The sequence below is a fragment of the Zootermopsis nevadensis genome, unplaced genomic scaffold (assembly GCF_977971745.1).
Source record: "Zootermopsis nevadensis isolate Lab colony 2312 unplaced genomic scaffold, Znev_1.0 Znev_ptg000003l, whole genome shotgun sequence".
Classification (NCBI taxonomy): Eukaryota; Metazoa; Arthropoda; class Insecta; order Blattodea; family Termopsidae; genus Zootermopsis; species Zootermopsis nevadensis.
Genome location: NW_028259135.1, coordinates 16,872,281 through 16,944,369, shown reverse-complemented (window position 1 = coordinate 16,944,369; position 72,089 = coordinate 16,872,281). Strand labels below are relative to the sequence as shown.

At 38.1% G+C, this 72,089-nt stretch overlaps 3 long non-coding RNA genes across 11 annotated transcripts; all 3 read left to right on the top strand.

Annotated features, from left to right (window-relative positions):
• The first annotated feature begins 17,092 nt into the window (after window positions 1-17,092).
• On the top strand, window positions 17,093-22,306 carry LOC147875012 (uncharacterized). 2 transcript variants are annotated; one of them, XR_015538050.1, is made up of 5 exons: window positions 17,093-17,385; window positions 17,470-17,524; window positions 17,606-17,682; window positions 21,940-21,989; window positions 22,074-22,306. It is a non-coding gene; the product is annotated as an uncharacterized LOC147875012 (long non-coding RNA). The 2 variants fall into 2 exon arrangements; XR_015538049.1 differs by lacking the exons at window positions 21,940-21,989; window positions 22,074-22,306 and adding an exon at window positions 18,870-18,939 and having other exon boundaries at window positions 17,108-17,385.
• A 1,041-nt stretch (window positions 22,307-23,347) lies between these two features.
• LOC147875011 (uncharacterized) lies at window positions 23,348-23,806 on the top strand. The gene is made up of 3 exons (XR_015538051.1): window positions 23,348-23,508; window positions 23,599-23,653; window positions 23,735-23,806. It is a non-coding gene; the product is annotated as an uncharacterized LOC147875011 (long non-coding RNA).
• A 1,061-nt stretch (window positions 23,807-24,867) lies between these two features.
• On the top strand, window positions 24,868-48,172 carry LOC110840066 (uncharacterized). 8 transcript variants are annotated; one of them, XR_015538041.1, is made up of 17 exons: window positions 24,868-24,931; window positions 25,128-25,171; window positions 25,256-25,332; window positions 26,407-26,454; window positions 26,652-26,705; window positions 26,787-26,863; window positions 27,961-28,014; window positions 28,098-28,249; window positions 28,402-28,474; window positions 28,955-29,072; window positions 29,151-29,222; window positions 29,703-29,818; window positions 29,897-29,968; window positions 30,452-30,569; window positions 31,384-31,554; window positions 38,462-39,806; window positions 48,057-48,172. It is a non-coding gene; the product is annotated as an uncharacterized LOC110840066 (long non-coding RNA). The 8 variants fall into 8 exon arrangements; XR_015538045.1 differs by having other exon boundaries at window positions 31,384-31,583; window positions 38,474-39,806; XR_015538042.1 differs by having other exon boundaries at window positions 31,384-31,583.
• Window positions 48,173-72,089: the final 23,917 nt, after the last annotated feature.

Here is a 72,089-nt window from a genome sequence, read left to right as displayed (position 1 = left end):
TGGCGTTGTTCTGAATCCGCGCAAATCGAGGTCCACCTGTGTGTTAACAGTAACTTGGTCTTAGTTTTTCAGGACTTGGATAAACCTGACCAGCACTTTTCTTGAGTTTTGGGCATCTCTCGATTTCAGTTGACGCATACTTGCTGGTAGTAGGAAAACTTTGTATCTTGTTGTAGGTCTTTACTACTGGTATGAATTGTCTACTTTTGCTTGTCGAACGACAAGGCCCTGTTGTGTAGGTGGTAGCAGTACTTAACTCTATACCTTTGCTTTAGTCTTTCCTTATTTGGCAGATTGTGCTTGAAATTATTATTAAAGCTACAATGATGTTGGCTGGAGCACATTAATATTTTGTTTTTGTTTTTCAGGATTTCCAACACCGCCGAAACGCTGGGTCGCAGTTACATCATCTTAATAGGTGAGCTTTTACTTCAAATTATTATTATGAAAACTGCAATTATGTTGTTGTTGTTGTTAATTCGACCTCGTTTATTTTTTTCAGGATTTCCAACACAGCCAAAACGCGGGGTCGCAGATACATCATCCTATCTTAATAGGTGAGATCTCACTTCAATTTATTATTATGAATACTGCAATTATGTTGTTGTTGTTAAGTGGATCTCATTTATCTTTTTCAGGGATTTTCAAGAACCTGAATACGACCATTGCCACAGCCGTACCTAGGGGGCAGAGTTAATTGGTGTCATTTGAATTGGTGAGTTTTCTTGATTCCTTGTCATCTCTTCTATTTTTGTGCGTCTAAGCTTTTTGATGCATATGTGCTAACGGCACGTAGGTTTATAGCTTCCTTCATTTTTTTCACATTTGTCAGTTAGTACGTTAAATTTTTATGAAGATTAGAATGCTATTGCGTGTAGGCCTCGATTTTCGCCTTGATGCGTTGCTTTACGGAATGTCGTAATCAGAGTCGGAGTAAATTGAAAGTCTTTTATTATGTAAATGAATGGGAAGTCAATGACGTGGGTTCCCAGCACGGAAACGTTGATGAGTAATACAATGGCATTGCGGTAACGGTCTGAAATAATTTAATAAAATGAAGGGAATTTAAGAAATATATTTTACACGCTTACAATCGGCAGTTCGTTGGTCCGCGATTGACTGCGGGTCTTTAATGCAATTGATGTGTACAGTCATCTCTGCTGTTATGCGATAGTTGCATTCATTTGAGAAGCCGGCCAGTTGAAAATCGCGTGGTAAAAATAACCTCGGTTCCTCCGCAGAGATTAAATTAGTCCTTTGATAGTTTAAAGGGCCTGGAATGAAATTGCATATGAGCAAACTCGCATATGCAAAAGTTTCCATTTCACGAATGTTTTTTCCGATTCATCGATGTCATTGGAGCAAATTCGCGTTAACGAGACATACGTAATTGTAGAGAGGACTGTATTTATAATTTTCATTCGAAATGAGCGATGTAAGAATTACAATTTAGTATAAGAATCGGTACGAGAAACATTGTAAAATGTTGTAAATCATAGTAAAATATATTTTTTTCACTTTTTGACTTTTTGGTTTCAAAATTGGCGTTGTTCTGAATCCGCACAAATCGAGGTCCACCTGTGTGTTAACAGTAACTTGCGTCTTAGTTTTTCAGGACTTGGATAAACCTGACCAGCACTTTTCTTGAGTTTTGGGCATCTCTCGATTTCAGTTGACGCATACTTGCTGGTAGTAGGAAAACTTTGTATCTTGTTGTAGGTCTTTACTACTGGTATGAATTGTCTACTTTTGCTTGTCGAACGACAAGGCCCTGTTGTGTAGGTGGTAGCAGTACTTAACTCTATACCTTTGCTTTAGTCTTTCCTTATTTGGCAGATTGTGCTTGAAATTATTATTAAAGCTACAATGATGTTGGCTGGAGCACATTAATATTTTGTTTTTGTTTTTCAGGATTTCAAACAGCGCCGAAACGCTGGGTCGCACATACATCATCTTAATAGGTGAGGTTTTACTTCAAATTATTATTATGAAAACTGCAATTATGTTGTTGTTGTTGTTAATTCGACCTCGTTTATTTTTTTCAGGATTTCCAACAGAGCCAAAACGCGGGGTCGCAGATACATCATCTTATCTTAATAGGTGAGATCTCACTTCAATTTATTATTATGAATACTGCAATTATGTTGTTGTTGTTAAGTGGATCTCATTTATCTTTTTCAGGGATTTTCAAGAACCTGAATACGACCATTGCCACAGCCGTACCTAGGGGGCAGAGTTAATTGGTGTCATTTGAATTGGTGTCATTTGAATTGGTGAGTTTTCTTGATTCCTTGTCATCTTTTCTATTTTCGTGCGTCTAAGCCCTTTGATGCATATGTGCTAACGGCACGTAGGTTTATAGCTTCCTTCAGTTTTTTCACATTTGTCAGTTAGTACGTTAAATTTTTATGAAGATTAGAATGCTATTGCGTGTAGGCCTCGATTTTCGCCTTGATGCGTTGCTTTACGGAATGTCGTAATCAGAGTCGGAGTAAATTGAAACTCTTTTATTATGTAAATGAATGGGAAGTCAATGACGTGGGTTCCCAGCACGGAAACGTTGATGAGTAATACAATGGCATTGCGGTAGCGGTCTGAAATAATTTAATAAAATGAAGGGAATTTAAGAAATATATTTTACACGCTTACAATCGGCAGTTCGTTGGTCCGCGATTGACTGCGGGTCTTTAATGCAATTGATGTGTACAGTCATCTCTGCTGTTATGCGATAGTTGCATTCATTTGAGAAGCCGGCCAGTTGAAAATCGCGTGGTAAAAATAACCTCGGTTCCTCCGCAGAGATTAAATTAGTCCTTTGATAGTTTAAAGGGCCTGGAATGAAATTGCATATGAGCAAACTCGCATATGCAAAAGTTTCCATTTCACGAATGTTTTTTCCGATTCATCGATGTCATTGGAGCAAATTCGCGTTAACGAGACATACGTAATTGTAGAGAGGACTGTATTTATAATTTTCATTCGAAATGAGCGATGTAAGAATTACGATTTAGTATAAGAATCGGTACGAGAAACATTGTAAAATGTTGTGAATAATAGTAAAATATATTTTTTTCACTTTTTGACTTTTTGGTTTCAAAACTGGCGTTGTTCTGAATCCGCGCAAATCGAGGTCCACCTGTGTGTTAACAGTAACTTGCGTCTTAGTTTTTCAGGACTTGGATAAACCTGACCAGCAGTTTTCTTGAGTTTTGGGCATCTCTCGATTTCAGTTGATGCATACTTGCTGGTAGTAGGAAAACTTTGTATCTTGTTGTAGGTCTTTACTACTGGTATGAATTGTCTACTTTTGCTTGTCGAACGACAAGGCCCTGTTGTGTAGGTGGTAGCAGTACTTAACTCTATACCTTTGCTTTAGTCTTTCCTTATTTGGCAGATTGTGCTTGAAATTATTATTAAAGCTACAATGATGTTGGCTGGAGCACATTAATATTTTGTTTTTGTTTTTCAGGATTTCCAACAGCGCCGAAACGCTGGGTCGCAGATACATCATCTTAATAGGTGAGCTTTTACTTCAAATTATTATTATGAAAACTGCAATTATGTTGTTGTTGTTGTTAATTCGACCTTGTTTATTTTTTTCAGGATTTCCAACAGAGCCAAAACGCGGGGTCGCAGATACATCATCTTATCTTAATAGGTGAGATCTCACTTCAATTTATTATTATGAATACTGCAATTATGTTGTTGTTGTTAAGTGGATCTGATTTATCTTTTTCAGGGATTTTCAAGAACCTGAATACGACCATTGCCACAGCCGTACCTAGGGGGCAGAGTTAATTGGTGTCATTTGAATTGGTGAGTTTTCTTGATTCCTTGTCATCTCTTCTATTTTTGTGCGTCTAAGCCCTTTGATGCATATGTGCTAACGGCACGTAGGTTTATAGCTTCCTTCAGTTTTTTCACATTTGTCAGTTAGTACGTTAAATTTTTATGAAGATTAGAATGCTATTGCGTGTAGGCCTCAATTTTCGCCTTGATGCGTTGCTTTACGGAATGTCGTAATCAGAGTCGGAGTAAATTGAAACTATTTTATTATGTAAATGAATGGGAAGTCAATGACGTGGGTTCCCAGCACGGAAACGTTGATGAGTAATACAATGGCATTGCGGTAACGGTCTGAAATAATTTAATAAAATGAAGGGAATTTAAGAAATATATTTTACACGCTTACAATCGGCAGTTCGTTGGTCCGCGATCGACTGCGGGTCTTTAATGCAATTGATGTGTACAGTCATCTCTGCTGTTATGCGATAGTTGCATTCATTTGAGAAGCCGGCCAGTTGAAAATCGCGTGGTAAAAATAACCCCGGTTCCTCCGCAGAGATTAAATTAGTCCTTTGATAGTTTAAAGGGCCTGGAATGAAATTGCATATGAGCAAACTCGCATATGCAAAAGTTTCCATTTCACGAATGTTTTTTCCGATTCATCGATGTCATTGGAGCAAATTCGCGTTAACGAGACATACGTAATTGTAGAGAGGACTGTATTTATAATTTTCATTCGAAATGAGCGATGTAAGAATTACGATTTAGTATAAGAATCGGTACGAGAAACATTGTAAAATGTTGTGAATAATAGTAAAATATATTTTTTTCACTTTTTGACTTTTTGGTTTCAAAATTGGCGTTGTTCTGAATCCGCGCAAATCGAGGTCCACCTGTGTGTTAACAGTAACTTGCGTCTTAGTTTTTCAGGACTTGGATAAACCTGACCAGCACTTTTCTTGAGTTTTGGGCATCTCTCGATTTCAGTTGACGCATACTTGCTGGTAGTAGGAAAACTTTGTATCTTGTTGTAGGTCTTTACTACTGGTATGAATTGTCTACTTTTGCTTGTCGAACGACAAGGCCCTGTTGTGTAGGTGGTAGCAGTACTTAACTCTATACCTTTGCTTTAGTCTTTCCTTATTTGGCAGATTGTGCTTGAAATTATTATTAAAGCTACAATGATGTTGGCTGGAGCACATTAATATTTTGTTTTTGTTTTTCAGGATTTCCAACAGCGCCGAAACGCTGGGTCGCAGATACATCATCTTAATAGGTGAGCTTTTACTTCAAATTATTATTATGAAAACTGCAATTATGTTGTTGTTGTTGTTAATTCGACCTTGTTTATTTTTTTCAGGATTTCCAACAGAGCCAAAACGCGGGGTCGCAGATACATCATCTTATCTTAATAGGTGAGATCTCACTTCAATTTATTATTATGAATACTGCAATTATGTTGTTGTTGTTAAGTGGATCTGATTTATCTTTTTCAGGGATTTTCAAGAACCTGAATACGACCATTGCCACAGCCGTACCTAGGGGGCAGAGTTAATTGGTGTCATTTGAATTGGTGAGTTTTCTTGATTCCTTGTCATCTCTTCTATTTTTGTGCGTCTAAGCCCTTTGATGCATATGTGCTAACGGCACGTAGGTTTATAGCTTCCTTCAGTTTTTTCACATTTGTCAGTTAGTACGTTAAATTTTTATGAAGATTAGAATGCTATTGCGTGTAGGCCTCAATTTTCGCCTTGATGCGTTGCTTTACGGAATGTCGTAATCAGAGTCGGAGTAAATTGAAACTATTTTATTATGTAAATGAATGGGAAGTCAATGACGTGGGTTCCCAGCACGGAAACGTTGATGAGTAATACAATGGCATTGCGGTAACGGTCTGAAATAATTTAATAAAATGAAGGGAATTTAAGAAATATATTTTACACGCTTACAATCGGCAGTTCGTTGGTCCGCGATCGACTGCGGGTCTTTAATGCAATTGATGTGTACAGTCATCTCTGCTGTTATGCGATAGTTGCATTCATTTGAGAAGCCGGCCAGTTGAAAATCGCGTGGTAAAAATAACCCCGGTTCCTCCGCAGAGATTAAATTAGTCCTTTGATAGTTTAAAGGGCCTGGAATGAAATTGCATATGAGCAAACTCGCATATGCAAAAGTTTCCATTTCACGAATGTTTTTTCCGATTCATCGATGTCATTGGAGCAAATTCGCGTTAACGAGACATACGTAATTGTAGAGAGGACTGTATTTATAATTTTCATTCGAAATGAGCGATGTAAGAATTACGATTTAGTATAAGAATCGGTACGAGAAACATTGTAAAATGTTGTGAATAATAGTAAAATATATTTTTTTCACTTTTTGACTTTTTGGTTTCAAAATTGGCGTTGTTCTGAATCCGCGCAAATCGAGGTCCACCTGTGTGTTAACAGTAACTTGCGTCTTAGTTTTTCAGGACTTGGATAAACCTGACCAGCACTTTTCTTGAGTTTTGGGCATCTCTCGATTTCAGTTGACGCATACTTGCTGGTAGTAGGAAAACTTTGTATCTTGTTGTAGGTCTTTACTACTGGTATGAATTGTCTACTTTTGCTTGTCGAACGACAAGGCCCTGTTGTGTAGGTGGTAGCAGTACTTAACTCTATACCTTTGCTTTAGTCTTTCCTTATTTGGCAGATTGTGCTTGAAATTATTATTAAAGCTACAATGATGTTGGCTGGAGCACATTAATATTTTGTTTTTGTTTTTCAGGATTTCCAACAGCGCCGAAACGCTGGGTCGCAGATACATCATCTTAATAGGTGAGCTTTTACTTCAAATTATTATTATGAAAACTGCAATTATGTTGTTGTTGTTAATTCGACCTCGTTTATTTTTTTCAGGATTTCCAACAGAGCCAAAACGCGGGGTCGCAGATACATCATCTTATCTTAATAGGTGAGATCTCACTTCAATTTATTATTATGAATACTGCAATTATGTTGTTGTTGTTAAGTGGATCTGATTTATCTTTTTCAGGGATTTTCAAGAACCTGAATACGACCATTGCCACAGCCGTACCTAGGGGGCAGAGTTAATTGGTGTCATTTGAATTGGTGAGTTTTCTTGATTCCTTGTCATCTCTTCTATTTTTGTGCGTCTAAGCCCTTTGATGCATATGTGCTAACGGCACGTAGGTTTATAGCTTCCTTCAGTTTTTTCACATTTGTCAGTTAGTACATTAAATTTTTATGAAGATTAGAATGCTATTGCGTGTAGGCCTCGATTTTCGCCTTGATGCGTTGCTTTACGGAATGTCGTAATCAGAGTCGGAGTAAATTGAAACTCTTTTATTATGTAAATGAATGGGAAGTCAATGACGTGGGTTCCCAGCACGGAAACGTTGATGAGTAATACAATGGCATTGCGGTAACGGTCTGAAATAATTTAATAAAATGAAGGGAATTTAAGAAATATATTTTACACGCTTACAATCGGCAGTTCGTTGGTCCGCGATCGACTGCGGGTCTTTAATGCAATTGATGTGTACAGTCATCTCTGCTGTTATGCGATAGTTGCATTCATTTGAGAAGCCGGCCATTTGAAAATCGCGTGGTAAAAATAACCCTGGTTCCTCCGCAGAGATTAAATTAGTCCTTTGATAGTTTAAAGGGCCTGGAATGAAATTGCATATGAGCAAACTCGCATATGCAAAAGTTTCCATTTCACGAATGTTTTTTCCGATTCATCGATGTCATTGGAGCAAATTCGCGTTAACGAGACATACGTAATTGTAGAGAGGACTGTATTTATAATTTTCATTCGAAATGAGCGATGTAAGAATTACGATTTAGTATAAGAATCGGTACGAGAAACATTGTAAAATGTTGTGAATAATAGTAAAATATATTTTTTTCACTTTTTGACTTTTTGGTTTCAAAATTGGCGTTGTTCTGAATCCGCGCAAATCGAGGTCCACCTGTGTGTTAACAGTAACTTGCGTCTTAGTTTTTCAGGACTTGGATAAACCTGACCAGCACTTTTCTTGAGTTTTGGGCATCTCTCGATTTCAGTTGACGCATACTTGCTGGTAGTAGGAAAACTTTGTATCTTGTTGTAGGTCTTTACTACTGGTATGAATTGTCTACTTTTGCTTGTCGAACGACAAGGCCCTGTTGTGTAGGTGGTAGCAGTACTTAACTCTATACCTTTGCTTTAGTCTTTCCTTATTTGGCAGATTGTGCTTGAAATTATTATTAAAGCTACAATGATGTTGGCTGGAGCACATTAATATTTTGTTTTTGTTTTTCAGGATTTCCAACACCGCCAAAACGCTGGGTCGCAGATACATCATCTTAATAGGTGAGCTTTTACTTCAAGTTATTATTATGAAAACTGCAATTATGTTGTTGTTGTTGTTAATTCGACCTCGTTAATTTTTTTCAGGATTTCCAACACAGCCAAAACGCGGGGTCGCAGATACATCATCTTATCTTAATAGGTGAGATCTCACTTCAATTTATTATTATGAATACTGCAATTATGTTGTTGTTGTTAAGTGGATCTCATTTATCTTTTTCAGGGATTTTCAAGAACCTGAATACGACCATTGCCACAGCCGTACCTAGGGGGCAGAGTTAATTGGTGTCATTTGAATTGGTGAGTTTTCTTGATTCCTTGTCATCTCTTCTATTTTCGTGCGTCTAAGCCCATTGATGCATATGTGCTAACGGCACGTATGTTTATAGCTTCCTTCAGTTTTTTCACATTTGTCAGTTAGTACGTTAAATTTTTATGAAGATTAGAATGCTATTGCGTGTAGGCCTCGATTTTCGCCTTGATGCGTTGCTTTACGGAATGTCGTAATCAGAGTCGGAGTAAATTGAAAGTCTTTTATTATGTAAATGAATGGGAAGTCAATGACGTGGGTTCCCAGCACGGAAACGTTGATGAGTAATACAATGGCATTGCTGTAACGGTCTGAAATAATTTAATAAAATGAAGGGAATTTAAGAAATATATTTTACACGCTTACAATCGGCAGTTCGTTGGTCCGCGATTGACTGCGGGTCTTTAATGCAATTGATGTGTACAGTCATCTCTGCTGTTATGCGATAGTTGCATTCATTTGAGAAGCCGGCCAGTTGAAAATCGCGTGGTAAAAATAACCTCGGTTCCTCCGCAGAGATTAAATTAGTCCTTTGATAGTTTAAAGGGCCTGGAATGAAATTGCTTATGAGCAAAGTCGCATATGCAAAAGTTTCCATTTCACGAATGTTTTTTCCGATTCATCGATGTCATTGGAGCAAATTCGCGTTAACGAGACATACGTAATTGTAGAGAGGACTGTATTTATAATTTTCATTCGAAATGAGCGATGTAAGAATTACGATTTAGTATAAGAATCGGTACGAGAAACATTGTAAAATGTTGTAAATAATAGTAAAATATATTTTTTTGACTTTTTGGTTTCAAAATTGGCGTTGTTCTGAATCCGCGCAAATCGAGGTCCACCTGTGTGTTAACAGTAACTTGCGTCTTAGTTTTTCAGGACTTGGATAAACCTGACCAGCACTTTTCTTGAGTTTTGGGCATCTCTCGATTTCAGTTGACGCATACTTGCTGGTAGTAGGAAAACTTTGTATCTTGTTGTAGGTCTTTACTACTGGTATGAATTGTCTACTTTTGCTTGTCGAACGACAAGGCCCTGTTGTGTAGGTGGTAGCAGTACTTAACTCTATACCTTTGCTTTAGTCTTTCCTTATTTGGCAGATTGTGCTTGAAATTATTATTAAAGCTACAATGATGTTGGCTGGAGCACATTAATATTTTGTTTTTGTTTTTCAGGATTTCCAACACCGCCAAAACGCTGGGTCGCAGATACATCATCTTAATAGGTGAGCTTTTACTTCAAGTTATTATTATGAAAACTGCAATTATGTTGTTGTTGTTGTTAATTCGACCTCGTTAATTTTTTTCAGGATTTCCAACACAGCCAAAACGCGGGGTCGCAGATACATCATCTTATCTTAATAGGTGAGATCTCACTTCAATTTATTATTATGAATACTGCAATTATGTTGTTGTTGTTAAGTGGATCTCATTATCTTTTTCAGGGATTTTCAAGAACCTGAATACGACCATTGCCACAGCCGTACCTAGGGGGCAGAGTTAATTGGTGTCATTTGAATTGGTGAGTTTTCTTGATTCCTTGTCATCTCTTCTATTTTCGTGCGTCTAAGCCCTTTGATGCATATGTGCTAACGGCACGTAGGTTTATAGCTTCCTTCAGTTTTTTCACATTTGTCAGTTAGTACGTTAAATTTTTATGAAGATTAGAATGCTATTGCGTGTAGGCCTCGATTTTCGCCTTGATGCGTTGCTTTACGGAATGTCGTAATCAGAGTCGGAGTAAATTGAAACTCTTTTATTATGTAAATGAATGGGAAGTCAATGACGTGGGTTCCCAGCACGGAAACGTTGATGAGTAATACAATGGCATTGCTGTAACGGTCTGAAATAATTTAATAAAATGAAGGGAATTTAAGAAATATATTTTACACGCTTACAATCGGCAGTTCGTTGGTCCGCGATTGACTGCGGGTCTTTAATGCAATTGATGTGTACAGTCATCTCTGCTGTTATGCGATAGTTGCATTCATTTGAGAAGCCGGCCAGTTGAAAATCGCGTGGTAAAAATAACCTCGGTTCCTCCGCAGAGATTAAATTAGTCCTTTGATAGTTTAAAGGGCCTGGAATGAAATTGCTTATGAGCAAAGTCGCATATGCAAAAGTTTCCATTTCACGAATGTTTTTTCCGATTCATCGATGTCATTGGAGCAAATTCGCGTTAACGAGACATACGTAATTGTAGAGAGGACTGTATTTATAATTTTCATTCGAAATGAGCGATGTAAGAATTACGATTTAGTATAAGAATCGGTACGAGAAACATTGTAAAATGTTGTAAATAATAGTAAAATATATTTTTTTGACTTTTTGGTTTCAAAATTGGCGTTGTTCTGAATCCGCGCAAATCGAGGTCCACCTGTGTGTTAACAGTAACTTGCGTCTTAGTTTTTCAGGACTTGGATAAACCTGACCAGCAGTTTTCTTGAGTTTTGGGCATCTCTCGATTTCACTTGACGCATACTTGCTGGTAGTAGGAAAACTTTGTATCTTGTTTTAGGTCTTTACTACTGGTATGAATTGTCTACTTTTGCTTGTCGAACGACAAGGCCCTGTTGTGTAGGTGGTAGCAGTACTTAACTCTATACCTTTGATTTAGTCTTTCCTTATTTGGCAGATTGTGCTTGAAATTATTATTAAAGCTACAATGATGTTGGCTGGAGCACATTAATATTTTGTTTTTGTTTTTCAGGATTTCCAACACCGCCGAAACGCTGGGTCGCAGATACATCATCTTAATAGGTGTGCTTTTACTTCAAATTATTATTATGAAAACTGCAATTATGTTGTTGTTGTTGTTAATTCGACCTCGTTTATTTTTTTCAGGATTTCCAACACAGCCAAAACGCGGGGTCGCAGATACATCATCCTATCTTAATAGGTGAGATCTCACTTCAATTTATTATTATGAATACTGCAATTATGTTGTTGTTGTTAAGTGGATCTCATTTATCTTTTTCAGGGATTTTCAAGAACCTGAATACGACCATTGCCACAGCCGTACCTAGGGGGCAGAGTTAATTGGTGTCATTTGAATTGGTGAGTTTTCTTGATTCCTTGTCATCTCTTCTATTTTTGTGCGTCTAAGCCCTTTGATGCATATGTGCTAACGGCACGTAGGTTTATAGCTTCCTTCAGTTTTTTCACATTTGTCAGTTAGTACGTTAAATTTTTATGAAGATTAGAATGCTATTGCGTGTAGGCCTCGATTTTCGCCTTGATGCGTTGCTTTACGGAATGTCGTAATCAGAGTCGGAGTAAATTGAAACTCTTTTATTATGTAAATGAATGGGAAGTCAATGACGTGGGTTCCCAGCACGGAAACGTTGATGAGTAATACAATGGCATTGCGGTAACGGTCTGAAATAATTTAATAAAATGAAGGGAATTTAAGAAATATATTTTACACGCTTACAATCGGCAGTTCGTTGGTCCGCGATTGACTGCGGGTCTTTAATGCAATTGATGTGTACAGTCATCTCTGCTGTTATGCGATAGTTGCATTCATTTGAGAAGCCGGCCAGTTGAAAATCGCGTGGTAAAAATAACCTCGGTTCCTCCGCAGAGATTAAATTAGTCCTTTGATAGTTTAAAGGGCCTGGAATGAAATTGCATATGAGCAAACTCGCATATGCAAAAGTTTCCATTTCACGAATGTTTTTTCCGATTCATCGATGTCATTGGAGCAAATTCGCGTTAACGGGACATACGTAATTGTAGAGAGGACTGTATTTATAATTTTCATTCGAAATGAGCGATGTAAGAATTACGATTTAGTATAAGAATCGGTACGAGAAACATTGTAAAATGTTGTAAATAATAGTAAAATATATTTTTTTGACTTTTTGGTTTCAAAATTGGCGTTGTTCTGAATCTGCGCAAATCGAGGTCCACCTGTGTGTTAACAGTAACTTGCGTCTTAGTTTTTCAGGACTTGGATAAACCTGACCAGCACTTTTCTTGAGTTTTGGGCATCTCTCGATTTCAGTTGACGCATACTTTCTGGTAGTAGGAAAACTTTGTATCTTGTTGTAGGTCTTTACTACTGGTATGAATTGTCTACTTTTGCTTGTCGAACGACAAGGCCCTGTTGTGTAGGTGGTAGCATTACTTAACTCTATACCTTTGCTTTAGTCTTTCCTTATTTGGCAGATTGTGCTTGAAATTATTATTAAAGCTACAATGATGTTGGCTGGAGCACATTAATATTTTGTTTTTGTTTTTCAGGATTTCCAACAGCGCCGAAACGCTGGGTCCCAGATACATCATCTTAATAGGTGAGCTTTTACTTCAAATTATTATTATGAAAACTGCAATTATGTTATTGTTGTTGTTAATTCGACCTCATTTATTTTTTTCAGGATTTCCAACAGAGCCAAAACGCGGGGTCGCAGATACATCATCTTATCTTAATAGGTGAGATCTCACTTCAATTTATTATTATGAATACTGCAATTATGTTGTTGTTGTTAAGTGGATCTCATTTATCTTTTTCAGGGATTTTCAAGAACCTGAATACGACCATTGCCACAGCCGTACCTAGGGGGCAGAGTTAATTGGTGTCATTTGAATTGGTGAGTTTTCTTGATTCCTTGTCATCTTTTCTATTTTCGTGCGTCTAAGCCCTTTGATGCATATGTGCTAACGGCACGTAGGTTTATAGCTTCCTTCAGTTTTTTCACATTTGTCAGTTAGTACGTTAAATTTTTATGAAGATTAGAATGCTATTGCGTGTAGGCCTCGATTTTCGCCTTGATGCGTTGCTTTACGGAATGTCGTAATCAGAGTCGGAGTAAATTGAAAGTCTTTTATTATGTAAATGAATGGGAAGTCAATGACGTGGGTTCCCAGCACGGAAACGTTGATGAGTAATACAATGGCATTGCGGTAACGGTCTGAAATAATTTAATAAAATGAAGGGAATTTAAGAAATATATTTTACACGCTTACAATCGGCAGTTCGTTGGTCCGCGATTGACTGCGGGTCTTTAATGCAATTGATGTGTACAGTCATCTCTGCTGTTATGCGATAGTTGCATTCATTTGAGAAGCCGGCCAGTTGAAAATCGCGTGGTAAAAATAACCTCGGTTCCTCCGCAGAGATTAAATTAGTCCTTTGATAGTTTAAAGGGCCTGGAATGAAATTGCATATGAGCAAACTCGCATATGCAAAAGTTTCCATTTCACGAATGTTTTTTCCGATTCATCGATGTCATTGGAGCAAATTCGCGTTAACGAGACATACGTAATTGTAGAGAGGACTGTATTTATAATTTTCATTCGAAATGAGCGATGTAAGAATTACGATTTAGTATAAGAATCGGTACGAGAAACATTGTAAAATGTTGTAAATAATAGTAAAATATATTTTTTTGACTTTTTGGTTTCAAAATTGGCGTTGTTCTGAATCCGCGCAAATCGAGGTCCACCTGTGTGTTAACAGTAACTTGCGTCTTAGTTTTTCAGGACTTGGATAAACCTGACCAGCACTTTTCCTGAGTTTTGGGCATCTCTCGATTTCAGTTGACGCATACTTGCTGGTAGTAGGAAAACTTTGTATCTTGTTGTAGTTCTTTACTACTGGTATGAATTGTCTACTTTTGCTTGTCGAACGACAAGGCCCTGTTGTGTAGGTGGTAGCATTACTTAACTCTATACCTTTGCTTTAGTCTTTCCTTATTTGGCAGATTGTGCTTGAAATTATTATTAAAGCTACAATGATGTTAGCTGGAGCACATTAATATTTTGTTTTTGTTTTTCAGGATTTCCAACAGCGCCGAAACGCTGGGTCCCAGATACATGATCTTAATAGGTGAGCTTTTACTTCAAATTATTATTATGAAAACTGCAATTATGTTGTTGTTGTTGTTAATTCGACCTCGTTTATTTTTTTCAGGATTTCCAACACAGCCAAAACGCGGGGTCGCAGATACATCATCTTATCTTAATAGGTGAGATCTCACTTCAGTTTATTATTATGAATACTGCAATTATGTTGTTGTTGTTAAGTGGATCTCATTTATCTTTTTCAGGGATTTTCAAGAACCTGAATACGACCATTGCCACAGCCGTACCTAGGGGGCAGAGTTAATTGGTGTCATTTGAATTGGTGTCATTTGAATTGGTGAGTTTTCTTGATTCCTTGTCATCTTTTCTATTTTGGTGCGTCTAAGCCCTTTGATGCATATGTGCTAACGGCACGTAGGTTTATAGCTTCCTTCAGTTTTTTCACATTTGTCAGTTAGTACGTTAAATTTTTATGAAGATTAGAATGCTATTGCGTGTAGGCCTCGATTTTCGCCTTGATGCGTTGCTTTACGGAATGTCGTAATCAGAGTCGGAGTAAATTGAAAGTCTTTTATTATGTAAATGAATGGGAAGTCAATGACGTGGGTTCCCAGCACGGAAACGTTGATGAGTAATACAATGGCATTGCGGTAACGGTCTGAAATAATTTAATAAAATGAAGGGAATTTAAGAAATATATTTTACACGCTTACAATCGGCAGTTCGTTGGTCCGCGATTGACTGCGGGTCTTTAATGCAATTGATGTGTACAGTCATCTCTGCTGTTATGCGATAGTTGCATTCATTTGAGAAGCCGGCCAGTTGAAAATCGCGTGGTAAAAATAACCTCGGTTCCTCCGCAGAGATTAAATTAGTCCTTTGATAGTTTAAAGGGCCTGGAATGAAATTGCATATGAGCAAACTCGCATATGCAAAAGTTTCCATTTCACGAATGTTTTTTCCGATTCATCGATGTCATTGGAGCAAATTCGCGTTAACGAGACATACGTAATTGTAGAGAGGACTGTATTTATAATTTTCATTCGAAATGAGCGATGTAAGAATTACGATTTAGTATAAGAATCGGTACGAGAAACATTGTAAAATGTTGTGAATAATAGTAAAATATATTTTTTTCACTTTTTGACTTTTTGGTTTCAAAACTGGCGTTGTTCTGAATCCGCGCAAATCGAGGTCCACCTGTGTGTTAACAGTAACTTGCGTCTTAGTTTTTCAGGACTTGGATAAACCTGACCAGCAGTTTTCTTGAGTTTTGGGCATCTCTCGATTTCAGTTGACGCATACTTGCTGGTAGTAGGAAAACTTTGTATCTTGTTGTAGGTCTTTACTACTGGTATGAATTGTCTACTTTTGCTTGTCGAACGACAAGGCCCTGTTGTGTAGGTGGTAGCAGTACTTAACTCTATACCTTTGCTTTAGTCTTTCCTTATTTGGCAGATTGTGCTTGAAATTATTATTAAAGCTACAATGATGTTGGCTGGAGCACATTAATATTTTGTTTTTGTTTTTCAGGATTTCCAACAGCGCCGAAACGCTGGGTCGCAGATACATCATCTTAATAGGTGAGCTTTTACTTCAAATTATTATTATGAAAACTGCAATTATGTTGTTGTTGTTGTTAATTCGACCTCGTTTATTTTTTTCAGGATTTCCAACAGAGCCAAAACGCGGGGTCGCAGATACATCATCTTATCTTAATAGGTGAGATCTCACTTAAATTTATTATTATGAATACTGCAATTATGTTGTTGTTGTTAAGTGGATCTCATTTATCTTTTTCAGGGATTTTCAAGAACCTGAATACGACCATTGCCACAGCCGTACCTAGGGGGCAGAGTTAATTGGTGTCATTTGAATTGGTGAGTTTTCTTGATTCCTTGTCATCTTTTCTATTTTGGTGCGTCTAAGCCCTTTGATGCATATGTGCTAACGGCACGTAGGTTTATAGCTTCCTTCAGTTTTTTCACATTTGTCAGTTAGTACGTTAAATTTTTATGAAGACTGGAATGCTATTGCGTGTAGGCCTCGATTTTCGCCTTGATGCGTTGCTTTACGGAATGTCGTAATCAGAGTCGGAGTAAATTGAAACACTTTTATTATGTAAATGAATGGGAAGTCAATGACGTGGGTTCCCAGTACGGAAACGTTGATGAGTAATACAATGGCATTGCGGTAACGGTCTGAAATAATTTAATAAAATGAAGGGAATTTAAGAAATATATTTTACACGCTTACAATCGGCAGTTCGTTGGTCCGCGATGGACTGCGGGTGTTTAATGCAATTGATGTGTACAGTCATCTCTGCTGTTATGCGATAGTTGCATTCATTTGAGAAGCCGGCCAGTTGAAAATCGCGTGGTAAAAATAACCTCGGTTCCTCCGCAGAGATTAAATTAGTCCTTTGATAGTTTAAAGGGCCTGGAATGAAATTGCATATGAGCAAACTCGCATATGCAAAAGTTTCCATTTCACGAATGTTTTTTCCGATTCATCGATGTCATTGGAGCAAATTCGCGTTAACGAGACATACGTAATTGTAGAGAGGACTGTATTTATAATTTTCATTCGAAATGAGCGATGTAAGAATTACGATTTAGTATAAGAATCGGTACGAGAAACATTGTAAAATGTTGTGAATAATAGTAAAATATATTTTTTTGACTTTTTGACTTTTTGGTTTCAAAATTGGCGTTGTTCTGAATCCGCGCAAATCGAGGTCCACCTGTGTGTTAACAGTAACTTGCGTCTTAGTTTTTCAGGACTTGGATAAACCTGACCAGCACTTTTCTTGAGTTTTGGGCATCTCTCGATTTCAGTTGACGCATACTTGCTGGTAGTAGGAAAACTTTGTATCTTGTTGTAGGTCTTTACTACTGGTATGAATTGTCTACTTTTGCTTGTCGAACGACAAGGCCCTGTTGTGTAGGTGGTAGCAGTACTTAACTCTATACCTTTGCTTTAGTCTTTCCTTATTTGGCAGATTGTGCTTGAAATTATTATTAAAGCTACAATGATGTTGGCTGGAGCACATTAATATTTTGTTTTTGTTTTTCAGGATTTCCAACAGCGCCGAAACGCTGGGTCGCAGATACATCATCTTAATAGGTGAGCTTTTACTTCAAATTATTATTATGAAAACTGCAATTATGTTGTTGTTGTTGTTAATTCGACCTCGTGTATTTTTTTCAGGATTTCCAACAGAGCCAAAACGCGGGGTCGCAGATACATCATCTTATCTTAATAGGTGAGATCTCACTTCAATTTATTATTATGAATACTGCAATTATGTTGTTGTTGTTAAGTGGATCTCATTTATCTTTTTCAGGGATTTTCAACAACCTGAATACGACCATTGCCACAGCCGTACCTAGGGGGCAGAGTTAATTGGTGTCATTTGAATTGGTGAGTTTTCTTGATTCCTTGTCATCTTTTCTATTTTGGTGCGTCTAAGCCCTTTGATGCATATGTGCTAACGGCACGTAGGTTTATAGCTTCCTTCAGTTTTTTCACATTTGTCAGTTAGTACGTTAAATTTTTATGAAGATTAGAATGCTATTGCGTGTAGGCCTCGATTTTCGCCTTGATGCGTTGCTTTACAGAATGTCGTAATCAGAGTCGGAGTAAATTGAAACTCTTTAATATGTAAATGAATGGGAAGTCAATGACGTGGGTTCCCAGCACGGAAACGTTGATGAGTAATACAATGGCATTGCGGTAACGGTCTGAAATAATTTAATAAAATGAAGGGAATTTAAGAAATATATTTTACACGCTTACAATCGGCAGTTCGTTGGTCCGCGATGGACTGCGGGTCTTTAATGCAATTGATGTGTACAGTCATCTCTGCTGTTATGCGATAGTTGCATTCATTTGAGAAGCCGGCCAGTTGAAAATCGCGTGGTAAAAATAACCGCGGTTCCTCCGCAGAGATTAAATTAGTCCTTTGATAGTTTAAAGGGCCTGGAATGAAATTGCATATGAGCAAACTCGCATATGCAAAAGTTTCCATTTCACGAATGTTTTTTCCGATTCATCGATGTCATTGGAGCAAATTCGCGTTAACGAGACATACGTAATTGTAGAGAGGACTGTATTTATAATTTTCATTCGAAATGAGCGATGTAAGAATTACGATTTAGTATAAGAATCGGTACGAGAAACATTGTAAAATGTTGTAAATAATAGTAAAATATATTTTTTTGACTTTTTGGTTTCAAAATTGGCGTTGTTCTGAATCCGCGCAAATCGAGGTCCACCTGTGTGTTAACAGTAACTTGCGTCTTAGTTTTTCAGGACTTGGATAAACCTGACCAGCACTTTTCTTGAGTTTTGGGCATCTCTCGATTTCACTTGACGCATACTTGCTGGTAGTAGGAAAACTTTGTATCTTGTTTTAGGTCTTTACTACTGGTATGAATTGTCTACTTTTGCTTGTCGAACGACAAGGCCCTGTTGTGTAGGTGGTAGCAGTACTTAACTCTATACCTTTGATTTAGTCTTTCCTTATTTGGCAGATTGTGCTTGAAATTATTATTAAAGCTACAATGATGTTGGCTGGAGCACATTAATATTTTGTTTTTGTTTTTCAGGATTTCCAACACCGCCGAAACGCTGGGTCGCAGATACATCATCTTAATAGGTGAGCTTTTACTTCAAATTATTATTATGAAAACTGCAATTATGTTGTTGTTGTTGTTAATTCGACCTCGTTTATTTTTTTCAGGATTTCCAACACAGCCAAAACGCGGGGTCGCAGATACATCATCCTATCTTAATAGGTGAGATCTCACTTCAATTTATTATTATGAATACTGCAATTATGTTGTTGTTGTTAAGTGGATCTCATTTATCTTTTTCAGGGATTTTCAAGAACCTGAATACGACCATTGCCACAGCCGTACCTAGGGGGCATAGTTAATTGGTGTCATTTGAATTGGTGAGTTTTCTTGATTCCTTGTCATCTTTTCTATTTTCGTGCGTCTAAGCCCTTTGATGCATATGTGCTAACGGCACGTAGGTTTATAGCTTCCTTCAGTTTTTTCACATTTGTCAGTTAGTACGTTAAATTTTTATGAAGATTAGAATGCTATTGCGTGTAGGCCTCGATTTTCGCCTTGATGCGTTGGTTTACGGAATGTCGTAATCAGAGTCGGAGTAAATTGAAACTCTTTTATTATGTAAATGAATGGGAAGTCAATGACGTGGGTTCCCAGCACGGAAACGTTGATGAGTAATACAATGGCATTGCGGTAACGGTCTGAAATAATTTAATAAAATGAAGGGAATTTAAGAAATATATTTTACACGCTTACAATCGGCAGTTCGTTGGTCCGCGATTGACTGCGGGTCTTTAATGCAATTGATGTGTACAGTCATCTCTGCTGTTATGCGATAGTTGCATTCATTTGAGAAGCCGGCCAGTTGAAAATCGCGTGGTAAAAATAACCTCGGTTCCTCCGCAGAGATTAAATTAGTCCTTTGATAGTTTAAAGGGCCTGGAATGAAATTGCATATGAGCAAACTCGCATATGCAAAAGTTTCCATTTCACGAATGTTTTTTCCGATTCATCGATGTCATTGGAGCAAATTCGCGTTAACGAGACATACGTAATTGTAGAGAGGACTGTATTTATAATTTTCATTCGAAATGAGCGATGTAAGAATTACGATTTAGTATAAGAATCGGTACGAGAAACATTGTAAAATGTTGTAAATAATAGTAAAATATATTTTTTTGACTTTTTGGTTTCAAAATTGGCGTTGTTCTGAATCCGCGCAAATCGAGGTCCACCTGTGTGTTAACAGTAAGTTGCGTCTTAGTTTTTCCGGACTTGGATAAACCTGACCAGCACTTTTCCTGAGTTTTGGGCATCTCTCGATTTTAGTTGACGCATACTTGCTGGTAGTAGGAAAACTTTGTATCTTGTTGTAGGTCTTTACTACTGGTATGAATTGTCTACTTTTGCTTGTCGAACGACAAGGCCCTGTTGTGTAGGTGGTAGCATTACTTAACTCTATACCTTTGCTTTAGTCTTTCCTTATTTGGCAGATTGTGCTTGAAATTATTATTAAAGCTACAATGATGTTGGCTGGAGCACATTAATATTTTGTTTTTGTTTTTCAGGAATTCCAACAGCGCCGAAACGCTGGGTCCCAGATACATCGTCTTAATAGGTGAGCTTTTACTTCAAATTATTAATATGAAAACTGCAATTATGTTGTTGTTGTTGTTAATTCGACCTCGTTTATTTTTTTCAGGATTTCCAACAGAGCCAAAACGCGGGGTCGCAGATACATCATCTTATCTTAATAGGTGAGATCTCACTTCAATTTATTATTATGAATACTGCAATTATGTTGTTGTTGTTAAGTGGATCTCATTTATCTTTTTCAGGGATTTTCAAGAACCTGAATACGACCATTGCCACAGCCGTACCTAGGGGGCAGAGTTAATTGGTGTCATTTGAATTGGTGAGTTTTCTTGATTCCTTGTCATCTCTTCTATTTTCGTGCGTCTAAGCCCTTTGATGCATATGTGCTAATGGCACGTAGGTTTATAGCTTCCTTCAGTTTTTTCACATTTGTCAGTTAGTACGTTAAATTTTTATGAAGATTAGAATGCTATTGCGTGTAGGCCTCGATTTTCGCCTTGATGCGTTGCTTTACGGAATGTCGTAATCAGAGTCGGAGTAAATTGAAACTCTTTTATTATGTAAATGAATGGGAAGTCAATGTCGTGGGTTCCCAGCACGGAAACGTTGATGAGTAATACAATGGCATTGCGGTAACGGTCTGAAATAATTTAATAAAATGAAGGGAATTTAAGAAATATATTTTACACGCTTACAATCGGCAGTTCGTTGGTCCGCGATTGACTGCGGGTCTTTAATGCAATTGATGTGTACAGTCATCTCTGCTGTTATGCGATAGTTGCATTCATTTGAGAAGCCGGCCAGTTGAAAATCGCGTGGTAAAAATAACCTCGGTTCCTCCGCAGAGATTAAATTAGTCCTTTGATAGTTTAAAGGGCCTGGAATGAAATTGCATATGAGCAAACTCGCATATGCAAAAGTTTCCATTTCACGAATGTTTTTTCCGATTCATCGATGTCATTGGAGCAAATTCGCGTTAACGAGACATACGTAATTGTAGAGAGGACTGTATTTATAATTTTCATTCGAAATGAGCGATGTAAGAATTACGATTTAGTATAAGAATCGGTACGAGAAACATTGTAAAATGTTGTAAATAATAGTAAAATATATTTTTTTGACTTTTTGGTTTCAAAATTGGCGTTGTTCTGAATCCGCGCAAATCGAGGTCCACCTGTGTGTTAACAGTAACTTGCGTCTTAGTTTTTCAGGACTTGGATAAACCTGACCAGCAATTTTCTTGAGTTTTGGGCATCTCTCGATTTCAGTTGATGCATACTTGCTGGTAGTAGGAAAACTTTGTATCTTGTTTTAGGTCTATACTACTGGTATGAATTGTCTACTTTTGCTTGTCGAACGACAAGGCCATGTTGTGTAGGTGGTAGCAGTACTTAACTCTATACCTTTGCTTTAGTCTTTCCTTATTTGGCAGATTGTGCTTGAAATTATTATTAAAGCTACAATGATGTTGGCTGGAGCACATTAATATTTTGTTTTTGTTTTTCAGGATTTCGAACACCGCCGAAACGCTGGGTCGCAGATACATCATCTTAATAGGTGAGCTTTTACTTCAAATTATTATTATGAAAACTGCAATTATGTTGTTGGTGTTGTTAATTTGACCTCGTTTATTTTTTTCAGGATTTCCAACACAGCCAAAACGCGGGGTCGCAGATACATCATCTTATCTTAATAGGTGAGATCTCACTTCAATTTATTATTATGAATACTGCAATTATGTTGTTGTTGTTAAGTGGATCTCATTTATCTTTTTCAGGGATTTTCAAGAACCTGAATACGACCATTGCCACAGCCGTACCTAGGGGGCAGAGTTAATTGGTGTCATTTGAATTGGTGAGTTTTCTTGATTCCTTGTCATCTCTTCTATTTTTGTGCGTCTAAGCCCTTTGATGCATATGTGCTAATGGCACGTAGGTTTATAGCTTCCTTCAGTTTTTTCACATTTGTCAGTTAGTACGTTAAATTTTTATGAAGATTAGAATGCTATTGCGTGTAGGCCTCGATTTTCGCCTTGATGCGTTGCTTTACGGAATGTCGTAATCAGAGTCGGAGTAAATTGAAGCTCTTTTATTATGTAAATGAATGGGAAGTCAATGACGTGGGTTCCCAGCACGGAAACGTTGATGAGTAATACAATGGCATTGCGGTAACAGTCTGAAATAATTTAATAAAATGAAGGGAATTTAAGAAATATATTTTACACGCTTACAATCGGCAGTTCGTTGGTCCGCGATGGACTGCGGGTCTTTAATGCAATTGATGTGTACAGTCATCTCTGCTGTTATGCGATAGTTGCATTCATTTGAGAAGCCGGCCAGTTGAAAATCGCGTGGTAAAAATAACCTCGGTTCCTCCGCAGAGATTAAATTAGTCCTTTGATAGTTTAAAGGGCCTGGAATGAAATTGCATATGCAAAAGTTTCCATTTCACGAATGTTTTTTCCGATTCATCGATGTCATTGGAGCAAATTCGCGTTAACGAGACATACGTAATTGTAGAGAGGACTGTATTTATAATTTTCATTCGAAATGAGCGATGTAAGAATTACGATTTAGTATAAGAATCGGTACGAGAAACATTGTAAAATGTTGTAAATAATAGTAAAATATATTTTTTTGACTTTTTGGTTTCAAAATTGGCGTTGTTCTGAATCCGCGCAAATCGAGGTCCACCTGTGTGTTAACAGTAACTTGCGTCTTAGTTTTTCAGGACTTGGATAAACCTGACCAGCACTTTTCTTGAGTTTTGGGCATCTCTCGATTTCACTTGACGCATACTTGCTGGTAGTAGGAAAACTTTGTATCTTGTTGTAGGTCTTTACTACTGGTATGAATTGTCTACTTTTGCTTGTCGAACGACAAGGCCCTGTTATGTAGGTGGTAGCAGTACTTAACTCTATACCTTTGCTTTAGTCTTTCCTTATTTGGCAGATTGTGCTTGAAATTATTATTAAAGCTACAATGATGTTGGCTGGAGCACAGTAATATTTTGTTTTTGTTTTTCAGGATTTCCAACAGCGCCGAAACGCTGGGTCGCAGATACATCATCTTAATAGGTGAGCTTTTACTTCAAATTATTATTATGAAAACTGCAATTATGTTGTTGTTGTTGTTGTTGTTAATTCGACCTCGTTTATTTTTTTCAGGATTTCCAACAGAGCCAAAACGCGGGGTCGCAGATACATCATCTTATCTTAATAGGTGAGATCTCACTTCAATTTATTATTATGAATAATGCAATTATGTTGTTGTTGTTAAGTGGATCTCATTTATCTTTTTCAGGGATTTTCAAGAACCTGAATACGACCATTGCCACAGCCGTACCTAGGGGGCAGAGTTAATTGGTGTCATTTGAATTGGTGAGTTTTCTTGATTCCTTGTCATCTTTTCTATTTTGGTGCGTCTAAGCCCTTTGATGCATATGTGCTAACGGCACGTAGGTTTATAGCTTCCTTCAGTTTTTTCACATTTGTCAGTTAGTACGTTAAATTTTTATCAAGATTAGAATGCTATTGCGTGTAGGCCTCGATTTTCGCCTTGATGCGTTGCTTTACGGAATGTCGTAATCAGAGTCGGAGTAAATTGAAACTCTTTTACTATGTAAATGAATGGGAAGTCAATGACGTGGGTTCCCAGCACGGAAACGTTGATGAGTAATACAATGGCATTGCGGTAACGGTCTGAAATAATTTAATAAAATGAAGGGAATTTAAGAAATATATTTTACACGCTTACAATCGGCAGTTCGTTGGTCCGCGATTGACTGCGGGTCTTTAATGCAATTGATGTGTACAGTCATCTCTGCTGTTATGCGATAGTTGCATTCATTTGAGATGCCGGCCAGTTGAAAATCGCGTGGTAAAATTAATCTCGGTACCTCCGCAGAGATTAAATTAGTCCTTTGATAGTTTAAAGGGCCAGGAATTAAATTGCATATGAGCATACTCGCATATGCAAAAGTTTCCATTTCACGAATGTTTTTTCTGATTCATCGATGTCATTGGAGCAAATTCGCGATAATGAGATATACGTAATTGTAGAGAGGACTGTATTTATAATTTTCATTCAAAATGAGCGGTGTAAGAATTACGGCTTAGTATAAGAATCGGTACGAGAGACATTGTAAAATGTTTTTAATTAATTGTAAAATATATTTTCTTCACTTTTTGACTTTATTGTTTCAAAATTGGCGTTATTCTGAATCGGCGCAAATCGAGGTCTATGTGTGTATTAACTGTAACTTGCGTCTTAGTTTTTCAGGATTTTGAAAAACCTGACCATCAGTTTTCTTGGGTTTTGAGCATCTCTCGATTTCAGTTGATGCATACTTGCTGGTAGTGGGAGTTGTAGGTCTTTACTACTTGTATGAATTGTACTTTAAATTATTATGAAAGTATGATGATATTGTTTTAATTGGTACTCTTTTTTCAGGATTTTCGATGTCTGTCCACCGCCGTCGGTTTCATTTCTCTTTAATTGGTGAGTCGTCTTTATTTTGTGGCATCTACTTTTTCTTGTCGAAGGACAAAGCCCTCTTGTTGTGTAGTTGGTAGCAGTACTTAAGTCTATACATTTGCTTTAGTATTTCCTTATTTGGCAGATTGTACTAGAGACTATTATCAAAGCTACAATGATGTTGACTGGAACACGTAATTCTTTTTGTTTTGTTTTTCAGGACTTCCAACTTGTGGTCGCAGATACATCATCTTATCTTAATAGGTGAGATCTTACTTCAAATTATTATTATTATTATGAAAACTGCAATTATGTTGTTGTTAATTGGACCTCGTTTATTTTTTTCAGGGATTTTTAACAACCTGAACACCACCATTGCCACAGCCATACCTAGGGGGCAGAGTTAATTGATGTCATTTGAATTGGTGAGTTTTCTTCCTTCCGTGTCATCTTTTGTCTTTTCGTGCGTCTAAGCCCTTTGATGGATACGTGCTAACGGCACGTAAGTTTATATCCTCCTTCAATATTTTCATATTTGTCAGGTAGTACGTTAAATTTGTATCAAGATTAGAATGCTGTTACGTGTAGCCCTCGATTTTCGCCTTGATATGTTGCTGGACGAAATGTCGTAATCGGAGTCGGCGTAAATTGAAACTGTTTTATAATGTAAATTAATGGGACATCTATGACGTGCGTTCCCAGCACCCAGACATTGATGAGTAAAATAATGGCATTACGGTAAAGCTCTGAAATAACTTAATAAAATAAAAGTAATTTAAAAAATATATTTTACACACTTACAATCGGCAGTTCGTCGGTCACCGCGATTGACTGCGGTTCTTTCGTGCGATTGATGTGTACAGTCATCTCTGCTGTTATGCGATAGTTGTATTCATATAAGATGCAGACCAATTGAAAATCGCGTAGTAAAAATAACGTCGGTACCTCCGCAGAGATTAAATTAGTCCTTTGAAAGTTTAAAGGGCCAGGAATTAAATTGCATATGAGCATACTCGCATATGCAAAAGTTTCCATTTCACGAATGTTTTTTCCGATTCATCGATGTCATTGGAGCAAATTCGCGATAATGAGACATACGTAATTGTAGAGAGGACTGTATTTATAATTTTCATTCAAAATGAGCGGTGTAAGAATTATGGTTTAGTATAAGAATCGGTACGAGAGACATTGTAAAATGTTTTTAATTAATTGTAAAATATATTTTCTTCACTTTTTGACTTTATTGTTTCAAAATTGGCGTTATTCTGAATCGGCGCAAATCGAGGTCTATCTGTGTATTAACTGTAAGTTGCGTCTTAGTTTTTCAGGATTTCAAAAAACCTGACCATCAGTTTTCTTGGGTTTTGAGCATCTCTCGATTTCAGTTGATGCATACTTGCTGGTAGTGGGAGTTGTAGGTCTTTACTACTTGTATGAATTGTACTTTAAATTATTATGAAAGTGCGATGATATTGTTTTAATTGGTACTCTTTTTTCAGGATTTTCGATGTCTGTCCACCGCCGTCGGTTTCATTTCTCTTTAATTGGTGAGTCGTCTTTATTTTGGGGCATCTACTTTTTCTTGTCGAAGGAGAAAGCCCTCTTGTTGTGTAGTTGGTAGCAGTACTTAAGTCTATACCTTTGCTTTAGTATTTCCTTATTTGGCAGATTGTACTAGAGACTATTATCAAAGCTACAATGATGTTGACTGGAACACGTAATTGTTTGATGGTTTGTTTTTCAGGTTTCCAACACCGCCCAAACTTGGGGTCGCAGATACATCATTTAATGTTAATAGGTGAGATCTTACTTAAAATTATTATTATTATGAAAACTGCAATAATGTTGTTGTTAATTGGACCTCGTTTATTTTTTTCAGGGATTTTCAACAACCTGAATACGGCCATTGCCACAGCCATACCTAGGGGGCAGAGTTAATTGATGTCATTTGAATTGGTGAGTTTTCTTGATTCCTGGTCATCTTTTCTCTTTTTCTGTGTCTAAGTCCTTTCATGCATACGTGCTAACGGCACGTAGGTTTATAGCTTCCTTCAGTTTTATCATACTTGTCAGATAGTATGTTAAATTTTTATCAAGATTAGAATGCTATTACGTGTAGCCCTCGATTTTCGCCTGGACGTGTTGCTGGACGAAAGGTCGTAATCGGAGTCGGCGTAAATTGAAACTCTTTTATAATGTAAATGAATGGGACGTCAATGACGTGCATTCCCAGCACCCAGACATTTATGAGTAATATAATGTCCTTGCAGTAAAGCTCTGAAATATCTTAATAAAATAAAGGGAATTTAAGAAATATATTTTACACACTTACAATTGGCAATTCTTTGGTCACCGCAATTGACTGCGGTTCTTTCGTGCGATTGATGTGTACAGTCATCTCTGCTGTTATGCGATAGTTGCATTCATATAAGATGCAGACCAATTGAAAATCGCGTAGTAAAAATAACCTCGGTACCACCGCAGAGATTAAATTAGTCCCTTGAAAGTTTAAAGGGCCAGGAATGAAATTGCATATGAGCAAACTCGCATATGCAAAATTTTCCATTTCAGAAATTTTTCCGATTCATCGATGTCATTGGAGCAAATTCACGTTAATGAGACATACGTAATTGTAGAGAGGACTGTATTTATAATCTTCATTCAAAATGAGCGATGTAAGAATTACGATTTAGTGTAAGAATCAGTACGAGAAGCATCGTAAAATGTTTTTAATTAATGGTAAAATATATTTCTTCACTTTTTGACTTTCTTGTTTAAAAATTGGCGTAATTCTGAATCGGCGCAAATCGGGGTCTACTTGTGTTTGAACTGTAACTTGCATCTTAGTTTTTCAGGATTTCCAAAAGCCTGACCACTAGTTTTCTTGAGTTTTGGGCATCTCTCAATTTCAGTTGATGCATACTTGCTTGTAGTAGGAGACCTTGTATCTTGTTGTAGGTCTTTAGTACTCGTATCAATTTTACTCTAAATTATTATTAAAGCTACAGTGATGTTGACTGGAACACGTTATTGTTTGATGGTTTGTTTTTCAGGTTTCCAACACCGCCCAAACTTGGGGTCGCAGATACATCATCTTATCTTAATAGGTGAGATTTTACTTGAAATTATTATTATTATGTAAACTGTAATTATGTCGTCGTTAATTGGTTCCCCTATCTTAGTTTTTCAGGAATTGCGACAACCGGACGATGACCATTACCTCCGCCACAGGCTGTAGGGGGCGCAGTTTCTCTCTTCTCTCCATAATTCGTGAATCCTGTCAGGTCCTCGACTACCGCCGCCATCCCTAGGGTTGAATCTACGTGCGTCACGACGTGAGTGGTGAGTTTTGTCATGTTTGGGACACTTTTGTATTTTCGAGCTCCATAGGGCTCTTGATGCATACCAACTTTATACTTATTTGGCTGATTGCACTTTTCATTGTTGGCGAAACTACAATGATGTTAATGGGTATTTGCTTCTTTGTTTTTCAGTAATTCCGTCGGACTGGCCACCACTACGATCGCCAACCCTACGGTCGTACTTTGTTTCATCTCGTCTTAATCGGTGAGTTTTCTTGAGTTTGCCGTATCTGTTTCGATTGTTGTTCTATGTCCAAAATACTGTTAATGCATAGTTTTTAGCGGTATGCAAGTTAATGTTTTCACTGGTAGAAGAATGTCATTCGTGCAAAAAGCAATCTGTCTTCATCATCCGTAATTTTGTAAGTTAGACGGAATTGCCGTGAGTTTTTAGACGAGGTGACCGATCATTGGCTTCGAAAAAACAGCTCGTCTTTTGAAAGTCATGTTATGCTACGTGCATCAGTTCGGAAAGTACCCGAACATTACATTCCTGGTTTTAGATTATGAAGTTGTAGTTGGTTCACGCTATAGGGATTGGCGCATTAGAGTATTAGCTGCCGCCATTTAACACTCGTCACATCGCGTTTGAATCTTCTCGCAACTTCGCGTATTATACTTTAAATTGTTTTGAAAACTACAATGATATTGTTGTTAATTGGTACCCGTTTCTTAATCGTTAAAGAATTCGGACAACCGGACGATGAGCATCACCTCTCTTCATAAGTCGTGAATCCTGTCAGAGGACCTCGACTACCACCGCCAACCCTAGGGCTGCATGTACGTGCATGACGTCATAAGCGGTGAGTTTTATCATGTGTGGTACACTCTCTCTTGTAACTGCAGTGACATTAATAGGAGTTTGTTTCTTTGTTTTTCAGTAATTCATCCGACTGACGACCACTACGATCGCCAATCCTAGGGTCATATTGTATTTCATCTCGTCTGAATCGGTGAGTTTTCTTGAGTTTGCCGTATCTATTTGGATTGTTGTTCTATATCCAAAGTACTGTTAATGCATAATTTTTAGCGGTATGCAACTTAATGTTTTCATTGGTAGAAGAATGTAATTCGTGCAAAAAGCAATCTGTCTTCGTCACCCGTAATATTGTAAGTCACGTGGAATTGCCGTGAGTTTTTAGGCGAGGTGACCGATTATTGGCTTAGAAAAAACACCTCGTCTTTTGAAAGTCATTTTTTGCCACGTGCATCAGTTCGGAATTTATCCAAACATCACATTCCTGGTTGTAGATTATGAATTTGTAGTTACCTCACGCTATATGGATTGGCGCATTAGAGTATTAGCTGCCGCCACTTAACACTCGTCACATCGCGTTTGAATCTTCTCGCAACTTGGCTTATCGTACTTTAAATTGTTTTGAAAAGTACGATGATGTTGTTGTTAATCGGTACCCGTTTCTTAATCGTTAAAGAATTCGGACAACCGGACGATGAGCATCACCTCTCTTCATAATTCGTGAATGCTGCGAGGACCTCGATTACCGCCGCCATCCCAGGGGTTGAATCTACGCGCATCGCGTCATAAGCGGTGAGTTTTATCATGTGTGGTACAGTCTCTCTTGTAACTGCAATGACATTAATAGGAGTTTGTTTCTTTGTTTTTCAGTAATTCATCCGACTGACGACCACTACGACCGCCAATCCTAGGGTCATATTGTATTTCATCTCGTCTGAATCGGTGAGTTTTCTCGAGTTTGCCGTATCTATTTGGATTGTTGTTCTATGTCCAAAATACTGTTGATGCATAATTTTTAGCGGTATGCAAGTTAATGTTTTCATTGGTAGAAGAATGTAATTCGTGCAAAAAGCAATCTGTCTTTGTCACCCGTAATTTTGTAAGTCACGTGGAATTGCCGGGAGTTTTTAGACGAGGTGACCGATTATCGGCTTAGAAAAACACCTCGTCTTTTGAAAGTCATTTTTTGCCACGTACGTCAGTTCGGAATTTATCCGAACATTACATTCCTGGTTGTAGAATTGTATGAATTTGTAATTAGTTCAGGCTATAAGGATTGGCGCATTAGAGTATTAGGTGCCGCCATTTAACACTCGTCACACTGTGTTTTGAATTTTCTCGCAACTTGGCGTATTGTACTTTAAATTGTTTTGAAAAGTACGATGATGTTGTTGTTAATCGGTACCCGTCTCTTAATGGTTAAAGAATTCCGACAACCGGACGATGAGCATCACCTCTCTTGATAAGTCGTGAATCCTGTCAGAGGACCTCGACTACCACCGCCAACCCTAGGGCTGCATATACGTGCACGACGTCATAATTGGTGAGTTTTCTCGAATTCACTTGTTTACAATATTTATTTCTTCCAATGTTAAAAACGTACATAGTTGAAATTTGGTACATAAATTAAAATGAAGAAAAAGAAAGTATTTTGTTTTGACATGTGAAAGAAGTCTAACGATAGACATGAAAAAGTTACTTGGAGAAGTTTTGTGATGTTCGGTGCATTAAGCACAATTTTCGCTGAATTGCGTTTTGGAACCTTACCTGTGAAATCGTACGCACGTCGCGATAGTAAATCAAGACGGAAAATTGAAAGTGAATGACATGGTTTTACTGACATTGCATTCTATTTAGCCTCAATATGTGAGAATTCTACCCCTGCATTTGAAGAAGAGAAAGACAGGTCTGTATAACCTTCGTCACAAGTCATCGAATCTGTCTTAGCCGAAATTCCTTTGCCGTCTTGTTAACGAGGCCGTAACAATGGATGCCCGATGAATGTGGCGTAAGAAATTGAGGCATTTTGGCATGTTGTTAGTGCATTAACTCTTAAATCCTGGCCTTGATGTTTGCTTCTTGACACTTAAGAGATAAAATAGAAAAATTTGTTGTTGTTTACAATGGTTTATAAATTATAGTACGGTGCTGGTTTATAACCACACCCTGTATTCCGTAATAAAGAAGTCTTTTTAACTTGTTACATTTATTTCATTCTTGAAAATGTAAGGGCCTCTTGCCATAGTGGCATTGTTTAGACATTTACTAATTTAAAATTACTTCATTTAGAGGTGTAAAAAGAATTTTGTATTTAAATCGTATGAACAGTGTGACTGAAAATTATTGTATTTTTTCAGCGCTGCACCGCGGCGTGCCGAGCTCAAGAGATGCGTCCTGGCGCCACGCCGAGATCCCGGAGTCTTCCGATCTGCGGCGCCGCGCCGTGCCGAGCTCGAGAGACGCGTCCCGGCGCCACGCCGAGATCCCGCAGTCTTCCGATCTGCCGTCAATCATCAAATCAACAGGTGGTGAGTGTCGATTGACAACTCAAAGGGTGGTGAGTGTTAAGATTTTTGTTATACGCAAGTGCTCCATACAAGCAATTAAGAAGTTACAGATATCGTTTCTCCCATCGTAAAAGTTATCGGCGTTGTAATCGCAATAAGCACGACAATACTTTTACTAATTTATGCCTTATTCGCACAATCAGAATATTTGCAGTAGTCATTGTTGAACAACCATCATCATCAACAACAACAACAACAACAACTCTACAGATTAGGCCATTGGGTCTGATCCATGTTGTGGATCTAATCACAGCTGGTCCTTCCAACGTATTCTCTCGTCGTGTGACTCTGTTCACTGACATTGCCGCAATTTATAAATTTGGAAACGACTCCCTAACTATTTGAGTAGGTGCAGATTCTAGAATTTCAAGTTTTATTTCACAGGAGGATTCACTATTATTCATATTATTCAAAATTAAAGGAGCAGTATTTAGTATTTGAAAGCAAGTACAGTAGGGCACCGGATATACGGGAGGTTAGGGACCGGAACCCTGCCGAAAAGCGGATCTTTGTCTTTTTTCAATTGCAAATGCATATCAAAGCCTAATAAGATGTTTACGCTATGAAATAGTAAGTGCACGATAGCACTAGCCTAAGAAAACGATATGAAAGTAAAATGAATATCAGTAGTAGCCGCAAAGAGACCGAACGAGCGACGAGAAAATGGTGCCGGACGCACTTCTGTGACTCGGCTGTGGAGCGCGTGGAGCACATACACGCGATTGAAAAGCGCCGTATTCGCGGACTGTCGAAAAGCGGGGCCCTACTGTATCAGATTTGAATCAACAATAATATTTAGAGTAGGCATCATTCAGTGATATCGGGCCTTGTGACGGGCTAATCACTTTTCCAACGAGTCATACCAGATGTCTTAAGTAGATCACCCATCCTCCAAAAAGAGAGGAAAAAAGGAGATCCCGCAAAAGCGGGACAAATGACAAGAAAAAGAAGAGGAGTTGTTCAATGACACTGCTGCAATTTATAAATTTGGAAACCACCCCCTAACTATTTGAGTAGGTGCAGATTCTAGAATTTGAAATTTTATTTTACAGGAGGATTCAATATTATTAACAATTACAGGAGCAGTATCTAGTGTTTGAAACCAAGTATCAGATTTTAGTAAACAATAATATTTACAATTGATAAATTTGGAAATGACTCCCTAACTATTTGAGTAGGTGCAGATTCTAGAATTTCAAGTTTTATTTTACAGGAGGATTCACTATTATTCATAATATTAACAATTACAGGAGCAGTATTTGGTATTGAAGATGTGATTAGACTGGAAGTTGATAATGAAATTAATAATTTTAATGGTAGGATAAATATTATGTCACGCAGTTGAGTTTAGACTTTTGATAGGATTGAGGAAGATCAGAATTTGACCAAACAACGTAACGTTAGGAATAAGGCATAAATTACTGGAAGACGTCGTGTAAACGGAATAATATTTATTATAATCATATATGACATTGTACAATGAAATGGATTTAATTAAGGTAATTAAGATTCTAGCCATTTGGCTAGTATAAAGTATTGTGGAATGATTGTAAAGGATGCGGTAGATGATCTTGTCATTCCCCATCTGAGAGATGGGCAAAGTCGTCGTGTTAGCGAAGGTCTCGCGTTCCTCTGCGTCGCCTCGTAGCCGCGGTGATATGATTATTCAGACGTACTAAATCGCGAACTATACGACGTACAGGACAGAATTTGTGAATCGTGCCAATAAGGCGTCCTCCAGCTCACCATAAATATGTGTTACGTTACGAAACAGCAAAGTTTCGGATCGGGGCGGATCGTACGAATTTACGATACAGACGATGTTTAAAAGACCTTAGAATTGGAACGTGGAATTTGATATCATATATAGAACACTGGCGTGGGATGCATTAGCTATTATTATTATTACACTATGGATACGAGAATAAAGACCACTGCTTGGGAACGTGTTTCTATCAGTGAAAAGATATCTTCAGCGGGCAGCTAAGAGTAGAATCTGTCAGTGATGGGGTGTCACACTTGATATTTCGTGGTCGACGGTGTGATTTGATTATTAATTTAGATGTGCATGCACCAACTGAAGAGGAGGATGATAATGTAAAGGATAGTTTTATGGATCAGTTTAGTGGATTCCACATGAAAATTCTGCTCGGAGACTTTAGTGCCAAAATTCATCAGGAGGTTGTTTGCAAAGCAATTATAGGGCGTGAGAGTCTACATGAATTTAGTAGTGAAAATGGGTTGAGGTTTGTGAATTTTGCCACATTGAAAAATCTGATCGTCAGGAGCACATGTTGATATTTAAAAGCACACTTGGACTTTCCTGATGGGATGACCCATAACCGCATTGATCACGTTCTTATCGATAGGAGCAGAGAAAGAAACATCCTAGACGTGCGATCTTATAGGGTAGAAGACTGTGACTCTATTATTTAGTGACAGAGTCAAGACTCTAGGTCAGAAAAGAGGCGGGGCAAATATACAGAATTGAGAATTTCAGCGTCCAAAGACTGAGCGATGTAGAAATTAAGCAAGAGCATCACTTAAAAATTTTGAATAATTTTTAATCGGCGAAAATTCTGAAGAGAGTGCAGAGGATAGGGGAGTAGACGTCAATAAGGCCTGGTAAAATATACCGGCTAACATGAAAAATTCAGCCGAGGAGAGTGTAGAGAGAGAGACGAGCATCTGATAGTCTCAATAGAGACCAAATGTTAAGCGATATTCTCGTGTTACGGATACCGTCTAAGTACGTCAGGCTCATTAGAGCGACGTCGAAAGACTCGAAGGCAGTAGTAAGAGTAGATGGTGAGCTAACTAAACCATGTAATGTCAATATGGGAGTCAGACAAGGAGATGCTCTCTGAACAGTGCTTTTTAACCTGACGCTGGAAGCATCTATTCGGAAACTTGAGATCTCAGGACACATAGGCATAATGATATAGCTATTATTAGCAGAAATAAAGCTGCACTGGAAGAAACAGTACTAAATTTGACAGAAGAAACACAGTTAAGGGGGCTAAAAATAAATGAATTGAAAAGAAAATATATGAAAGTTACAAATAAATTGAGAATAGGGCATTATAATTTTGAACATGTTGAGAATTTTAATTACCTGGGTTCACAGATTAATACTATAAATTCAGTGACTAATGAAATTAAAGCACGTATTGTGGATGGTAATAGATGTTATAATGCCTATCAGAATTTAATGAAGTCTAAAATACTGGGGAGGGAACTTAAACTGAGAATCTATAAAGTTCTGATAAGACCAGTAGCCTGGACATTAACTAGCTTTGATGAGCAACGACTTTGAATATTTGAACGCAAAATATTACGGAAAATGCATGGTCCAATACAGAATAGTGATGTCTCCTGGAGAATTAGGATGAATCATACAGGGAGCAGATATCGTGAGGCTGATGAAAAGCGAAAGGTTATCCTGGCTTGGCCACGTTGCAAGAGTAGAAGGAAACAGGGTAACTAGAAGAGTGATGGAATGGAGACGACGGAAACGATGGATAGACGATGGGAGTAAGGGGATGGAGAAGAATTGTGAATGATGGGACAGAATGGAAAAGACTCATCGAACGAGCTAAGACCCACACAGGGTTATAACGCTATAAGAAGAAGGATGTAGAGTGTTATAAAATTTTGCGAAATAGAGCACGGTTTGATTAAGGATGCTCTATCCTGTTAATACAGAGGAAGCAGATTAGATTCCAGTGTTAATAAGGGGTACAAACTCGGGACACATCTGGTGAAGGACGAGAATGGGGGTCTGCTCGCAGACTCGCGTGACATCGTAAACAGAAGGAAAGATTACTTTCGGAAATTGCTAAATGTTGACGTAGCTGATAAATTTAAGAAGATGGAGTACGTACAGTAGAGCCGTATTGAAGCTGAGATTGACATTGGGAAATGTGAAATGATTTGAAAATATTTAAAAAAAATTTAAATATCTAGGAATGGTAACAAATATAAATTAATTTGGAAGAAAGAGACCCGGAAGAAGGCAACATACAAGAACTTGTTACTAGACAGAATATCACGTGGAAAAGAGCGAAGAAGTTCGAGCTCTCTGCTAAACCTCGACACCACAAGGCACAATTTTTATTCTGGAAAATGACCGCTGGGCAGACGAAGAAGGAAATGGGAGGACGGATATTAGTTATGGATGAAGTTGGCTCAGAGATGGATTGGAAGTTAAAATACGTCAGTAGTTTTACGAGTGCTTAGGTTTGCGTGTTTTGTTTGTAGAATATTACTGTTGCACACAGTTGCCCTTTTATTTTTAGGGAAAGTACGGTTACTCGAGGGGCAATTCTGACCTGACGTTTGATAATAGAAGGACGGATTAAGAAAGATAAAGACACGATTATGGAATTTGCAGACTTGGATAAGGCTTTTGACAACGTAAAGTGGAATAAGATGTTTGAGAACTTGAGAAAGGTGGGGTTGAAGCATGAAGATAGACGAGTTATTGACAGTATTTATAAGCATCAGGTGGCCATAAGAAAAGTGGAGAATGAAGAAAGACAAGGATGCAGGCTTTCGCCGCTGCTGTTTAATTTGTATGTTGAGGAAGGAACGAAGGAAGTGAGAGGATAGGAATGTTGTGGTTCACTGACAATATTGCCCTTTTGGCTGAAGGGAAGGAAGATGTAGAGGAATTATTGCATGGTATGAATAGATTACTCAGCGAACAGTTTGGCTTAAGGAGTCACAAAAGTTACGAGGAGCAGAAACGAGAATAATGACCCATTAAATGTCAAAATTGGGAAAGACACAGCAGAAGAAGTGAAAGAATTTTGTTATTTAGGAAGCAAAATCTGAAAAGATGGACGAAGCAAGGAAGACATTAAAAGCAGATTAGCACAAGCGAAAAGAGAAGTCCTGGAATCAGGAAAGATTTTTGTGAAGTTGTATATACGGAAGCGAGAAAGAAGGAGGATAAAAGCATTTGAAATGTTGAAAATTAAGTGGACTGATTAAGTACGAAATGAGCTGGTCCTAGACAGGACAGGCGAAGGAAGAAATCTCTGGGAAAATGTTACCAGAAGAAGAGATAGGACTTACTCCCTCTATATAGAATAAGAAAGGAATCTGTTATTGAAGCAGTTGATATCGCGATAAGACTGATTGCGAAGATTATGGAAGAAACTCTCTCTGATCATCCACGTACAAAATTGTACCTAACATTCTTGTGACGAGGCTGATTCAATATGCAAATGAAATTATTCAGAATGAGAGTGTTATAATAGTTACACACCTGATTAATTTTTTTGTTACATTTGTCAGATTATAGAGAAGAAAGTGGTAGTACAATGGGACAGTCTAAGTATGTATAGACTTGAGGTTAAAGAGAGGCTCTTTACAATATTTTGCCTGAATTTGGTGTACCTGAGAAGCTAGTTGGGCTGATTAACACGCGTTTAAGTTAAACCTCTAGCAAACTTCCTGAAGGTAAACATTTGTCCGATACGTTTGCCGTTCAGAATGGCTTGAAACGGGGAGATGCTCTATCAGTCTTGCCAGAGAATATGCCATCAGGAAATTGGAACGAAAATCAGGGCGGCTTGGAATTGAATGAAATACATGAACTTATGTTCTGTGCTGGTAATATTATGTAAATACTATAAATGGGAACGCAGGAAAACTGTTAGGGCCAGCAGTGGTGTCGGTCTGGAAGTAGATGACGGTGTCTCGACATCAGATATAATGACAGGTTACGAATCGTTTGAAAATGTGGCAAAATTCAAGTACTTGGGGAAGACGCTATAAAGTGAGAATGGTATTTATGACGAAATGAAGAGGAGATTGAATTCGGGGAATGCTTGGTCTCATTCAGTTTAAAATATTTTGTCCTATAAAGACAGGAAAGTCCAGGATATGCATACTGAAGTTATTAAATGTTTATTGTTAAATAATTGAAAAGCTTATGTTAAATAGATTAACACTTTGCGTGCAAAGTAATAAAATATTGGTCCCATTAGAAGATTGTTGGAAGACAGGAATGTTAAATTGAGGGTAACACACTGTAGTAAAATTTATGAATATGTATATAATGACATTTTTGTGGGCAAATTACATCGGTGTGATATTGAAGGAAGTGTTATGGGCGTAAAACCGAAATACAATTACGGAATGCAAATTGTTGTGAGAACAGGAAATCGCGGGTTTCAAGAGTTTGTAGTAGTGATTTTTATTCTCGTAGCTAATCAGAACTCGTAAAATTTGCAACACAATTTTTAATGTCTTGCGTAGTGTCGGACAGTAGTCTATCACGAGAGAAATTTTCATCGCAGCTTACAAGTCTGACGTAAATGTAGGCGAAGTCGTAACAAAGTTACTTATGATGGATGACAAGATACGAAAGTTGGTAAAAATATGATAATTTTCTCTTTGGAAAATAATTTCGGGATTTGAAAGAGTTTCGTCTCTGAAACGTCTGCCAAGTGTTTCTGTCACTCAGTTAAATAGGGAGAAAATTTTGTGGAAAAATGCTGTAAGAGTGAAGAAGACAAGTTGAAAAATAATTGCAGGTTTCAAGCCTACATTTTCATGTACGTGTTTTTGAACGGTGTACCGCCACTTATGAAAACTCCTCATCATAAAAAGCCACAAGTTATAGTATTATGCAGAAACTCCTTTTCTCTGACAAAGAGCTTCCTAACGTTTAAGAATGCTGAATCATATTTGTGAAGGTTAGTGTATGTAGCACTTGCGTCAATTATTTATATGATAGTTGAAATATTTGCTTGTGTTGTATGAATTTGTTAGCGTAGTGTAGTTTTGTGTTTGTCGTTGTCTTGGTTTGAGTGTACGGATGTGTGTGGTGCGTATGTTTGGTTCGAATGTGTTTTAGTGATTTTTTTAGGTTGTGTTGGCTGCTGTCCGTGCAGTCGTCGTCTCCACCTCCTTGGAGTGCAGTTTGCTGCGTTCCGTACAATTGGCTCTGCAAGGCCAGTTGCTATCTCTAGAGACAGTACCATTGTCTAAGGCAGTCCCGATCTCGAAGGCTCGTTTGGTTGTCTGAGGCTATTCCCGTTCTCGAAGGCTAGATCTGTTCTCTTGAGGCGATTGCCGGTCTCAAAGGCGGAATCCGTTGTCATTTTGCAGCTGTGGCCTCGAAAGGCACTTTTTCGTTCTCGTAGGCGAGTTCCGATCTCGAAGGCCAGTTTTGCTCTCTTACGACAGACCTCGTTATCACAGGATAGTTCTGATCTCAATGGCCAGTTCCCGTTCTCATTAGACAGTCCACTCTCAAAGCCAGATACCACCCTCGTAGCAGAGTCTAGATCTCGTTTTCATGAAATAGTTCCCGACCTGAAGGGTCAGTTGCATTCTGCCTCGCCGTCCGTCGTGACATCGAGTCCGGTAGTAGTATTCTGTCCATGTCCTCGAGTCCGATACATGTAGTCTCCGCGTAGTAGAGTTGGGTGCACCCAGTTTCTGTCGTCGAGTCTATTAGGTTTATAGCGTCTATTCCGTCGAAAGAGTGTGTGTGTGTGTGGGGGGGGGGGGGGTTCCTGCCGCGTCGTCGAATTCCGTGTATGACGTCGAGTGTGAGTGTGTGTGTGGTTCCTGCCGTCGCCGTGGAGTCCGGTGAATCCAGTTGCTGCCGTCGTGTGTGTGTGTGTGAGAGTCCGGTCCTAGTTTGGGGTGTAGTCTGCGCCCATGGGTTTGGGTAACTTTTTCTGATTGCGAGTTTCGAAGACTGCTGCCGAGGTTGGCCTGGCCGTCGAGCTTCGGTGCTGTCGCGAGTGCGGCCTGGTTTTGCGAGTATCGGTAACTTCCGGTGAGTGCGTGCCGTAGAGAGGTGTCTGAGCCCTCGAGTTTCGGTAACTCCCGACGAGTACGACGTGTGTCCTCGAGTGTCCGTAACTGCTGATGACTGCGGTTTGTGCCGGCGAGTCTTGGTAATTGCAGCCGAGTGCGGTCTGAGTCCCAGAGTATGGGTAATTGTCGAGGAGACCGTTCTGAGCCCCCCCCGAGTTTCGGAAACTGCCGATGAATTAGGTCTGCGCTCCCGAGTTTTGTAACTGTCGCCGGGTACGGTGCGTGCCCCAGAGCCAATGTCGTACCTTCGTGACGGGTGTGGAACTTGGAGTCCTGGCTGGAAGAAAGGTCCTGGAGTGAGGAGAAAGGCCCTGGAGTGAGAAGAAAGGTCCTGGAGTGAGGAGAAAGGTCCTGGAGTGAGAAGAATGGTGGTAAGCGAAAGCTGAAATGAATTTTTATGGCGGTAAAACATGTTAAAAATAATGAGATGTGTTGAGTGCTGTGTGGATGTGTGTCGAATGCGGTATGTTTGGTTGCGAGTGTTGTGTCTTGTGTCTTGTGTCTTGTGTGTGGTTGCTTGTTGTATAATTTTGTGGGCTTTGGATGGCTTTGTATATGGTATAGATTGGTTTCAGATGGCTTTGTATATGGTATAGATTGGTTTCAGATGGCTAAGTGAATGCTTTTATATTAAAGGCAGTTAGAAAATGATTTGAAAATGGATTGGGTTTAGATGGCTTTGTATGTGGTATAGATTGGTTTCAGATGGCTAAGTGAATGCCTTTATATTAAAGGCAGTTAGAAAATGATTTCAAAAATTGATTGGGTTTAGATGGCTTTGTATGTGGTATAGATTGGTTTCAGATGGCTAAGTGAAGGCCTTTATATTAAAGGCAGTTAGAAAGTGATTTCGAAAATGGATTGGGTTTAGATGGCTTTGTATGTGGTATAGATTGGTTTCAGATGGCTAAGTGAATGCCTTTATATTAAAGGCAGTTAGAAAATGATTTCAAAAATTGATTGGGTTTAGATGGCTTTGTATTTGGTATAGATTGGTTTCAGATGGCTAAGTGAATGCTTTTATATTAAAGGCAGTTAGAAAGTGATTAGAAAATGGATTGGGTTTAGATGGCTTTGTATGTGGTATAGATTGGTTTCAGATGGCTAAGTGAATGCTTTTACATTGAATGCATTTACAGAGTTATCTTGAAATAGACTGAACTTAGATTTATTTTTGATTGGTTTTGGGTTTGATGTTTGATAGCTATGTGAGTGCTTTTTTACATTGAATGCATTTACAAAGTTATCATGAAATAGACTGAACTTAGATTTATTTTTGATTGGTTTTGGGTTTGATGTTTGATAGCTATGTGAGTGCTTTTTTACATTGAATGCATTTACAAAGTTATCTTGAAATAGACTGAACTTAGATTTATTTTTGATTGGTTTTGGGTTTGATGTTTGATGGCTATGTGATGCTTTTACATTGAATGCATTTACAAAGTTATCTTGAAATAGACTGAACTTAGATTTATTTTTGAATGGTTTTGGGTTTGATGTTTGATAGCTATGTGAGTGCTTTTTTACATTGAATGCATTTACAAAGTTATCTTGAAATAGACTGAACTTAGATTTATTTTTGATTGGTTTTGGGTTTGATGTTTGATGGCTATGTGATGCTTTTACATTGAATGCATTTACAAAGTTATCTTGAAATAGACTGAACTTAGATTTATTTTTGAATGGTTTTGGGTTTGATGTTTGATAGCTATGTGAGTGCTTTTTTACATTGAATGCATTTACAAAGTTATCTTGAAATAGACTGAACTTAGATTTATTTTTGATTGGTTTTGGGTTTGATGTTTGATGGCTATGTGATGCTTTTACATTGAATGCATTTACAAAGTTATCTTGAAATAGACTGAACTTAGATTTATTTTTGAATGGTTTTGGGTTTGATGTTTGATAGCTATGTGAGTGCTTTTTTACATTGAATGCATTTACAAAGTTATCTTGAAATAGACTGAACTTAGATTTATTTTTGATTGGTTTTGGGTTTGATGTTTGATAGCTATGTGAGTGCTTTTTTACATTGAATGCATTTACAAAGTTATCTTGAAATAGACTGAACTTAGATTTATTTTTGAATGGTTTTGGGTTTGATGTTTGATAGCTATGTGAGTGCTTTTTTACATTGAATGCATTTACAAAGTTATCTTGAAATAGACTGAACTTAGATTTATTTTTGATTGGTTTTGGGTTTGATGTTTGATGGCTATGTGATGCTTTTACATTGAATGCATTTACAAAGTTATCTTGAAATAGACTGAACTTAGATTTATTTTTGAATGGTTTTGGGTTTGATGTTTGATAGCTATGTGAGTGCTTTTTTACATTGAATGCATTTACAAAGTTATCTTGAAATAGACTGAACTTAGATTTATTTTTGATTGGTTTTGGGTTTGATGTTTGATAGCTATGTGAGTGCTTTTTTACATTGAATGCATTTACAAAGTTATCTTGAAATAGACTGAACTTAGATTTATTTTTGAATGGTTTTGGGTTTGATGTTTGATAGCTATGTGAGTGCTTTTTTACATTGAATGCATTTACAAAGTTATCTTGAAATAGACTGAACTTAGATTTATTTTTGATTGGTTTTGGGTTTGATGTTTGATGTTTGATGGCTATGTGATGCTTTTACATTGAATGCATTTACAAAGTTATCTTGAAATAGACTGAACTTAGATTTATTTTTGAATGGTTTTGGGTTTGATGTTTGATAGCTATGTGAGTGCTTTTTTACATTGAATGCATTTACAAAGTTATCTTGAAATAGACTGAACTTAGATTTATTTTTGATTGGTTTTGGGTTTGATGTTTGATAGCTATGTGAGTGCTTTTTTACATTGAATGCATTTACAAAGTTATCTTGAAATAGACTGAACTTAGATTTATTTTTGAATGGTTTTGGGTTTGATGTTTGATAGCTATGTGAGTGCTTTTTTACATTGAATGCATTTACAAAGTTATCTTGAAATAGACTGAACTTAGATTTATTTTTGATTGGTTTTGGGTTTGATGGCTATGTGATGCTTTTACATTGAATGCATTTACAAAGTTATCTTGAAATAGACTGAACTTAGATTTATTTTTGATTGGTTTTGGGTTTGATGGCTATGTGATGCTTTTACATTGAATGCATTTACAAAGTTATCTTGAAATAGACTGAACTTAGATTTATTTTTGAATGGTTTTGGGTTTGATGTTTGATAGCTATGTGAGTGCTTTTTTACATTGAATGCATTTACAAAGTTATCTTGAAATAGACTGAACTTAGATTTATTTTTGATTGGTTTTGGGTTTGATGGCTATGTGATGCTTTTACATTGAATGCATTTACAAAGTTATCTTGAAATAGACTGAACTTAGATTTATTTTTGAATGGTTTTGGGTTTGATGTTTGATAGCTATGTGAGTGCTTTTTTACATTGAATGCATTTACAAAGTTATCTTGAAATAGACTGAACTTAGATTTATTTTTGATTGGTTTTGGGTTTGGAGTTTGATGGCTATGTCAGTGCTTTTACATTGAATGCATTTACAAAGTTATCTTGAAATACACTGAACTTAGATTTATTTTTGAATGGTTTTGGGTTTGATGTTTGATAGCTATGTGAGTGCTTTTTTACATTGAATGCATTTACAAAGTTATCTTGAAATAGACTGAACTTAGATTTATTTTTGATTGGTTTTGGGTTTGATGTTTGATAGCTATGTGAGTGCTTTTTTACATTGAATGCATTTACAAAGTTATCTTGAAATAGACTGAACTTAGATTTATTTTTGAATGGTTTTGGGTTTGATGTTTGATAGCTATGTGAGTGCTTTTTTTACATTGAATGCATTTACAAAGTTATCTTGAAATAGACTGAACTTAGATTTATTTTTGATTGGTTTTGGGTTTGATGTTTGATGGCTATGTGATGCTTTTACATTGAATGCATTTACAAAGTTATCTTGAAATAGACTGAACTTAGATTTATTTTTGATTGTTTTTGGGTTTGATGTTTGATGGCTATGTGATGCTTTTACATTGAATGCATTTACAAAGTTATCTTGAAATAGACTGAACTTAGATTTATTTTTGATTGGTTTTGGGTTTGGTGTTTGATGGCTATGTCAGTGCTTTTACATTGAATGCATTTACAAAGTTATCTTGAAATAGACTGAACTTAGATTTATTTTTGATTGGTTTTGGGTTTGGAGTTTGATGGCTATGTCAGTGCTTTTACATTGAATGCATTTACAAAGTTATCTTGAAATAGACTGAAGTTAGATTTATTTTTGAATGGTTTTGGGTTTGATGTTTGATAGCTATGTGAGTGCTTTTTTACATTGAATGCATTTACAAAGTTATCTTGAAATAGACTGAACTTAGATTTATTTTTGATTGGTTTTGGGTTTGGAGTTTGATGGCTATGTCAGTGCTTTTACATTGAATGCATTTACAAAGTTATCTTGAAATAGACTGAAGTTAGATTTATTTTTGAATGGTTTTGGGTTTGATGTTTGATAGCTATGTGAGTGCTTTTTTACATTGAATGCATTTACAAAGTTATCTTGAAATAGACTGAACTTAGATTTATTTTTGATCTGTTTTGGGTTTGGAGTTTGATGGCTATGTCAGTGCTTTTACATTGAATGCATTTACAAAGTTATCTTGAAATAGACTGAACTTAGATTTATTTTTGATTGGTTTTGGGTTTGGAGTTTGATGGCTATGTCAGTGCTTTTACATTGAATGCATTTACAAAGTTATCTTGAAATAAACTGAACTTAGATCTATTTTTGAATGGTTTTGGGTTTGATGTTTGATAGCTATGTGAGTGCTTTTTTACATTGAATGCATTTACAAAGTTATCATGAAATAGACTGAACTTAGATTTATTTTTGATTGGTTTTGGGTTTGATGTTTGATAGCTATGTGAGTGCTTTTTTACATTGAATGCATTTACAAAGTTATCTTGAAATAGACTGAAGTTAGATTTATTTTTGAATGGTTTTGGGTTTGATGTTTGATAGCTATGTGAGTGCTTTTACATTGAATGCATTTACAAAGTTATCTTGAAATAGACTGAACTTAGATTTATTTTTGATTGGTTTTGGGTTTGGTGTTTGATGGCTATGTCAGTGCTTTTACATTGAATGCATTTACAAAGTTATCTTGAAATAGACTGAACTTAGATTTATTTTTGATTGGTTTTGGGTTTGATGTTTGATAGCTATGTGAGTGCTTTTTTACATTGAATGCATTTACAAAGTTATCTTGAAATAGACTGAACTTAGATCTATTTTTGAATGGTTTTGGGTTTGATGTTTGATAGCTATGTGAGTGCTTTTTTACATTGAATGCATTTACAAAGTTATCATGAAATAGACTGAACTTAGATTTATTTTTGATTGGTTTTGGGTTTGATGTTTGATAGCTATGTGAGTGCTTTTTTACATTGAATGCATTTACAAAGTTATCTTGAAATAGACTGAAGTTAGATTTATTTTTGAATGGTTTTGGGTTTGATGTTTGATAGCTATGTGAGTGCTTTTACATTGAATGCATTTACAAAGTTATCTTGAAATAGACTGAACTTAGATTTATTTTTGATTGGTTTTGGGTTTGGTGTTTGATGGCTATGTCAGTGCTTTTACATTGAATGCATTTACAAAGTTATCTTGAAATGGACTGAACTTAGATTTATTTTTGATTGGTTTTGGGTTTGGTGTTTGATGGCTATGTCAGTGCTTTTACATTGAATGCATTTACAAAGTTATCTTGAAATAGACTGAACTTAGATTTATTTTTGATTGGTTTTGGGTTTGGAGTATGATGGCTATGTCAGTGCTTTTACATTGAATGCATTTACAAAGTTATCTTGAAATGGACTGAACTTAGATTTATTTTTGATTGGTTTTGGGTTTGGTGTTTGATGGCTATGTCAGTGCTTTTACATTGAATGCATTTACAAAGTTATCTTGAAATGGACTGAACTTAGATTTATTTTTGATTGGTTTTGGGTTTGGTGTTTGATGGCTATGTCAGTGCTTTTACATTGAATGCATTTACAAAGTTATCTTGAAATAGACTGAACTTAGATTTATTTTTGATTGGTTTTGGGTTTGGAGTATGATGGCTATGTCAGTGCTTTTACATTGAATGCATTTACAAAGTTATCTTGAAATGGACTGAACTTAGATTTATTTTTGATTGGTTTTGGGTTTGGTGTTTGATGGCTATGTCAGTGCTTTTACATTGAATGCATTTACAAAGTTATCTTGAAATAGACTGAAGTTAGATTTATTTTTGATTGGTTTTGGGTTTGGTGTTTGATGGCTATGTCAGTGCTTTTACATTGAATGCATTTACAAAGTTATCTTGAAATAGACTGAACTTAGATTTATTTTTGAATGGTTTTGGATTTGATTTTAGATGGGTATGCGACTGCTTTTATGTTGAAAGCATTCCCAAAGCTATCTGAAAATAGATTTTTATTTGGTGTTGGTATGTGATTGCTTTTGGGTTGGTTTCAGGTTGCTTTTTGATTATTTTGCTTTGGTTTGAGGTGAAATGTAATGGGTATGTGACTGCTTTTATGTTAAAGGGATTCACAAAGCCATGCGAAAGTAGATTGGTGACTGCTTCCATTGTACTGAATTTATTTTGATATTAGGTGGATGGTAACTGTAGTGTGTGTGTAGTTTGTGTTTAGTTTGTGTGTGTGTAGTACTACATGTCGATAGATTTTGAGTGCATGTTCTGTCTACGTATGCGCAAATTATTTCTGCTTTTGAATTGCACGCGTACATAGCCGTAGGCGCATTCTGCGTGTAGGTGAAGTCGATAGATGTCTTGTGCATAGTGGAGGCAGGTTCTCTCTGTGTGGGGCATGCATGCGTGTGGTATGTGCGCTCAGAATATATATAATAAGTATGTGTGCAAGTTATTATTTATTATATATGCGAAGCTCTTCAGTGCAGCATGCGATTATTATAATTTATGCATGTGGAGAGTATTTGCTCGCATATTTTATGAATGCAGAGAGTGTGTGTTGAGATGGTGTAGAAATATATTTTATTTATTTACTTTTCGTATGTTTTAAGTTGATATTGATGTTTGTTATTTGATAAATAATTTTTTGAATGACTTCGAGTTAGTCCGTTGTCAAGTACAAAAGAAATTGAACAGCAGAATTAAGAAAGTACAAGAAAGTAACAAATGAATACGAAGTGACTACACAAAATGAAAAATTATCAGAAATACAAGTCATGATCCATTAAAAAGAAGTGAACAGTTGCAAAGACATCATCAATGGCCAAAAACATGACTTGCTTAAAAACATAGAATTTATAAAAGCTGCTTTGTTATGAACTGCTCGACATAATCGTCGTATGTTTTTAATGAAATCATATTTTGCTACAAAGTGTCTTTTAAAGCATCAACAGTCTTGTTTGCATGGATGATCATTTATATATATTTGAAATAATTATTGAAGATTAGGCAAGATTAAAGAAATAACTGCAAGAGAATAAGAAAAAATAAAACAATAAAGAAATTAGACACAAAACGAAAGAGAAACAAGAAAATAAAGTAATAGAAAATAAATACATACTAAAAGCTGAAAGAAATTAAAAGACTTTGCTCTTTTTAATTCTTTTTTTCCTTTTGGTATGTATTTATTGTCTTTTACTTTATTTTCTTGTTTCTTTTTCGTTTTGTGTCTAATTTCTTTATTGTTTTATTTTTTCTTATTCTCTTGCATTTATTTTTTTAATCTTGCCTAATCTTGAATAATTATTTGAAATATATATAAATGATCATCCATGCAAACAAGACTGTTGATGCTTTAAAAGACACTTTGTAGCAAAATATTATTTCATTAAAAACATACGACGATTATGTCGAGCAGTTCATAACAAAGCAGCTTTTATGAATTGTATGTTTTTAAGCAAGTTATGTTTTTTGCCATTGATGATGTCTTTGCAAGTGTTCAGTTCTTTTTAATGGATGATAATTTTTGTATTTTTGATAATTTTTCATTTTGTGTAGTCACTTCGTATTCATTTGTTACTTTGTTGTACTTTTTTAATTCTGCTGTTTAATTTTTTTGTACTTGACAACGGACTAACTGGAATTAATTCAAAAAATTATTTATCAAATAACAAACATCAATATCAACTTAAAACATACGAAAAGTAAATAATAATTTATTTTCTACACGATCTCAACACACACTCTCTCTGCATTCATAAAATATGCGAGCAAATACTCTCCACATGCATAAATTATAATAATCGCATGCTGCACTGAAGAGCTTCGCATATATAATAAATAATAACTTGCACACATACTTATTATATATATTCTGAGCGCACATACCACACGCATGCATGCCCCACACACAGAGAGAACCTGCCTCCACTATGCACAAGACATCTATCGACTTCACCTACACGCAGAATGCGCCTACGGCTATGTACTCGTGCAATTCAAAAGCAGAAATAATTTGCGTATACGTAGACAGAACTTGCACTCAGAATCTATTTAATTTTTATATTTATTTTGTTTTCAGTTAATTTTCTTTGCTTTGATTGAAATTAATGTTTGTTTTTTGATTTTTTTTCAGGTGATGATACTTTTCCAGTCGAGATAAAGAAGATGAAATAAATGAATGAATTATATTTTGTAAACTGATGTACAAATAGAATTTTTTTGCATAATAAATATTTTTTTTGTTTTGAATCATGTTATCATTTAGGGTTCCTGAATTCCTTCCATACACTCTAGCTAGAACTTAGAATTTTTTCGGACTTTGCCAAAAACTTAGTTTTTGGTACAAGTTCGGAAATTTCTAAGAAGAACTTAGAATTTTTTCGGACTTTGCCAGAACTTAGTTTCTGGTAGTACGAAATATTCTAAGAACTTAGAAATTTTTTCGTATTGCTGGTCAAAACTTAGTTTTTGGCCGCAATACGAAAACTTCTAAGTTGTTAGTTGAGGGAAATTAGAAGTTTAAGTACTTGAAAAATATTTTTAGTCGAAGAAATTTTTCTAAGTTCTGCGAGATGCTTTAAGAGCGCGCCTTATAGGCGGCGCTTCCGTCGTTCCTTTTATATAGGGGGTATTCGGATTTTCGATGGCAAGGCTTACCTCTTGGTGCCCTAAGGCAAATTTTCCCGCCTTTTTATAAAACGCAGATAAGAAACGTGGGGGACCTGCCTCCAAACCGACGGTAAGGCTTTGGTGTCTAAGGGAGATTTTTTTCCCCCCTGCACATATAATGAACAACAACAACAACAACCACCGCCGCGCTACTTGAATATCAACCACAATTATTTTCTACGAAACTCTTGGTGTCTAAGGGAGAATTTTTTCCCCCCCTGCACATAATGAACAACAACCACCACCACCCGCCGCGCTGCTTGAAGAGATTATTTTCTACGAAACCCTGCTGCGAAGCAATGCTCTTGTGCCTCGAAGAATTTTTTTTCTGCTTGCAGGAATTTCTCTCGCTCGCTCTACTATTTATTTTCTTATACTTCATTTAAATTTTTATTATTTACTTCTTAATGTCGACATTTTTGTTGGCAGCTTATATGGAAGAAGTTTTTCCTCGGTGCACGTAATCTTTTTTTTGCGCGGCAAACCGAACAACTTTTCTTTCCAAGTCCGGCGCAGTCTTTTCAACCGGACGGTCATACTTTCTTATATTACTTATTATTTTATATTTATATAGACACGAACTTACATTTCTTTAAAAAAATTACCTAGCGAGGATTCGAACCAGCGAACCTCACGATCCGCAGTCAGGCACTCTAACCACTACGCTGCTAAGTTAGTTGGCATAGAATAATTCAAAACTTCATGATATCATACAATACAATAACTGACAAACTTAAATTAATACTATATTAACTTTATAAAACTCTACCTGGCCGGGTTTCGAACCACCGACCCTTGCATCCACAGGCAAGCACGCTAACCACTGCGCTACCAAAGCTCTTGACATACCGCAATTTAAAACTTCCTGATATCTTACAATGGAATAACTGACGAATTTAAATTAATACTATATTAACTTTAAAAAAGTCTACCTGCCTAGGTTTCGATCCACCGACCCTTGCATCCACAAGCAAGCACGCTAACCACTGCGCTACCAAAGCTCTTGACATACTGCAATTTAAAACTTCCTGATATCTTACAATGGAATAACTGACGAATTTAAATTAATACTAAACTCATCTATCTATATTAACTTTAAAAAAAGTCCACCTGGCTAGGTTTCGATCCACCGACCCTTGCAACCACAAGCAAGCACGCTAACCACTACGCCACAGAGGGCTACAAGAGGTTGTGAATTGGAACTATCTGATATATGCACTGAAAAAAAAGAGTGTTAATATCACCTTTATTTACACTTTATATACACTTTCAATTTTACAATAACCCCTTCAAATACGTATTCCCTCTCGAAGAATAAAAACAACGTAATTTCTTATCTCCTCCTCCATTTATTTATAAATATACACACACACACACACACACACACACATTAATAAAAATTCCATAAACACATACATAAAATATATACATATATTTTATTCTTACGTCCATGTAGCATACACTCTTCTTACAATAAATAAATATCACGCAAGTCATTAAGTACACACTCACTGCCTATCTTGCAAGTAGTAGTGTATTATGTGAATTACGCAACTAACTAGTACGACATTCCTCAACTGATACTGTCTTCTCTGAATCACGCACGTCATTCCTAAATGCAACCCTACCTTGCCTTCCAAGTGCTAGTGTTTTACGTCTTTGCTAGATATACTCCTCGCTTGCCTTCTAACTGCGCCCATCCCACATGTTTTCTATAGTGGTTATATCATCACAGGATCATAGACATCATATGTAACTATTTTCTAAAGTGAATGTATCTTGCGTGGATCTCTTACGTCATTACTAAACGCACGCTTCCCTTCGTTTCAACTGCTACTGCCTTGTGTGAATCTCGTACATCATCGCTAAATGTAACTCTGCCTTGTGTTCTCAGAGGTAGTGCCTTGCCATCAAAGTGGTAGTGTCTTGTCTTAATCTCGTACGTCATTGCTAAATGTACCCCTGCCTTGTCTTCCAAGTACTAGTCTCGTTTGGATCACGTGCGTCATTCGGAACTCTGCCTCTGCCCTGACTTGAAACTGATAGTGTCTTGGGTGAATCTCGTACGCCGTTGGTAAATTGCCTTCGAAGTAGTACGTACGTCATTGGGAACTGTGCCTCTGCCCTCACTTAAAAGTGGTAGTGTAGTATGTGAATTACGCAACCAACTAGTACGACGTTCCTCAATGTACCCGTCTTAGAAGTGATACTGTCTTCTCTGAATCACGCACGTCGCTCTTAAATACACCCGTGCCTTGTCTTCGAAATAGTAGTAGTGGTGGTGAATCATGTACATCATTGTAAACTGTACCTCGTGCACATATCTGGCAAGTGGAACTGTCTTAAGTCAATCATCTACATCATTCGAAATTATACCTCGTCCATATGTCTCGGTGGTGGTGGTAGTGTCTTACGTGAATCATCTACATCATACTAAACAGTACCTCGTGCATATGTCTAGGAAATGATAATGTCTAACGTAACTCATGTACGTCACTGATAACTCAGCCTAAGCCTCGTCTTAAAAACTGGTACTGTCTGTACCAAGTGAAACACCGCGCAATTTTCAGTTCCGTGCGTCAGTCATAATACATCTTCTGTAAGGATACGTGTGTGATAATGCAGAAAAATGCAAGTGACTTGGCTGAATGATGCATATAATAAGTACAAAATTACATTGGACGGTGTAGTTCCTAGATCACTACACATCAGTGGTCTTCAACCTGGAGTACGCGTACCCCCGTGGGCACGCGAAATTTAAAAATATATTATTTTATGATAAACACTGAATAATCAGTAATATCATTTATTTCGTTATATACTATGTATAATTTCAATAATACACCAACAACTTTAGGGGTACAAAGTTCAAGAAAAATTATATCTACTTTCAACCTCAATGTCTCTGTCTCAGTCTTCGTCACGCCAGTTACTATACTTTTTGTACGTTAGAGACAGATGTGCTTTAGTCTCCAATTCACCGTTTCTTTTTAAAAGTATTATTTCTATGTCTGCATTGTGTATGTTTCACGTGTGTCTATGTGTGTGTGTGTGTGCGCGCGCACATATACATACATATATATAAAAACACTTCTCACTTCAAAGACATTTTCTCTTCCATCTCATCTCCAACAACCATGCTATACGTCTTCTGAAAAGGTTCAGTCTTCACTCAGTCATCTACATCATGTGAAACTGCGACCATGCTATATGTCTTCTGAAAAGGTTGTGTCTTCACTAAGTCATCTACATCGTCTGTATCTATGACCATGCTATACGTCTTCTGAACAGGTTGAGTCTTCACTCAGTCATGTACATCGTCTGTATCTATGACCATGCTATACGTCTTCTGAAAAGGTTCAGTCTTCACTCAGTCATGTACATCGTCTGTATCTACGGCCATGCTATACGTTTTCTGAAGAGGTTGTGTCTTCACTCAGTCATGTACATCGTCTGTATCTATGACCATGCTATATGTCTTCTGAAAAGGTTTAGTCTTCACTCAGTCATCTACATCATGTGAAACTGCGACCATGCTATACGTCTTCTGAAAAGGTTCAGTCTTCACTCAGTCATGTACATCGTCTGTATCTATGACCATGCTATACGTCTTCTGAAGAGGTTCAGTCTTCACTAAGTCATCTACATCGTCTGTATCTATGACCATGCTATACGTCTTCTGAAGAGGTTGTGTCCTCACTCAGTCATCTACATCATGTGAAACTGCGACCATGCTATATGTCTTCTGAAAAGGTTGTGTCTTCACTAAGTCATCTACATCGTCTGTATCTATGACCATGCTATACGTCTTCTGAACAGGTTGTGTCTTCACTCAGTCATCTACATCGTCTGTATCTATGACCATGCTATACGTCTTCTGAACAGGTTGTGTCTTCACTCAGTCATGTACATCGTCTGTATCTATGACCATGCTATACGTCTTCTGAAGAGGTTGTGTCCTCACTCAGTCATCTACATCATGTGAAACTGCGACCATGCTATATGTCTTCTGAAGAGGTTGTGTCTTCACTCAGTCATCTACATCATGTGAAACTGCGACCATGCTATATGTCTTCTGAAAAGGTTGTGTCTTCACTAAGTCATCTACATCGTCTGTATCTATGACCATGCTATACGTCTTCTGAAAAGGTTGTGTCTTCACTAAGTCATCTACATCGTCTGTATCTATGACCATGCTATACGTCTTCTGAACAGGTTGTGTCTTCACTCAGTCATGTACATCGTCTGTATCTATGACCATGCTATACGTCTTCTGAAGAGGTTGTGTCCTCACTCAGTCATCTACATCATGTGAAACTGCGACCATGCTATATGTCTTCTGAAGAGGTTGTCTCTTCACTCAGTCATCTACATCATGTGAAACTGCGACCATGCTATATGTCTTCTGAAGAGGTTGTGTCTTCACTCAGTCATCTACATCATGTGAAACTGCGACCATGCTATATGTCTTCTGAAAAGGTTGTGTCTTCACTAAGTCATCTACATCGTCTGTATCTATGACCATGCTATACGTCTTCTGAACAGGTTGTGTCTTCACTCAGTCATGTACATCGTCTGTATCTACGACCATGCTATATGTCTTCTGAAAAGGTTCACTCTTCACTCAGTCATCTACATCATGTGAAACTGCAACCATGCTATACGTCTTCTGAAGAGGTTGTGTCTTCACTAAGTCATCTACATCACGTGAAACTGCGACCATGCTATATGTCTTCTGAAAAGGTTCAGTCTTCTCTCAGTCATGTACATCGTCTGTATCTATGACCATGCTATACGTCTTCTGAAAAGGTTCACTCTTCACTCAGTCACCTACATCGTGTGAAACTGCGACCATGCTATATGTCTTCTGAAAAGGTTCAGTCTTCACTCAGTCATGTACATCGTCTGTATCTACGACCATGCTATATGTCTTCTGAAAAGGTTCACTCTTCACTCAGTCATCTACATCATGTGAAACTGCGACCATGCTATATGTCTTCTGAAAAGGTTCAGTCTTCACTCAGTCATGTACATCGTCTGTATCTATGACCATGCTATACGTCTTCTGAAGAGGTTGTGTCCTCACTCAGTCATCTACATCATGTGAAACTGCGACCATGCTATACGTCTTCTGAAAAGGTTCAGTCTTCACTCAGTCATGTACATCATCTGTATCTATGACCATGCTATACGTCTTCTGAAGAGGTTGTGTCTTCACTCAGTCATCTACATCATGTGAAACTGCGACCATGCTATATGTCTTCTGAAAAGGTTGTGTCTTCACTAAGTCATCTACATCGTCTGTATCTATGACCATGCTATACGTCTTCTGAACAGGTTGTGTCTTCACTCAGTCATGTACATCGTCTGTATCTATGACCATGCTATACGTCTTCTGAACAGGTTGTGTCTTCACTCAGTCATGTACATCGTCTGTATCTATGACCATGCTATATGTCTTCTGAAAAGGTTCACTCTTCACTCAGTCATCTACATCATGTGAAACTGCGACCATGCTATATGTCTTCTGAAAAGGTTTAGTCTTCACTCAGTCATCTACATCATGTGAAACTGCGACCATGCTATATGTCTTCTGAAAAGGTTTAGTCTTCACTCAGTCATCTACATCATGTGAAAGTGCGACCATGCTATATGTCTTCTGAAAAGGTTTAGTCTTCACTCAGTCATGTACATCGTCTGTATCTATGACCATGCTATACGTCTTCTGAAAAGGTTCAGTCTTCACTCAGTCATGTACATCGTCTGTATCTATGACCATGCTATACGTCTTCTGAAGAGGTTGTGTCCTCACTCAGTCATCTACATCATGTGAAACTGCGACCATGCTATATGTCTTCTGAAGAGGTTGTGTCTTCACTCAGTCATCTACATCATGTGAAACTGCGACCATGCTATATGTCTTCTGAAAAGGTTGTGTCTTCACTAAGTCATCTACATCGTCTGTATCTATGACCATGCTATACGTCTTCTGAACAGGTTGTGTCTTCACTCAGTCATGTACATCGTCTGTATCTATGACCATGCTATACGTCTTCTGAAAAGGTTTAGTCTTCACTCAGTCATCTACATCATGTGAAACTGCGACCATGCTATATGTCTTCTGAAAAGGTTCAGTCTTCACTCAGTCATGTACATCGTCTGTATCTATGACCATGCTATACGTCTTCTGAAAAGGTTCACTCTTCACTCAGTCATCTACATCGTGTGAAACTGCGACCATGCTATATGTCTTCTGAAAAGGTTCAGTCTTCACTCAGTCATGTACATCGTCTGTATCTACGACCATGCTATATGTCTTCTGAAAAGGTTCACTCTTCACTCAGTCATCTACATCATGTGAAACTGCGACCATGCTATATGTCTTCTGAAAAGGTTCAGTCTTCACTCAGTCATGTACATCGTCTGTATCTATGACCATGCTATACGTCTTCTGAAGAGGTTGTGTCCTCACTCAGTCATCTACATCATGTGAAACTGCGACCATGCTATATGTCTTCTGAAAAGGTTGTGTCTTCACTCAGTCATCTACATCATGTGAAACTGCGACCATGATATATGTCTTCTGAAGAGGTTGTGTCTTCACTCAGTCATGTACATCTTCTGTATCTATGACCATGCTATATGTCTTCTGAAAAGGTTGTGTCTTCACTCAGTCATCTACATCATGTGAAACTGCGACCATGCTATATGTCTTCTGAAAAGGTTGTGTCTTCACTCAGTCATCTACATCATGTGAAACTGCGACCATGATATATGTCTTCTGAAGAGGTTGTGTCTTCACTCAGTCATGTACATCTTCTGTATCTATGACCATGCTATATGTCTTCTGAAAAGGTTGTGTCTTCACTCAGTCATCTACATCATGTGAAACTGCGACCATGCTATATGTCTTCTGAAAAGGTTGTGTCTTCACTAAGTCATCTACATCGTGTGAAACTGCGACCATGCTATATGTCTTCTGAAAAGGTTGTGTCTTCACTCAGTCATCTACATCATGTGAAACTGCGACCATGCTATATGTCTTCTGAAAAGGTTTAGTCTTCACTCAGTCATCTACATCATGTGAAACTGCGACCATGCTATATGTCTTCTGAAAAGGTTCAGTCTTCACTCAGTCATGTACATCGTCTGTATCTATGACCATGCTATACGTCTTCTGAAGAGGTTGTGTCTTCACTCAGTCATCTACATCATGTGAAACTGCGACCATGCTATATGTCTTCTGAAGAGGTTGTGTCTTCACTCAGTCATCTACATCATGTGAAACTGCGACCATGCTATATGTCTTCTGAAGAGGTTGTGTCTTCACTAAGTCATCTACATCGTCTGTATCTATGACCATGCTATACGTCTTCTGAACAGGTTGTGTCTTCACTCAGTCATGTACATCGTCTGTATCTATGACCATGCTATACGTCTTCTGAACAGGTTGTGTCTTCACTCAGTCATGTACATCGTCTGTATCTATGACCATGCTATATGTCTTCTGAAAAGGTTCACTCTTCACTCAGTCATCTACATCATGTGAAACTGCAACCATGCTATACGTCTTCTGAAGAGGTTGTGTCTTCACTAAGTCATCTACATCACGTGAAACTGCGACCATGCTATATGTCTTCTGAAAAGGTTCAGTCTTCACTCAGTCATGTACATCGTCTGTATCTATGACCATGCTATATGTCTTCTGAAAAGGTTGTGTCTTCACTAAGTCATCTACATCGTCTGTATCTATGACCATGCTATATGTCTTCTGAAAAGGTTGTCTCTTCACTCAGCCATCTACATCATGTGAAACTGCAACCATGCTATATGTCTTCTGAAGAGGTTTTCTTCACTCAGTCATCTACATCATGTGAAACTGCGACCATGCTATATGTCTTCTGAAGAGGTTGTCTTCACTCAGTCATCTACATCACGTGAAACTGCGACCATGCTATATGTCTTCTGAAAAGGTTTAGTCTTCACTCAGTCATCTACATCATGTGAAAGTGCGACCATGCTATATGTCTTCTGAAGAGGTTTTCTTCACTCAGTCATCTACATCATGTGAAACTGCGACCATGCTATATGTCTTCTGAAGAGGTTGTCTTCACTCAGTCATCTACATCACGTGAAACTGCGACCATGCTATATGTCTTCTGAAAAGGTTTAGTCTTCACTCAGTCATCTACATCATGTGAAACTGCAACCATGCTATATGTCTTCTGAAGAGGTTTTCTTCACTCAGTCATCTACATCATGTGAAACTGCGACCATGCTATATGTCTTCTGAAGAGGTTGTCTTCACTCAGTCATCTACATCACGTGAAACTGCGACCATGCTATATGTCTTCTGAAAAGGTTTAGTCTTCACTCAGTCATCTACATCATGTGAAACTGCGACCATGCTATATGTCTTCTGAAGAGGTTGTCTTCACTCAGTCATCTACATCACGTGAAACTGCGACCATGCTATATGTCTTCTGAAAAGGTTTAGTCTTCACTCAGTCATCTACATCATGTGAAACTGCAACCATGCTATATGTCTTCTGAAGAGGTTTTCTTCACTCAGTCATCTACATCATGTGAAACTGCGACCATGCTATATGTCTTCTGAAGAGGTTGTCTTCACTCAGTCATCTACATCACGTGAAACTGCGACCATGCTATATGTCTTCTGAAAAGGTTTAGTCTTCACTCAGTCATCTACATCACGTGAAACTGCGACCATGCTATATGTCTTCTGAAGAGGTTGTCTTCACTCAGTCATCTACATCACGTGAAACTGCGACCATGCTATATGTCTTCTGAAAAGGTTTAGTCTTCACTCAGTCATCTACATCATGTGAAAGTGCGACCATGCTATATGTCTTCTGAAAAGGTTTAGTCTTCACTCAGTCATCTACATCATGTGAAAGTGCGACCATGCTATATGTCTTCTGAAAAGGTTTAGTCTTCACTCAGTCATCTACATCATGTGAAACTGCGACCATGATATATGTCTTCTGAACAGCTTGTGTCTTCACTAAGTCATCTACATCATCTGTAACTCTGCCCTTGCTATTTGTCTTCTGAACAGCTTGTGTCTTCACTCAGTCATCTACATCATCTGTAACTCTGCCCTTGCTATTTGTCTTCTGAACAGCTTGTGTCTTCACTCAGTCATCTACATCGTGTGTAACTGCGACCATGCTATACGTTTTGTAAAGTGATTCTGTCTTGCGTGAATCTCGGACCTCATCACAAAACGCACCCCTGCCCTGCCTTGCCTTCCAAGTGGTATTGTCTTGTATCAATCACTCACGTCATTGCTAAATATACCCCTCCCTCGTCTTAAATGTGGTAGTGTCTCGTGTGAATCTCGTACTTCATAGGTAAATGTACTATTACCGTGTCTTCAAAGTGGTCATGTCTTATGTGAATCCAAGTGGTAATGTCTGGTGTCAATCTAATACGTCATTGCTTTATGTACCCCACCCTTGCCTTCTAAGTAGTAATGTCTCCGGTGAATCTTGTACGTCGTCCCTATACGTATCGCTGCTTTCCCTTCGAAGCGGTAGTGTCTTAGATGAGTCATGTACATCATTGCTAACTATACCTACTGCATGTGTCTGGCAACTCGTACTGTATCTACGCGAAATACCTCACAAAAGTAGTGATTGCAGTGAATCATGCACATCGTGTATAACTGCGCCCATGCCACATGTTTTCTATAGTGGTTAAATCTTCACTGAATAATAGACATCATATGTAACTGCGACAATCCTAAAAATCTTTTCTAAAGTGTTTGTGTCTTGTGTGAATCCCGTACGTCACAGGTAAATGTATTATACTCTTGCCGTGTCTTGAGAGTGGTACTGCCGTGTGTGAATCTCGTACATCGCTAAATGTATCCCTGCTTTCCCCTCCAAGTACAAGAGTCTTGTGGGTATCACGTACGTCACCGGTGAATATCCGCCTGCCTTATCTTAGAAGTGATTGTGTCTCGGGTGAATCTCGTAAGTCATCACTAAATGAACCCGTGCCTTGTCTTCGAAGTCGTACTACTGTCTTGTGCAAATCTCGTATGTCATCACTAAACGCACACCTGCCTTGGCTTTTACGAGGTAGTGTCTCGGGTGAATCTCGTAAGTCATCGATAAATGTATCCATTCCTTGTCTTATGGAATTCATCTTAATAAAGTATAAATAACAACGCACACTTGCATACAACACACCATGGCATGGAACAGAATACATCATCATCATACAGTAGCATAAGACACAATAAATTGCAATTTGAAATATCAATAATTGTCTGTGTCATGTGACATATTTTTGTCTTAACCAACAAAATACGAGCTACAAAACATGCATGATGTGGGTGGGTGCGTGTTTGGGTTAATCTTCGTATGGATACATAGATTGGTAAATACATGAACGGATGAATAGATATATAGTTAGGTAGGCAGACAGGCAGATATATAGATAGATAGAGAGAGAGAGGCAGACAGACAGATAGATAAAAGAGATAGATTATATAGGTAGAGAAACCGAGATATCTAAAGCCGGCCTGATAATCTTTTATACTCCTACTATTCTGTGACCTGAGTGAACAACCGTCTGTCGTCAAATGCTGTATGACTAAGGATCGAATTTCCCTACATCCTCCAAGCTAATTCTAAAAATCCTAAACCCCATATCTAATGAGTATTTGTATTCATATCATATTAACAATATAGTTAGCTTCTTTCTCTAACTAACGAAATTAAAATATTTAAACCAAAAATGTATTCCACACATACTCAAGTAATTAGGATGAACTTGTTTAGTAGCCAAAAAACTATTATGTCATACGAAAAAAGTATAGCTCCTACTCATACATGCGATGCATCGCGCCCTACACGCAGGGGCCGTTACCTTTACACGTCTATCATAAAAATAATGGACTTTCAAAATGTACATAATCCACATCTTACGAGGTAAGAAATTACTTTTCTTTTACATCAAGCATAGAAACACAACCGAACTTTCGATTTTTTTTTGTCCCAAGTATACGGCGCGCGCACACACAATAACGACCTATCACTCATGGTATCCATGAAACAAACCATGAGCCCAAAACGCGGTAATCGCATACAAAAGAATACGTCACGTTTTATGACCCAATCAACATCATCACCTTCCAGTATCGAGCGCTTTGCCACCGCGACTGGTTACAGATTGCTACCTTGAGGCACTCAAAAAACAAAACGTCAGCCCTACTAGAGCACATTCACGAAATAAGTAATTCACAAAATGCCATATTATTTTCTCACTACTTATCGAAAAGCACATGCGAGGCCCAGATCTAAATAAAGTTTTGCTTCCTAAGGCTGGACGGAAATGTTGCCCTCCGTCAGGCACCTTCCATGATTCAAACGACCGAAAAACCCAACGACTATCTCTCGCTCGTAATTCATTCACCGTAAACAACACGTGATTCGCAGCTCTCTTAAGAAAATTCCGACATCGGCCAAGTTCCTAATAGCCCTACAGAATAACACGTACATAAAATGCCATACGCGATTATGCACCAGTAATGGAACAAAACGTAACTCGCAGTTATCTCACATTACGTCGAGCTGCCATATTCGACCGGTTCCAATACCAATAAGAAAACTTTGAGCAGATGCAAGGATAATATTAATATCAATCTTATGCGACTGTTATCGGAAGACACGCATTTCATTCTTCATGAGGCCTCTTGTGAGCATGGGAACGAGGATGCCATTTCCATGAATTTAGTTACCATTCACTTGAGCTGATAAGGTTATTATTATTATTGAGTGTTCTGTCTTACGACAGGTCCATTGCTCTGCCCAAAAAGAGCTCTCCAGTTGTCCCTATTCTCGGCTTCTCGCTTTAATTCCTGGAACGTCATCTTCTTTCCTTGTTTAAGGTCGTCGGTTAGCTGTATCAGTCTTCTTCCCAGTCCTCGCTTTCCTTCAACCTGGCCTTCGATGATATCACTCAGTAACCCATTCCTTCTCATAATATGTCCCAGCCAGTTAGCTTTCCTTCGTGTCTTTGCTCGTTGACTCTCCTCAATACTTCTTCGTTGGTCACTCGATCCGTCCACCTGATCTTCTCTATTCTTCTCCAACACCACATTTCAAAACTCTCCTTCCTTCTTCCTGAGTGTCCAAGTCTCTGCTCCATACGTAACACTTCACTAGTTTCGTCTTCATCTCCAAGCCCAACTTGCTAGTGAGAAGTATCCTCTTCTTGACGGAAAACTGCCTTGGCCATGGCTATCCTTGCTTTTACTTCCTTGGTGCATAGGGCGTCCGTCGTGACTATGCTTCCCAAGTACTTGAACTGCTCCACATTCTCCATCTGTTGGTTTCCAATTACAACGTTCAATGGTTCTGCTCTCGGTGCTATCCTCATTACCTTTGATTTTTCAATGTTGATTTCCATTCCATACTCTCTACCTATTTCCACTAACTTGTCCATCATGTTCTGTAATTCCTCCTCTTCCTTCGCCAATACTACTAAGTCGTCTGCATACTTTACAGTCTTTATCACTCTTCCTCCAATTTTGAAGTCTCCTGTTCCCTCCAGAGCTTCCTTGGCAAGGCATTCACCGTACAGGTTAAAAAGAATTGGTGATAAGCAGCATCCCTGTCTTACACCTCTACCTATCTCAACGCTGTTGGTGTCTCCTGAGTCCAGTCTCACTTTGACTTTTTGCTGCATGTAAGCTCTATTCGACTAAAAATGTCTATGCATCTGTCATCTCACACGTGCGTCATCGACACCCTGACCTACCTCTTCTCTCCCTGATGGTGACAGTACAAAGTGCGAAGCTACAACTCATTAACCATTGTCTTCAAATTACTGTCGTTACCGTGCTTATTAATAGCAATTAACTCGTGGTCGCTCTGTTAATAAAATCCGGTTCATCACCTTCACAGCCCAAGTTCGATTCCCATCACGCGAGACAGTCGTCCTCGGGGGACCTGTTTACCGACGTCCACATCACGACGAAAACTACGCACGCAGAAACAGAACATTTTTACATCGCCAGATACTTACGTTTGTAAATAGTCACAAATTCGAGAGTTCTACAATATCCCTGAATGTTAAAAATTACGTCAGTCTGTAACCCGCTTAGTACGACGTAAGCCACTAACGATGACGTAAACCGCGTGTTTTCGGCGTCGAGTTCAACATACCTGATTAGTATCTGACACGATTCCCATAATTGTCCTCCTTCACTACATACTTGTCAAAAATTTAAAATTAAACTATAATATAGACATAAATCTACAAATTATGTCCACAGATGTTCATTCCCATGTTCACACCACCTGTTACTACATCCAACTTTATGTCTTCCCTTCGGGTTTTCAGACTCAAAATCCGTATTCATTTGTAATTTCTAAGATACATACAACGTTCTCAACCGATTTTTACCACGATTAATACTTTATTTTTGGATCCTCTGCAAGTCCGCGGTTCAACTACCGACAGCGACACAATCAACTTCGGTCCAATTCAATAATATACACAGAAGATACCGTGATTTTTTCCTTCGGGTAAAACCGACTGGAACATGATGCTGTCCACGTATATCCATCTAGCTAGCTGTTAAAGATGCACTACCTAAACCTTCAATAACCCATACGCCTTCATGCCGTAGTGCGTAATTAAACACGGACGCAACTTATCTTTAAAAAAAATTAGTCTATCCCGTGTAAGTAAGAAGATAAAGATAAAGAACGAGAAGATGAAGATTTGCAATTCGTTTTCCTTCAAGGATGGAAATAAGGACTTCATTAGATAAAACCTCTCAACTACGGGATACTGGCAAAAACTAAGCTACAAACTACTACGACTACTGCAACATTGAAGAGATAAATTTCACCCACCAGCGATGAACTGGAGGTTTCTCAGATGACGTCGTCGCTGGACATGGCAATCGTCCGTTGTTTCTCGTGTCGTCTGCTACAAGTTCACTCACGTTTCAGAGCTACGCGCTACCTCCATTCACAAAGCAATGAGCAATTTTAGTTGACTTCTTTTTTTTTTTTTGGGGGGGGGGGTCTCTATAACTTCTGTATTATTTGATTTATAATATGAGCGACATTCTTTGCAAATGACTTGGTTCCTACTTTATTTCTGAATCACTCATTCTTGGCAATGCGAGCTTTCATAAGTCTGAAAGAACAAGGGAATTAATAGAAAGTGTCGGATGCAAAGTTGTATTTTTGCCACCAAACTCGCTAGATTTAAATCCAATTGAGAACTTTTGGTTTGCCATCAATGCACACTTTAATTTGCTAGTACGCTAATATATAATTAATAATTATAATGTAACAAGTCATGGAAATTTTAGCTGCTGTTAAAATCTGATCTCATTGGAAGTCAACTCATATGCGAAAATTTAAAGACTAAATAGTGACATATGTCGTTCTTCTACCTGTTATAAAGGGTAATGGAAACAGAGGTATACAAGCAAGTGTTACAGTTTTCGTTGTTTCTACAATTGGAAAAAATAAAAGTACAAGTTATTTATTTATTTATTTATTAAATAATATCTTGAACATATAACAATCTGAAAACTTCATTTAAAATCTCAGCGTCTGGCGTTTCACTTATTTCGGCTTCAAAAAGCCTGTATTATTTTATTCACACTTAATTTGCATGTGATTTCGTTGTCCACTACGTCTCGTCCCTAATTTCAGTGTCAATCTCCCATCAATCCACACTTTAATGTCCTAGTACCGATGCCTACGATACTATAAAATTTCAATCATTTCTCAATCAATTTCACTGAATGAACTTTGTCTGCGTCAGAGGTGGTTAAATTTGGACTGTACGTCTGTCCTGCAATATGATTGTAATCTAAGGGCAAAGCTATGTAAATAAACAACGATAATGTAGTTTTCAGCCCCATGAAATTTTGCAAATTGAAAATCTTCCCAGCTTTATAGTTTGTGTTAGCAGACGCTTAAGTCACCTCAAAATTACTTAACTTGAAAAGCTAGCCGTTACTCAGATCATCAAAAGAGAAAATCCCCACTTTTCAAAATCCGGAAATCTTCTACGTGAATTTCCAAAGCCTACTAAAATTTAACGCAAAGCAGATAAATAAAGTCTATGATTTATTCCTCAACATTTCTAATATTGTGGGCAAACTAACTGCGTCTTTGCTGGATTGCGCTGATACTCCGTTGCAGCGCAGCGGCTGGACTGCAGGGTCGATGATGTTGTTAGTGGTTAAGAATGCATGCAGCTACAACTCTACTCTAACCCGTCTATCCTCTGAGGGTAGGAAGAAGGCGAAAAAGAAGAAAAGAAAGAAGAAAAAGAGTAAATAGAAAGAATCTGGATTCATTTTTCTCAAGGGATGGAAACAAGCAAAATATTAATTGGAGACTCAAAATTAAGTAACATTGGAAGGAGTTTAACCCCTGCACCCCAGACGTTAGTCTTGTGTTAATTTAAAATTAAAGTAATTCGTTTCACTCACCAGCAAAGATGGTAGAAACGAAATATGCCGGAGAGATGACCGCCGACACTGGAAACACGACAAGAGTGCAGCGTCCGGGTGGAAGCGACTGCGGGACTGCGGAACTCCGGGTACCCCGGAGCGTGTAGACGCAACAGGACACAACCGCGCGGGTGAAAATGCCATGAAGATCCTGCTCTGAGTTTCGGAACCACGAAGATTCACTTGCTAGTGGAAAACCTCAAATCTGACGCCGATGCCTTTCCCCTGAAACCAGACAGAATGTCCCATATAATGACAAGAATTTATATGTAGGGTCTGAAGCTCCATACTATTCATATTAATGGAATATAATTTCTCATTGTACTCACACGAGTCCATTTTCGGCGTCTCGTGTTGAATGGCGTAACAGACTTCACGATTATCCTGACCGCCGCGGAAACCTTAATTAAATGTCACGTGGTTGTTACTGCTGACCTAGAAGCCGACGAAGCATCTCCTTCTTTCAGACCATTTTGAATTGCAAAAAGAGTCAGACCAATGATTTCAAAAGATATGCCGATATTTACGGGCACTGAAATTGAACTGATGGGCGTTATCGGAAGGTAACTGAAAATAGTAGTCCATGAGTTTCGAACTCAGTACTGCCACATCATATCACGCAGCTCCTGTTGGATGATGTAAGTAGCGTCTGGAAGTACCGGATACACCACCTGGCGGTACATGACGGCTGCAGGATACAAGCATATTCTGGAAAACAAGTAAATATATATATATATCATTGTCACTGGTTTTTAAATTCGTGTTAATTTTCCAAAATTCCAGATGCAAAAATAAGACAGCTCCCAATATCCCTCAGTAAACATTAGTGTTGGTAGTAATAAATTACTCGATTCTATACTGAAATATCAATCTGGAGTCAAGCACGTTGGTTCTGAGATCTCTGGCACACGATGAGTGCGAGATATTAGAATAATTGAAATATAACAGAATAATTTGATTTTTTGGACATCCAGAAGTATATAATTTAATTCTTCCAGGATTTGGAATAATCTCCCATATCATCTGCCATGAAAAAGGAAAAAAAGAAGCTTTCGGAAACCTAGGAATAATTTTTGCCAGTATATTCTCATAAGTCTTTGAGCTCAAAATTAGCAGCTTTTGGATGCACCAGCTACAAAACCACACGGTCCATGACGGCTACTGTTGAAACCTGCAAGGACATGGACATTAAGATGACCTTGAAAACCATAAAATGAGGATAGACAAATATAAAGAAGTTCGGTTTAATCTACGTGTTACATTTCCAACACCCAAGGTGTTCGAATGAACCGGCTTCCAGAATCCTGGAGTGAGATTTGGTAAAATATTGTATAATTTCATAGTTAAAGAGCAAACTGACATTTATTATGTTGGCAATGAGAGTTCTGGTTGAAAGTGGGTGGGAAAATTCCAGAACAAATTATGTATAGCAGAAAATAATATCTTAGCTTACTCACATAAATTTCGAGTTCGATGCCGGAACATAATTTCAGGCATGACGTCTGCATCTTCTAGATTGTCCATGGCGGCTTTAAATTAAACCGGCAACACGATACAAAAGCACATTTATATTAAGATGATATTTCGGGAAAGCTAAATAAGAAAGGGAACTCGGATATAAGCTCTTGTTACATTCTCAAGACACCACATTTGAATATAAATCACGTTCCAAAATCCTGCAACGATCTTCAGTGCAGATCGTAATAAAACATTCAAATCAATATATAAACTGCAAGCTGACATGTAGTATTTTGGTTCTGAGAGTCTCCCTTGGTCCCTTTTGGCAGAAGGTCGCAAGTGCACGGATGTAAATATGGATTTTGGCGCCATGTGGACTCCTACGTAGATGCCAGCGTCCTGGTAAAATACTCTTTCCATCTCAGATTTGAGAGTTTTACGGCGATGAGGATAATGTTTTGGTGACGTGTAGACTTGTTGCTAAATTCCAAAGTTTCTCAGAAACAAACTCTATCAGACTTCAGGACTGAAGATGTGAGAATCGACACATTATCTTTCTGGGAAACGTTGGTGTCATCGACGATCTCACGTGACCATGCCTCAAAGCAAATACCATCCTTCTCCTTTACAAACATCAGTTGGTTAATGCTGTTTAAGAAAATATTATTTTCGGAATTATACGAAATCCATTAATACACTTTGCGGTTTTAAAATTAGATTTACTGAAAATTGAAGTACATGGTAGATTTAATTGTTTTCAGCGTTGAACGTTTATCAAAACTTATTTTAACGTGGCAATGTACTGCTATTCATTTCATAGGACGTCATTTAACAGTTTATTAACATTAATTACGATGATAGCAAACCAAATTTAAACATAACAGTGTGTTGTTCATTAATATTTACAACTTTTATTTATCAGACTAGAAGACAAAAGATTCTAAATTCATGGTCAACGTTATTTTGATTAGAACATACAAACAGCTTGGTTGAAAGTTATCTCCTAAACACAACACACTCTTTTCTGAAATGCTAGACTAATTATAGAAAAAGCACTCATTAAAAGCAGCTTGGGGGGGATGCGGGTATTATCTGTCCCGACACTACGCCTCGGCCTTACATCTTCAATCTGCGCGTAAATTGTTATCTCCTGTTCTCACTGTGGTGATTGTGATGATTAAGTTTACCGACGTTTAGGAAGTGATATTGCTACCTCCATCATAACAGCGATGATGGTGGGCCCTTGTGATGACGCAACATCACAAAAGACATTCATAAAACATTCTTCGGTTATGATTATTTGCTCCCAAGCGATTTTGGACCTTACGGGATAACATTTATAAATAACCGTTGCCATGGTAACGCTGCTAAGAGATGTTGGGTCTAATCGGATAATTATTATGATTATTATTGTTTACTACTTTACATTTTTGCCGTCATTCTTAGCGGGCAATTTATTAGTCTTAAAATTTTGTCCGTTATACACCATAAAATGGCAGGATTCTTCTAAAAGATGAACTTGAAATTACATTGAATAAAGCTATAGCTGTCTACATTTAATGTGTCTTAAAATATGCTTCAGAATACTAAAAATCACGAGAAAGATCTCTAACGATTGTCTGTCGACGGGGAGAGATTCGAACCCGAAACCTATCGAGTAGGACAACTCAATATTTATTTCTTGTATGTTTACTTACCCAACACTCCTGATCTGTGGAACTAACCCTAACAGACTACGTGCGCGATGAGGGACCATTACATCAAAGGAAGACAGTGATTTCTATCTACACCAAGACATTCCAACAGCACCAGGTTCTAGCCAGTGTGCTCAACGGTTAAACGGGTACGGGGTTACTGCGACCTGCGGTAAACATCTGACCAGTAACGAAGTATTACGGAACAGAGAATGACGTCCACACGTTCATAATCCCATGCTCTGACAAAACAGATACGGGTGTAATTTTTCAATATTCGATTTAAAAGAAATTGGATAATAATCATTTTATGCGGAAAAGTTTACAAAGATATGAGAGACTCAAACAAGGAACAGAAATGTGATTAGTCCGTGAAACATTAAACAAGAATAATCTCTTTTAAAATTGACATATTGCAGAGGATATAGAGTCTGGATGTAATGACTCATACAACCCGGATTTAAAGAAATCAGATATTATTCGTTCAAGTATCATGTCGAGTAACAAATATTTCCGAGGAACATATTTCTTCCATCCTCAGGGCTAAAGATTGGTGAGCATTAATGTTACATTCTACAACATTAGGTGTAACTGGGAGGATAATATTAAAATTGTTCTTACGGAAATACTTTTCAAGGTTGCGAAATGGATTAATATGGCTCAGGAAAGACACCAGTGACGGGATTTTGTCAACACTACGCTGAACTTTCCATTCAAGGCGGATAATTTGACTGGCTGAGCCTATTGTTAGCTTCTAACTCCCACCTCAGAAATTCGCAAGACTACCTTTGATGGTCATATCGATGGCAAAGCATGTAAAATTTTAAAAAAAAGTTGTACGGCATCTGGTGTCATTTCAATAAAATAAATTCTTTCTAAAATAATTAATAATGCCATACACGCATACGATAAAAATATAAAATAAAGTCTCACTGATTATTACAGAAATTTGGACATATAATAATAATAATAATAATATTTGCTTTAAAGGGTTATTTTGATCTGGGACCATGCACAGCTACTGTATAACTCACAGTCGAACGCACGTATATGTACGATGGTGTCCGACGCTACCAGAAGCTTGCTGGAATATCGGATGGATACCGGCCTTGCGATACGACCTTAAGGTCAAAACGTGGCCCCCATTTCCAAACAACCATTCGCAGTCAATACTCTTCGTTTCGAACACGTACTACTAACATTACACAGACCGATTTTCGTCAAATTCGATATTAACTGTATGTCACTATCTGTTACCTTCCATTGGTACTATCAGCCTTGACCCTCGTTATTAATTTATGTATTAAAAGTACAAAGCCACGATTAAGAATATCCATAAATTTAAACTTGCATGCATCTAGGACAAAAAATTCTGAATGGATTAAGCATTGGACAAGGCAGGTAGCTCCAAAATTGACTTTCGATATTACGCCCGTGCGCACAGACATGTTTAATTTGTTACCATGCACTTGGGCAAACATTACACGGATCCCTAGGGTCAAATCAACAGGTCACGCCGCCATTGTGCCAATTCTTTCAAGTACTGCATAAATTTTTGACGGCGTCTCCACGAACAGCGGAGAATTTTATGGAAGTGCATTAAGACGCACTCTTTCAACCAAGGTCAACAGTTCATGACACGAAATAACAGAAAAAGATAATTATTTGTCTGAATTCGATTCTACAAGGAATTTAATCCATGGTTACACGTGATATGAGCAATGCGACAAAGTTGGAGAATGTGTAACATTCCTAAGAATTCCATTCACGCAGTGCATTTATTGAGACTATCTGCTGGTTTCTTCCAGCTTAAAACATGTTTTCAAACACGGCAGCAATTTCTTTCTCGTACTGAACACGTACACGTGTTCAACCTATCAAATGGGACACGAAGTGCTGGAAACAGCGACTTCTTCAAGTTTTGCTATTATTCTCGAGACAATGTTCAATGGCGCAACAAATATTCGAGCTGAGGAACGGCTGGATTTTAGAGCAACCCACACCTGAACGCGGTCCTAAATTCGTCAGAATCTGTCGAGAATCGATGAACCAATTTACTGTAACCTGAGTGTCAACCCATCCTAATCTTCGGAACTTATTAAAAACACAGACAGACAGACAGACAGACAGACAGAGAGAGATGCTTCAACTAAGTTAACAGTCCTATAATATTTCTTGATGATTTAGACAGGCGTAATACTTCGTTTCTCACTCTGTAAGACAATCCGAACTTGAAAACACTTAGGGAAAGAGATTCAAGAAGATTATTTACAAGCGAGTGGGGCGAAGTAATACTGATAAAGAAAAAGGCATGTAAACGGTACATTAAGCCTTCAACAGAGAATGCTAAATACCAAGTAGTTCAATTCTGAAAGTTTACTTCAACGTATGTACCAAGTGTTTTAATTATGATGCCTCATAAAAGAACTCGATTCCTTACCGTACGTAGGGGGTTTCAAACATTCTTTGATTTTTGACGATATCGGTACCTTCGCGAAATCCCATCCACGCAGACCAGGCTTTACTCAGACACTACATTACCGTCGAGACATACTAATTTTTAAATTCCCACAGAACACTATCTACGAAAGTCATTATAATTTTTAATCGACCTCGAAATAATACATCACCGTACTCACCCGAGTCCATCGCTCGCTGGTGCCTCATCGTTTGAGACGTATCGAGCCAGACGTCACAGAGCAGCGTCCAGGAGCGAGACGTGGAAAAATCTTCTGGTTCAGAGGTTCACGACGGCGATGAAGAATGATGATATCATAATCACCGTGAATGTGAAGAGGGCTCCGCCAATCACCTCAAAGCAGACATAATGACAAGAATTTATAATTATGTCGCTTCTGTACGTACGCTCTGAAACTCGATCAGTGGGCATTATCTGGCAATTTCTCATTGTACTCACCGGAGTCCTTAGTTCGCTGCTGCTGTAATATAATTTTCGGGTTGTCGTGTTAGCGACCTCACGATGTAAGCGGCCGTCATCCTCACCGCTCCGTAAACCTCAAGTCTTGAACGAGTGTCACGTGGTTGTTACCACTGACCTAGAAGGAGACGGAATGCGTGGGCAGTATCACAGAACAATCAAAACGTAAAATAGAATATCATCTCAGAATACTTAGTTCAGTGTTGCAACGTCATTTCAGCCATCTTGTCTTGTGTGACGCAGGCCAAGTCACGTTGTATCGGTAACAGCACGCAATATAAGCTTTTTTTCCTCAACGTACTTTCAGAACTCTCTACTTCAGAGGACGGAATATTTCATGCAAATCACCTTGAATGACTTAAGTAGGCTCGCGTTGTACAGGACGTAGCACCCGAGGACCCACAACAGGACACACGCACTCTCGCATGTGCGTGTCACAGTCCTAGAGAAAAATATATAGACGATCTTTTACCTGTAAAGCCGCCCGACACAAATGCCTATAAGTCAGGGTCGTTATCTATCCGACCAGGTTAAATCTGTATTCATTATGATAAGGTCAAATCCAGGAGTCAATCATAATCAATATTACAATTTTCATCGATTTGTGCTTGCATTGCACGTTCAGCGAGTAGGAAAAGAGGTGGAAATCCACACAATAAGAATTTATTATTATTTTCGCTTCAGATTCAAGGATTACATTTTCAATGGTGCAAGGGTTTAAGTCGAATAAAATATAACTCAACGATTTTTGCAATTTCTAGAGAAAATCGGTTAGTATTTTCATTATCACGAATTCGCCTGCATTCTTTAGAGCCTCGTACTACCACCACGAAAGCTTCAACAACTCTTTGGCTGTCGAATAGATCGAGAATTCAACCAAACACAAGCTGAGACGTAATAACAAAATGGCCGACTGAAGCCCCAACTTACGTAAAGACTGCGTACACCCGCGCTGTACCGGAGCAGGAGAGAGACAACCGGAAAAAACTCAACTTGTTCGGAGAAAACAAGTTTCGCGGAGCATGCTGGGAAAGGCAAAGATAAAAAACTCATCCACCGCGTGTCGGCAGAGATGACTAAGGGGCAGATAAAATTATACGTCCAGTAATAAAACACTAGAAGCGAAAATACTACGAGCAGCGAAAACTCAATGATTTAATCGAATGAAACCAAATCGCGGGACGGAGGGTCAGCCACGGCCTGTGGAGAATTAAAAAAAGCTCGAAAAACGTAAAATAAACGGCAGCGTCCTCTGTGCGGGAACATCGGGACCCACCAAAAACGCCGTCCCCCACAGAGGGCGCGAGTTATTATTTGCTTTATGAGGTTTGTTTTAAGTTCCTATGACCACTTAGCGGCTGGGGTTGAGCCCCCCTGTCGGTATTATTCCATATCAATTACTGCGATTTCGCTGCTGGTACTATTTTCGAATTTTGAGTGCTCCTTTTAATATACCTAATCTTACTATGCTCTTGCTATATCCCCTAGACAAGATCTGTTGCCAGGTGGGTTAGTCGAAAGAGTTGTACGACTCGCCTCACCCACAAGGTCCTGTTTTCCGTAGCGTGCGAGCGCAAAGCCAACGAGTTGGACTCGTCCGACTCGGGCGGTTCGTTGGAACCCGCCACCAGGCGCCCGGCCATTGTCCGGAGCCGGGTCCGCGCCTCTGCTCGCTCAAGAAACGGCCTGGGCCTCCACCTCCCTTCGTGGGGAGGTTTTTTGAGGGTGCCAATAGTTGGTGGGGTAGGGCGCGCGGGGGTAGGGCGCGCGCGGGGGTGTAGGGCGCGCGCGGGGGTGTAGGGCGCGCGCGGGGGTGTAGGGCGCGCGCGGGGGTGTAGGGCGCGCGCGGGGGTGTAGGGCGCGCGGGGGGGGTAGGGCGCGGGGGGG